Source organism: Taudactylus pleione, unplaced genomic scaffold (genome assembly GCF_031769625.1).
Source record: "Taudactylus pleione unplaced genomic scaffold, aTauple2 ptg000400l, whole genome shotgun sequence".
In the NCBI taxonomy this organism is placed as follows: Eukaryota; Metazoa; Chordata; class Amphibia; order Anura; family Myobatrachidae; genus Taudactylus; species Taudactylus pleione.
This window is the reverse complement of record NW_028284802.1, coordinates 974,558-1,033,634: the sequence shown is the minus strand read 5'-3', so window position 1 is coordinate 1,033,634 and position 59,077 is coordinate 974,558. Positions and strand designations below refer to the sequence as shown.

Sequence of the window (59,077 nt, the reverse complement as noted above, 5' to 3'; positions counted from 1 at the left end):
GGGAGATTTGTACAAGGTAAAAGGGATTTTGAATAAGGAAGGCTATCACTCCATTTTGCAACGCCATGCCATACCCTGTGAACAGCGCTTGCATGGAGCCAATTTCCTCCTCCAACAGGACAATGACCCAAAGCACAGCTCCAAATTATACAAGAACTATTTAGGGAAGGAGCAGGCAGCTGGTATTATGTCTGTAATGGAGTGGCCATTATTTACAATCTTATGTTATTATCCTTTTTACATTAGCTAAAGTATGTATTGCTAGGAAGTGAATTGCTCCACAGGGCCCCTTCTTTTGCTTCTTGGATAGGTCTGGATAATTCCACGGTTTCCCATGAGAAATTCCTGTATATGAAACGGAAGTGCCCGTTGAAGTGCAGCAGAATTTGGTCCCTTTGGCAGTCCACCAGATATACATCAGGTCTGGACATCTCTTCTGTCTGACCTTGCTTCTCCTGCCCTAAGGGTGGTCCCATCGCCTCATTATATAAGTGTATTACTGTATTTAGGGCCTGATTCAGAGCCGCTCGTAAGCGGCCGCTCGTTTGCTCCGAGCGATGTTGGCACATCTGCGCATGCATATTGGTCGTAATGCGCATGCGCCAATCAGTCTTTGCGGTCGGAAATCGTGCGTTCGCAAAACAACGTGGGCCTGCTAATTTGAGTGACAGGATGAGGCGTTTGTGGGTGGTAACAGGGGAAGGTGCTTGAAAACGGGAAGTGGAGATCCGAACGCAGGTGTGCCAAACGGTCAAAACGGGCGTTTAATGGGTGTGCATAATTAACAAAGCAGCGTCATCGACCACGTCACTTGGTTGTCTTTTAGCCTGAACTGCTCGCAGTGATTGCGGGAAGTAAAACCTACCACAAGCACTGCGAGCAGTTCAGACGCCTTTCGATCTACTCGATTAATCAAATAAATAGCGGAGATGACGTATGATGCGAACGGCAGGGGGGCGACTTTACAAAATAGCGAGCGCATGTTTCGTTCGCTCGCTCAGACATAGAGGCGTTCACAGACTGCAAAGAGCGAGCGCTCAATTTAAATAGTCGGCCCCTTTTTCTGAACGACCGTTCGCAAATAGTGTCCGGCTCTGAATCAGGCCCTTAGTTCTGAATGGAGTTGGATGACATATACATATCTATTTCATCTCCTGTTTAATGCCCGTGTCAATTACTAGCTGTTTTGCGCCTATGTATGTCTTTCAGTCTTTGGGCCGAATTGAATTAGCCCAGATCGGCTAAAAATGTGATGTTTTCGCCTCATTGGCGTGCTTTGAGGCAAAGTTTTCGCCTGCTTACTCAATGCGCGCACCCACTATTCGCCCTATTCAATTGTAAAACAGGCGAAAACGCATATCGGCGAATGCAGCGAATAGCAGACCTGGCGAAAAGGTCTGTTTTTGGGGGGGAAATCAGTCTGTACAACCCCAATAAAGCCTTACTCGCCCGGGGAATCAATATAAAAGTATATTAATAGCCCTAAAAAAAGTAAAAAGGCTGCTTAAATTGAGTCAAAGGGCTGTTATATGCATAAGTGTGGAAAATTGTTGGAAAAGTATTTTTTTTAGAGAAAAATAATTGCTGTAGTTAAATATGGGGTACATGTAAATGGATAATAGTACAGTTTGTGTCCATAAAGTGCAAATGTAAAAATTTTTAAAAATACACCTGCTGTAGCCTCCTGCAATCTTAAAAACACCAGCCCCATCCATACAGCACCCCAAAATACCCATCCCAGTACTTTACACCCATTTTCCAACACTTTTGCAGTAGTAACGTTTTTTGCCTATGGAGTTATCACTTTATGCTTTGAATACAGGCGAAAACCACGCATCGGCAAAAACTTTAGCTGATCTCGGCTTTTCACGGCTAATTGAATTCGGCCCTAAGTGGGAGTAGACTCGTGTCTAATATGTAGCAATTCTTTCTTCCCAATTTTTGTCTTTCTGTTTCTGTTTTTTTTTTTTTTCATATATCATTCAAAAATTTGTAATAAATATACTTGATTTAAAAAAAAAAAAAAAAAGTTTAAATATAAACAGCAATAAAAAGCTTTTTAGTTTTACAGGATTCTACCGTGTCTCTTATGTAGCATGATATGAGCGTCAACGGTGGACTGTAAGACAACGCCATCTGACTATTGTTGTCTATAGAGTTGTTATCAAAGTGCTCTTAAGCGGCCCATACACGGTGCGATAAAGTAGCCGATCCGACTGATTGGGGTCGTACATCGCACCCCCTCATCTTACTGCAGGATCAGCCGATCAGGAGATGCGATCCCATGCAGCACTATGCGGGTGAGGGAGGATGAAGCCGGCATATCGGGCGGTTGGCCACCCGAATGCACCGTGTGCGGGGACCGCCCGATATGTCGGACATCGGATCCCCCATCGCCATCGCACCGTGTGTGGGGACCGCCCGATAGGTCGGACATCGGATCCCCGTCGCCTCGCACCTTGCCATCGCACCGTGTATGGCCCGCATTAGTCTGCAAATAATACAGGAACCTGCAGGCTTTGTCAGACAAGATTGGACTTCTTCAGGCTATAATAACAATGACGGGTTAGATCACATTAACCAACCAGTGTTGTGTTTTATATAAATATACCGTTATTGCAAATGTAAATAAAAAGTAAAACATTTATTTTTATTTATAAACAGCCATATGCACTTATTATTTGATTTTCATAATCATGTTTGTAAGATCTATTGCTGTAATAACCTCATCTGCCTGAAAACAGTGGGACAGAGGATCGTTTTAAACTAGTCATTAAGGGCTATGTTATCGTTGATGTGAGGACAGTATACAATCGGGAAGCCACTTGCCTTAATACCGGCAGCCGGCTTCCCGACTGTCATATCCCGGCAAGGGTGAAATGGCGGGCGTCTAGATGTAGACGCCTGACATTTCCCCGACGCCGGGAGACAGGCGCCCGGCATCCCGATCGAAGGGATACCGGGCACCGTGAGCGGACAGCCGCGGGGCGGGAGGGTTAGGTTTAGGGCACCCGGGGGGGACTTAGGGTTAGGCACCCCCCCCCGGGAGGGTTAGGCTAGGGGAGGGAAGGTTAGGGTTAGGCACCCCCCCGGGGGACATAGGTTTAGGTAGCGGGGAAGGGGGGGGTTAGGGTTAGGCACTTGGGGTGGAGGTTAGGGTTAGGCACCCCTAAGGAGGGTTAGGGGGATATGTTAGTAGATACTTACCTTAGGACGATCGGGATTTCCAGTGCTGTCGGGCTTCCGCTGCCGGGAACTCTGCATTTATCGGCCAGTCGCTGCCGGGAATCAAACTGCTGGCCATGTGGCCGGCGGTATTTCATACCAATTCCATGAGGACTATACTAAGTGTGCCTCTACACAATATATTTTGAGGCTAAAATTGTGTTCTTTCATTGGAAACGTGGCATGTTTTTATTTTTTTATAATGTAGGATTGCATATAGCGTTGAGATTATTATACATGTACATTGTTATTAAACTTCATATTTTCTCTTTGCATTCCAGACCATTGTAATTTTTGTTCTATTCTACACCTCTTATCCTTCATTGTAGCCTAAGTACCTGTTGAACATTAGTTTAATATATTCGTCTTTCCCTTTCGCCGTTCTGGGTTCCGCCATATAACTTGTCGTATTGAAGCTCCCACTCCCGTGACCGTGACCAAACACAATCAGGACACGTGCAGATTGATTTTCGCTTTGGTTTAAAAATAATTGAATACATTCTCAGCTTAATAACAATTGTGATCAATCATTTCACTATCATCGGTAAACTGTGTTTTTAAATTTTTTCTTTGGAAGGCTAAATGTGTGGGTTTCATTATTTAAACCGAACAAGGCACATTGTGAGCATGACATGGACATACGCTCGCTATAGAATGTGTCTGAATGACATATGGTCTCAAAGCCCCCAGAGGACAATCCATGTGTGGGGCCGATACCGTCGATAATATGCGGAGCCCATGGATAGAGGCTGCGTTGGTGATAAGGTAGCAGTAGAGCAGAGTACAATATTCACAGTTGGTTCCCAAGATGTCAACGTGATCATAAATACAGACCGCCTGAGGGAAACAAAGAAAACATGTGCTATAATGAGTTTACATTTATACTTCAGTCTGGGACATTGCACCAGTATCTGTGAATAATCTATGTGATGCACTATGCTTTCCTTATTGCACAAAACTGTAGCAAATAATGGGTGCCAATGCAGTTTGTGGTACAATACTATCTACGTCGCTGTTCTTTCTACTGTAATAATTTGCTATCCCAATGATTAATGGTAACCCAAATCAATATGTATCAATGGGCGGAATTCAATTGATTCAGCCCTCCTTCGCGGCCGATGGACCTATTCAATTGTTGCTCCTGTCGGACGCGATCAGCTGCCGGCGCTGGCATATCAGCTCGCACCGCCAGGGGGGTGCGAGAAATGCGCAACAGTGATCCGTTTGGGCGCCCAAACAGCAATTTTCACGATTGCGCCCAGCAGTTTGGTCGGGTGTAGTGGTTTTACAACGCTAAATCCGACCTCTATGGGCGCGATCAGCACCATAATTGGCATCAATTGAATAGCGCCCTGCGATCTCCCGGCACTTTAGACGGGAGATCGGGCGCGCTAAAACAATTGAATACTGCCCAATAGGTACATAATATTTTAAAGTCACATTGTCTGTCAAAAAGTGTATTTTTATGCAGAGGAATAAGCCTTTGGGGCAGAATTGAACATACAAGCCTTAGTAAAGTAATAAACTTTGGATAAGCGTTGTTCTAATATTCTGATCCTAATAGGCTGATTGTGCCACCAAGAGACAAAACCAATTATGTGGCCATAGAATTATGTGGTTAAATTGTCCATTTGTGGCGTTCAATACATAACCCGAGCAGCCGCATAAAATGGGGCTTGTTAGCGTAGTCGCCAGGTGACGGCACACAGCCAGACAGCGGTAATAACAGAGATCCACTTAAATTATGCTTTAATTGTACGGCCCACCGTGTCCGAGATTATTACCTGTCACTTCAATGCTTGCTCCTGTGATGTATTTGCTGTCGTCTGACGCCAGGAACGCACAAACATCAGCAACATCTAGGTAGTTTCAGAGGAAAGGTATAAATAAAGTAGGGGTGAGCGGATTCGGTTCTACTCGGTTCCGTTCGGATTTAAAAACCGAATCTTATTGGCTATCAGCTGTCACGAGTTTTGGATAGCCAATTAGATTCGGTTTTTAAATCCGAACGGAACCGAGTAGAACTGAATCCGCTCACCCCTAAAATAAAGTGAATTTTTGGTAAGAACCTAATGTACTGGTATATTTACCTTCAGGCTGACCAAGTCTTCCCAGTGGTACAGAATCCGCAAACTTTGGGTAAAAGATCACAAATAAAATAGGGGTCATAAAAGAAATGGTACGGTGTGTATATTCATATTAGGGCGCACAAATGTATGCTACATATACTACAGAGAGGCTGGAATCACAAAACATTTACATGTGAAAATGGGACTGCAGACCAGAACAGTATGAGAACATAGAAAGGTTTTGTAAGAAGCAAATGATAAAAGGGTTCTATAGTAATAGCAGCATGACATATAACATATGGACACGTGTTAGCTGTGGAAATGCAGAAATGTAAAAGGCTTCAGCGCGGGAATATAACACAGCATACATTAAAAAAAAACCAAAAAAAAAAAACGTTATTTGGTGCAGAATAGAGTGAAAAAAAAAAAAAGTTTAAATCTCCCCCATAATACCCCAAATACCACCAACAGAAATACAAAGGCAGCACTTCAAAATGGTAATTTATCTCCTTTTATTCCTAAAGGAACGTAAACACAGAAGCCGCAGTTCAGGTCACAGCCTGTGCGCACAAGTGTTTAGCCGCAATGAAATGAAATATCAATGACATCATAGAAGATGGCTGTAGTCTAGCGTGGTCAACCGATAAAGGCAAAGACAAACAGGTCGATCTTATTAGCCGCGATGAACTTGCTGGCGCAAGTCATCGCGGCAATGGCAGCACTTTACGGCAGCCTGGATTCGCGGAGTTTTGTTCGCAGCCCCATAGGGCTGCGAGCAAAATCCAGCGAGAGCAGGCCGTGAAGGGTGCGAGGTGCAGGTCTGTTGCCGGCGTTTTAACGCCGTTGCAACAGCAACTCGCACCCTTCGCAGCTAACTGAATTTACCCCAAAGTGATATTTGTTGGTTGGCAAAGTCAAGCTCTTAGGGGTCAATCCAATTAGCCACGAAGGGTGCGAGTTGCCGTTGCAACGGGGTTAAAACGCCAGCAATGGACCGGCACCTCGCACTCTTCACGGCCCGGCCTAAGCCCGAATTCACAGAATTTTGCTCTATGGGGCTGCGAATAAAATTCCACGAATCCAGGCTACCGTAAAGTGCGGCCATTGCCACGATGACTCGCACCGGCGAGATCATCGCGGCTAATAGGATCGACCTGTAATGGTCAGGTCAATTCGGTATACGAATACAATACAAGTGTGGGCCTAAGGCAGTACTCTCATTAGCGCAACTCTCGTCAGCCTACAAGCCTGATGAAGGGAGGACCAACTAAAACGTGACCATGGGCCCCATTCGTCAGCGATCGCAAATACAACACCGTACGCAGATCAAGCGACTGTTAGCCATTGTCCATGCGTATAAGCCGCACTGCGCGTGCGCTGCGATCACACACGCACGAAGGAATCCATCGCAGAGTGACAGGCAGTGAGCGTTTTGGGGATGGTGACGGAGGAGTGGTCGCAGAAACGCAGGCATGCCCTGTCTGTTGGAACGCCATTGCGTGCATAAATTGGCCACTGCGATGACATACGCAGCTTCTCTACTCACTGCGTACGACGAGACTTCCAAACCTGCGGCTGGTCAGACCTGCTGTAATTGTGCGTGACGGCCCGATGAGCATAGATGGTACCGGTGTACACGCAGGTCTGCGAGGTATTACGGATGTGAGAAAGCAGCAGTGGCGTCGCTATGCTGGATGAGCTGTGGCAGGCATTAGCATGTTTTCGCAGCTGCATTGCGTGTGTGATTGCAATTGCGATCGGTACTGAATCAGGCCCTATACTATCAAGCAACCAACCTGCACCTTAATCTGGCATGGTTTAAAATCTAAATGCTACTGCAGGTCTTTGGGACATCCAGAGTGCTCAAGAACATCTATATGACGCTATGCATGATTGTTAGCACCAGATGTAAGCCAGATAATGAACATAAGCTTTATATGGAAGACATAAAAGTAAAGTCCTACTAGACAGAGTTATTGTTCCACATCAGCTCACTTTGTCCAGGACTTTCTTTGGGACTTTGTCAGTCATTGGTGAGACGATAAATCCTGGTAGTACGGTGTTACACCGTATACCAAACCTGTGGGGGGAAATAGACAGCAGGTATAAGACTACTTCAAACACTGGGCCTGATTCAGAGCCGCTCGTAAGCGGCCGCTCGTTCGCTCCGAGCGATGTTCGCACATCTGCGCATGCGTATGGGTCGTAATGCGCATGCGCCAACCAGTCATTGCGGTCGGAAATCGAGCGCTCGCAAAATAGCGAGTGCCTGCTAATTTGAGTGACAGGATGAGGCGTTTGTGGGTGGTAACAGGGGAAGGTGCTTGAAAACGGGGAGTGGAGATCCGAACGCAGGCGTGCCAAACGGTCAAAATGGGCGTTTTAAGGGTGTGCATAATTAACAAAGCAGCGTCATCGACCACATCACTTGGTTGTTTCTTAGCCTGAACTGTTCGCAAGATTGCGGTAGGAAAATACAACCACAAGCACTGCGAGCAGTTCAGACGCCTTCCGATGTACTCGATTAATCAAATAAATAGTGGAGATGACGTAGGATGCGAGCGGCCAGGGGGCGTCTTTACAAAATAGCGAGCGCATATTTAGTTCGCTCGCTCAGACATAGAGGCGTCAACAGACCGCAAAGAGTGAGCGCTCAATTTAAATAGCCGGCCCCTTTTTCTGAACGAGCGAGCGCAAATAGCGTCCGGCTCTGAATCAGTCCCACTGACCCCTCATAGTCACCGGCATTCTGTCTGATAATGTAGCGTTATGGGACAGACTGAAATAGTGAGTGTGGTACCCTCTATTCATTACTATGTATCTGAGCATTAGTGATTAGGCACCGCTCTTAAAAGCCAGCGCCTTTAGGCTGGTTCACGCACTGGAAGATCCTTACAACAATGATTTTGTTTGCAAGCTAAGCTGACACATTGCATTGCGCTTATTATTAACTCAGAACGTATGAGATCTTTGGTTTACCTGGTGACATTTATACTTTGCCGTACGGTCATTTGGTATAAAGATGACTTTCAGGCAATCTGCCTTCCATGGTCTAATTTTTCACAGCATTTGGGTTAAATACTGATATTTGCTAGACTTCACAATATGCCAGAATGTGTTGAGTTATACACTATATTAGGTACACGTGTACACCTGCTAGTTCATGCAAATATCTAATCCTAGCATGCTCTACATATTAATGGCGGTAACAAGGACTTGACTCACTTTGACAGTTCTTTGGCTGCAGTCCTGGTTAGACCTTCGACCCCCGCTTTAGATGCAGCGTAGTTTGCCTGACCGAGATTGCCCACCTGTAACACCAAATGGTTACTGGAAAGTTTGTATATAATATCTGCCTTATACCTGCTAATACCTTTGTCAGGTGGTTTCTTACACTGGGGGGTGATTCAATAGGTTCCAGTTTAGCAAAACTGCAGTTTTTTTACGGTTTTAACGGCTTTTTTTTAAACGCCAATGTCAATAAAGGCAGAACCCGCCGGGGTTACTGATAGGATGGCCGTAATTATTTTTACTTTCATTACATGAATATTCTCATCCCGTCTTTGGTATCTAGTCACATGTGTTTTTCCCTTAGCCCTAGCTACTGCTCCCATAGTTCCCGGGCCCCTCGCTGGAGCCCCACGCTCTTTGCCTATCACCGACCTTCTTTTCCCCATGTCTCGGCAATATGATTGGGCAATGTGGTTATTCTCTAACGCTGCTGGGCAATTGCTTCTAAAATTATATGATTCCATTTATTCATTCTAACAGCTTCCAATGACGTCACTGTAAAATAATGGAGCGTTCTCTCACCTTTCCAACAATACTGCCAATATTGATGATGGAGCCTCCATTACGTCCAGTGGCTACAACAGCTCGGGCCACGGCCTGGGTAATAAGGAACGGACCCTTTATGAAATGAATAATAGGTAATAGTGAGTCCTCTCTTAAATGCAGGATAACCTCCATAATATTTCTCTAATGGAATCACAAGTAAATAGATAAAGAATAATATTTATACTGCAGGTCTTCCCATTCCAATTGCAACAGTGTAATGGAGCATACACATGGTCAGATTTGTCAGACTTGTCAGATGAACGACTGAACAATTAAACGATTTGAACGATTTTACCAAAGTTTTGAACGATTTGAACGATTGAACGATTTTTGACTGCATTAAAATGAATGGAATCGTCCAAGTCTGACTGCAAACCCATCAGATGTCAGAAATCGTTATCTGACCATCGGGAACGCGCATCGTTGATCGTCCATCGTTCAGGTATGTCAGATATATCAGATTTTCCTTCAGATATGAACGACTGAACGATTTTTAAATCGTTATCGTTCATATCTGAAGGAAAAATCTGACCGTGTGTATGCCCCATTAGCCAGACATCTAATGTAACCGCTCAGGATTTGCTCTATTATGTAACACCCCTCTATTCATGTCTACCCCAGTTCCGTACCCTTGTTATCTCTCCACTCATCTTCATCAAATGACAGTACAACTAAAGCATCTTTCTTTGTTCTCTCATCAGGAATCTGTATACATAACTGGGTTCCAGCATAAGAGCAGCATTATATACGGACAGGACAGAAATAAGTACGCCAATATACAGTGTACTTAATAGGGGGTTGGGCGGGATACCATATGCAGCCTGTATGCGCTATGATTCTAGCGTCTGAGAATACATATGCTGGTCATACACTAGTGCGAGTTCGGGCCGACTGCCCGATTTTAGAAGCGTCGTACGATGAATCGTGTGGAAATCGTGTTGTTTTTAGGTAGGATACGATCCGATGCGCGCTCCCGCCGCTCTTAAAACGTATCGTGTGATCAGATGTGCAGCCCATATTATCCATCGTAATCGTATGCAAATCGTGCTGTGTATTTGTGCATGCGATGCATCGTACGTCCGACCAACGTCATTTCAGTGACATTTTGAAGAAGTGTGTGTTCTTTCAGTGACCTTCCCTCCTAAACCGCATATCGATCGTATCGTGAGATCGAATGTACATCGTGTGTCAATCGTGCGGCCGGGACTGCCAGGGAGTTCAAGGGAAATCGTAAGATGAATCTTATCTTATGCTGGTCGTACTAGTGTATGGCCAGCAATAGAAGTGTAACACTATTCTTCCACAATGAGGTCACTACTGACATCTGGTGGATAGTGGGGGAAATGCTGTCTCTGGTATCATTGCAGCACATCACAAATGCTCAATTAGGTAAAGACTAGTAATGGGTAACGGACATACAGTATGTCATGCTCATCAAACCACTGGTAATGAATGGACGGTGTCATGCTCATCAAACCACCGGGCAAACAATTGTACTATGTGGATGGGAGCATTGATATCCAGGAAGACGGCCCTCATATCAGAAAAGCAATACTGCAAATGGGGTAAAGGTAATCACTCATTACATGACATAGAATTGGCCTTACCTTCTAGTGGAATGAGTGCATCTAAACTAAGGAAAGACGCACCCAATAACACTACTGACAGCCAAAACCCTTCACTGTTGGAGACAAGCGCTGATATCTATAAAGCCCTTCAGGATTACACCACACATCCATGTGTCCTACTGAACACAGCAAAGGATAATTCTTCTACCCGTATCTTTCCACCACTCCTGGGTACCAATAGCCTGTGCCCTCTGCACCACAGAACTTGCAAATATATATTTCTGGTGCGATGAGCTGTCTATTCCCTACAGCTGATGATACTCTGATCTAGGGAGTTCTCATAGAACCATCTTTTGAGGGCACTGACAACTCGGTCGTCGGCTGAATTTGTATTCACTTGTGAGTTCCATGCTGTCATCACCTTGGACACCAGTTTAGCTAGCTGGGGTATATTGGTCACTGAAGCTCGTGCAGACAGTCACACCTCTGTTGAATTCAATGAGGTACCCTACTGAACCCATCCTACCCATAATTATATGCAGTCATGTCTCTTTATACATGACCATGATCACGCTGGGATGTTATATGCTTTGCTTATGAGCCCCGCCTGTGTGCAAGTCCTAGTTTTCAATATGCTTGGTGTCCTTCCTTTACTTAGGCGCATTTTTGTTCACTACCTGCGCCGGCTGTGGGCAAGGGGTGTGCGATAACACACTCACCCTCTCCTGCCCGGGCATAGACCACTCACTTGCGGCATACACTTTGCAGACCCCAGCTGCGTCTGGTGCTCCCCTGCTCGCGGCTGCTCTCCCTGGTGGGACCGGCTGATGACATGGCGGTGCCGGATTGGATCGCTGCCAATGTCATTTCTGCACAGCCGCACCCCCAGGTGCTCTGCCGGGATCAGTGTCTGCCGGTACCTGCTCTTAGTGACTGCATCTGCACGGGTTGGGGCCACCTAAGGGGTGTGCGGGTGGGTGCTACCTGTATCTTCCAAGAATGAAGAGCACGGTCCACGTACAGATAATACATGTCTAAAACACAACATTTTTGAAGGTTACATTGATTTTAACACTGGGATCTACAATGATTGTACCAGATAACCAGTCAGTGACGGAGAAAGAAGGGGTAAGTAGGGAGTCTAAGTGTAATAAAAAGAGGCAACTTAAGAAACTGAACAATATTGTTCAGTTATATATTTTACAGTAGATAAATAAATTATGTTATGATGGGCTCTTCTTACCTTCAGGTTGACGCTAATCACAGAGTCGAATGATTCCTCTGACAAACGAAGCAGAAACTCGTCCCTGGTGATCCCAGCACTGCTGACAGCAACACGAGGAGGTACAGAGAAGCGAGACTAAGGAGAGACAACAGAGAGGAGGAGTCGCTTGGTGTATTCCCTGCGAGAGCTCACTTAGCGGACCCATGCCACGGGAGATGGGCTCACTTCTACCTGGATCTGCTCCATTAGAGCATTGACGCTTCCTGACTGTGAGACATCAGCTGCAAAAGCTGCATGATCCTGTCCAGGCAAATCTCGTGACAGGGTCTGTAGTGTTTCATTGGCCGAGTTGATATTTAAGTCAACAACCACAACCGAAGCCCCTTCCTGAGAAAATCTCTGAGAGACAGCTCGTCCAATCCCACTGCCGCCACCTGAGAGATAAAACCAGAGAGTGGCTAATATATTCTGTTTAAGAAGGGCAATCATATGTTCTAATGTGTTCCATAATTACACCAGGCACATCAGTGTACCATCAGTGCACCACCAGTGTACCATTTTCTCCACTGCAATAGGCCAAGTTAATGATTTGATAGGTGTTTTATTTTGCATCAATTCAACACAGGTTACAGAAAGTGGAAACGGCTAAATATGTACATTATAAAATTATGTTATGTTGAATAGTCTGCACCATAAATGTTAAACTGTGAACTCTTTTTGCATAAGCCACACCCAGTGTTTAGCATAAACACACGCACTATGGGCCTGATTCAGAGCCACTCGTAAGCAGCAGCTCGTTCACTCCGAGCGATGTTTGCCCAACTGCGCATGCGTACGGATCGTTATATGCATGCGCGAACCAGTCAGTGCGGCCGAAATTCATGTGCTCGCAAAATAGCGAATGCCTGCTAATTTGAGTGACAGGATGAGGCGTATGTGGGTGGTAACAGGGGAAGGTGCTTGAAAACGGGGAGTGGAGATCCGTACGCAGGCGTGCTTAAAGGTCAAAATGGGCGTTTTATGTGTGTGCATATTAAAACAGCAGCGTCATTGACCACGTCACTGGGTTTTTTTTTAAGCCAGAACTGCTCGCAAAATTGTGGTAGCAAAAACCAACCACAAGAATAGCGAGCAGTTCATACCCTGTTCGATGTACTCGATTAATCTAATAAATAGCGGATATGACGTAGGATGCGAGCGGCCAGGGGGCGTAGTTTCCCTAAAAACGACCGCAAGTTCTGTTCGCTCATTCAGACCTAGAGGCGTGAACAGACTGCAAACAGCGAACGGTTCATTTGAATAGCCACCCCTATTTTCAGGACGAGCGAGCACTAATTGCGTCCGGCTCTGAATCAGGCCCCATATCCCTGCAATGCACTTTGCACTAGGGATGGCCATCGAATGTTAATTTACGTTGATGGCAGGAAACCATTGATGGAAAACCATACGGTTTGTGGGCCTGATTCACTACAGATCGCTATTCTGCTTATACGCAGGCAACGCAGTTACTAATATCAGCGGTGATATGTAAATGTTTGCATTGGCATTAGGACACCCACTTCTCCTTACTCACATCTGTATACTTTGCCGACATAGCGAAATAATCTATAACATCGGACCCATACTCACCGTTAATGCCGATCAGACCTCACTCAGGAATTGCTTACTTCAGCGCACGCTATCAGACCTCAGACTGCGTCTGGTATCGCAGCGGTTAATTTATGCACGCCAATACAACGGTGTTGAAGCGCACTGGCATTCCTGCGTTCACCCGACCACCCTCCCATCACCACCCACAAACGGCACTTCCTGTCAATCACTCTGCCAAGGGCCTGCGTATCCTCTGCGATCGCAGCGTCTTGCTCGCACACTGCAATGCATACGCAAGCGCAGTACGCCACAATCGGCCGATTGCGTGCGTATAAGCAACCGCGTTCCTTGCTGAATCGGCTATTTTCTAGAAGCAATAGGAAAGTATGTGAACCTTTTCTGATAGCAAATGGATAATTTCAAAAACAGGAGAGAAAAGAAAAGAAATCAGTTGTAGTGGTGCACTCAATCTCCAAAGAGGGGATTCTGAGGTAAAATCTTCCTTTATTAGGTATGCTTTCAAACATAAGACTGGCAACAATCAATTGGATAATAGAGTTTCATATACATACTGTATGACACTATATCAAAACACAAATAGGTTAAAAGGGAGCGAAGTATGAGGTAAAAGTAGAAAGAATGTGTATAAAGAATGAAGTAAAGTGATTAAAACTACTGAGCATTGATGTCCGATGTCTCTATTCTTTTGTGACTATATTATGTATATGTACGTAATCCAATATCAATAGACACATAAATAAATGGATTCAGTTCAGTGATTATAAGCAAGATTCCACCGTTACAATATGGATAATTATTAGTACAAAAGTATGGTGCCAACAATTCTTCCTTAAATATATAGGTTTTCATATAATGTATTTAGGGATTAGACAATCCCAGTGGAATCAGTATAAATTAAATGTAATATCACTGAATTATTGTAAAATAACTGCTTCCTACAAATTAGTCAGTTTATTGATATTAGCATAAGGTCAAATGGACTATAATAAAGCCTCATGTGGTAATAAATTATTAATTGGTTATAATTGCAGTGTATGTGCTCCTCACTTCTGATTATTTGCTGAATTCATAGAAGATGGTGTTACTTCTAAAGGGGCCTATCCATTAGGCGAACTGGAAAACGGAACGACTAGCCTTCAGACCTTCAGGTCGTCGGGTGCCGTGCCCGCACTGAACGTCATTCAGCGCAGGATTCCAACCTCCTATCTGGGAACATGTGGAACCTGATGATCTTCGTCAGGTTGACCAGCATATTCCGTAGGTAGTCGGGGTCGGCAAGGACCCAGTGTGCACGCGAATCGCTGGTCCTTGCCGGCTATCCATTAGACGACTTTCTGAACAGGTTTTGGTCGGATGGTTAAAAAAGTCGTCTAATGGATAGGAGCCTTCACACTGATTCATGAGATGATACTTTTTATATAATGGATACAAATTGTATTGTTATAGAATTGTATCAATTAGTATCAGTATGTATCCATTTATACAGAGTGGCAATACTATATCCAAGAGTCTGACTAGGAGAAATGGTATTAATATATCGCTGGTTATAGATCACATTTATTTAATAATAGTATCATTAATTCAAACCCACACGGGATAATGAAATTAAATGAGAAGGTGCTTAATTAAATACAAGTAACTAATTTAAATAAACACATGCATATAGTTGCTGTATAGCATGTTATTTTTTATTCAGTCAGAGCATAAGTGAGCTGATAATATAAATGAGATAGCGTTTGTATTCAGCAGCATATGTATACAGTAATTCCGATCTAATTAGACTGTATTATGACTTGCACTGAGGGCCTGATTCAGACCCGCTCGCGAGCGGGTCGATAGTGGCCCAGAGCGCATGCGCACGACGGAGGCGGCTCCGTCGTGCGCATGCGCGAGACCCGGATAGCGACGGGCAAGCCGTCGCTCCACGTCTCGCTACAAAGGAGGCGTGCTGTCGATGGTGAGTGACAGCACGCCCCCTTTGGTGGGTGTGCCGGGGGTGTGGCTGCCCACACGGAGGCGTTCCCATGGAAACGCCTACCATCTGGGGCCGGCCCCACTGACATCACAAGTGATGTCAGTGGGAGTGCTCTCGGCTCTGATAGAGCCGAAAGCACTCCAGGGCTTGCGGCAACGAGACCCTACCACAAGGGTCTCGTCGCAAGCCCGATGACCATCGCGACCATCTTCCTTGCCGCTCGCTATAGCTGTGGGTGGTCACCCATAGCTATACGAGCGGCCAGGAGGCTGCTCTAAAAATGAAGGACGGCCCTGATTCAGAGTGAGCGCTCTGTCAGAGCGTCCAGCTCTGAATCAGGGCCTGAGTCCAATAAGACTGTATTACGACTTGCACTGAGCCTCTCTATAATGAATGGGTGCAGTAGGCATGTCCGGCGGTTCAAATCCCAACAGCGGCAGCCCGGCAAGGGTGAAAATCCAGATCGTCCCTAAGGTAAGTATCGCTAACCTAATACCCCCCCTTAACCTTCCCTTAGGGGTGCCTAACCATAACCTCCCCCCCAAGTGCCTAACCCTAATCCCCCCTGTAAGTGCCTAAACCTAACCCCCCCCCTTCCCCTCTGCCTAAACCTAAGTCCCCCGGGGGGGTGCCTAACCCTAACTTCCCCCCCGGGGGTGCCTAACTCTAACCCCCCCTTCCCCTAGCCTAACAGCTAACCTCCCGGGAGGGTGCCTAACCCCAAGTCACCCCCGGGAGCCCTAAACCTAATCCACCCCCCCCCCCCCCGCAGTTGTCTGCACCCGGCATCACTTCGATCAGGATGCCGGGCGTCGGTCTTCCGGCGTCTGGTTAATGACAGGCGCCTAGATTTAGACGCCTGTCATTAGTACCACGCCGGGATTAGAACGTCTGGAAGCCGGCGGTCGGGATTTAGACCGTCGGCTTCCAAACTACATCTATAATGAATAATGCCTTATTCTGTTCAAAACAGATAATTCGTAGTGCCAATTAGAGAGACATATGCATACATTTGCTATTAGGTAGTTCTAGAATAACACATACATGCAACCGTTCTAGTCCCCTTAGAATGTAAGCTCCTGTGAACAGGGCCCTCTATCCTCTTGTGCTTCTCCTTACTCTACTATCACCTACTTCTTACTCTCTACCAGGGCACCTAACACTTGGTTGCTTTGCATTGTTGCTTATCTGGGTGTTATGGTCGTGAATGTAGCAATGTATATTATCCATGTCCTGTAATGTATTGTACTGTACTGTAAGTCACTGTAAATCATTCTATTTGTTTATGTACTTTGTAAGGCGCTGCGGAACACTTGTGGCGCCATATAAATAAACGATAATAATAATAATAATAATAATAGTCCCATGAAATTGTGTTTCTGGCTCACCCGACATGAATGGATTGACAATTTTAATCAGGGAGCATTTGCATGTAGCTATTCTATTGCACAGTATTACTTGTTATATACCAGCGTTCATACAGTGAAGCAGTTGTATTCTGTTCATTTATAACATAGCGCTCCCCATATATAGCAGACGTTTGTCAGTTCACCAGAGTCAGCTTATGGAGCGCACGGACGAGACAAGTGCATTCAGCTAATTTATAGCATAGTGCTTCTTATGTATTGCAGAGGCTTGTAAATTAGCAAAGTGAATTGAGAACGTGCGTACACCCAGTCGTACTACCCAATGAATATATATTGTTACATTTGAAGTACTATATCAGCGGTGGCCAACCTGTGGCTCTTCTGTTGTTCTGATGCGTCTCCTCTGCTGGCTCCCATGACTGACACTGACTGCCTCCTCTGATTGGTGCACAGCTGTTCAGAGGAGTCCTTTGGTGCAGCAGTCTGCTATGCTCTGAAGGCATGTATGGGCGACCTGGTGGTGTCACGCCACAAACTGGAAGAGGAGCTCAACTTGGGACTGAATATGCATCCACAAGGAGGACACGGTCGCAGACGCCAGAGCCTACCTACATGGCACAGACAATCTGCAACAAGGTAAGAGCTGTGGGGGGTTTTAATTTGTTTTTTTCATTTTATTTGTGACAGGTGGGGGGAACTGGAGAGGCCCGTGGAGTGGGAGGGAGTCTGGGATAAGGTGGCTGCACTAGAGTGGCCCGGGGAGAGAGGGGGGGCTAGAGTGGTACATGAGGGTCTGCTTGAGTGACAAATGGGAGGCTGGAGTGACATATTAGTGGTTGCTGGAGTGACACAGGGAGGGTTGCTGGAGTGACACATGGCGGGCTCTATTGTATTATGTGAACCTTTCTTTTTTCAGTGTAGTTTATGTGGATGTGGCTTTTATGTGGATGTGGCTTTATCAGTGTATTTTATGTGGATCTGTTTTTTCAATGTTTTCTATATTTTTCTTTCCCTTTAATAGTTATCTCCTCAGTGATTGTGTATATGCACTTTTACATGTTCCTTCAAACATCATACCAGGGGCGTGGCCTATCGGGCACAAGACCACACCCCTTTTTGCATGTGCAACTCCGGCGCATGCATGATCTCGGCTCTTTGACATATCTACAGATATTTTTGGGCTCTTTGCCTCTGACTGGTTGGCCACCCCTGTACTATATGATTTAAGAGCGCATACATTCAGCCACTCTTTTTTAAATAATATAGGAAGTCTCACATTATTTATCTAGTGCCCAATTAGAACATCGCATCATAGGGCTACTTTTCATAGAACCGTTTAATTTTACATGAAGGACAACAGTGCAACAGCAAATGGATAATTGCCTATTCTCTAAGGAAAGTCCCAGGTTTCAAAGTTTTGTTCCTGGGGTGATTCAGCGAAGGATAGCAACTGCAAATCTGCATGCAGGCAGCTGTGCATTTCCATCCTTGCTAATATGCAAATGCAGCAGAAGGTGTATAACACCCCTTGCTGCATTTGCGATCCCAGCACTGCGACGGAAGTGGTCGAGGGTCGCGATGGTGGACGGTACCTGCCCGCCGGCCAGCAGAGTAATCTTCAGCTCACTCAGGCTGGCGCCTTGCAAGGTCAGGAAGCTGGTCGAAGAAGTCCCTGGCCTTGCCACTTCCGGAAAACTGGGCATACACGCCCCCGTTTTCAGGAACGCTGGCTGCCCCCGCCACCGCTCCGCCCCTTAAATGCCTCTGCCTGCCAATCAGGCAGAGGCACAGAAAGGGCTGTGTATGACTACACAGGACCCATTCTGCACACTTGCAGAATGGGTCGTGCGCACGCACAGATTCCTGATAATCGGGAATCTGCGTTCAGCATTTCACGCTGACTCAGAGTCCCTCTGTACAGAATATAATTTTAAAAGAAAATCTATGGGTGCATCCAATTGTATAATTCAAAAGGTTGAAGCACCAAGAGAATCATAAATATTGTCCATGGTATCCAAAAGAGGGAAGATTTGGAATCTTCACATGAAATAGTGAGATCTGTGATGTATGTTTCTAGTACGTAGTCAGTCACAGAGTAAGTACACTGACAAACTGAGAGAGAAGGGTCCATCCGATAACTGTTAGCTGGCCATGGATGGTGTCAGCACAAAAAGAGAGATGTTAGCTAGTTAGAGGCTGTTAAACACCTATGGAGACAGGTAGATGTTAGGCAGTTACAGAGACAGGTAGATGTTAATTACAGAGAAATAGAAAGCTGTTAGTTACAGAGACAGGTACACAATAGAAAGAGACAGACAGTTATTAGTTACAGAGAGACAGGTAGATGTTAGGCAGTTACAGATAGACAGGTACACAATAGAAAGAGACAGACAGTTATTAGTTACAGAGAGACAGGTAGATGTTAGGCAGTTACAGATAGACAGGTACACAATAGAAAGAGACAGACAGTTATTAGTTACAGAGAGACAGGTAGATGTTAGGCAGTTACAGATAGACAGGTACACAATAGAAAGAGACAGACAGTTATTAGTTACAGAGAGACAGGTAGATGTTAGGCAGTTACAGATAGACAAGTACACAATAGAAAGAGACAGACAGTTATTAGTTACAGAGACAGGTAGATGTTAGGCAGTTACAGATAGACAAGTACACAATAGAAAGAGACAGACAGTTATTAGTTACAGAGAGACAGGTAGATGATAGGCAGTTACAGAGAGACAGGTACACAATAGAAAGAGACAGACAGGTACATAATAGAAAGAGACAGACAGTTATTAGTTACAGAGAGACAGGTAGATGTTAGGCAGTTACAGATAGACAGGTACACAATAGAAAGAGACAGACAGTTATTAGTTACAGAGACAGGTAGATGTTAGGCAGTTACAGATAGACAGGTACACAATAGAAAGAGACAGACAGTTATTAGTTACAGAGAGACAGGTAGATGTTAGGCAGTTACAGATAGACAGGTACACAATAGAAAGAGACAGACAGTTATTAGTTACAGAGACAGGTAGATGTTAGGCAGTTACAGATAGACAGGTACACAATAGAAAGAGACAGACAGTTATTAGTTACAGAGAGACAGGTAGATGTTAGGCAGTTACAGATAGACAGGTACACAATAGAAAGAGACAGACAGTTATTAGTTACAGAGAGACAGGTAGATGTTAGGCAGTTACAGATAGACAAGTACACAATAGAAAGAGACAGACAGTTATTAGTTACAGAGACAGGTAGATGTTAGGCAGTTACAGATAGACAAGTACACAATAGAAAGAGACAGACAGTTATTAGTTACAGAGAGACAGGTAGATGATAGGCAGTTACAGAGAGACAGGTACACAATAGAAAGAGAGACAGGTACATAATAGAAAGAGACAGACAGTTATTAGTTACAGAGAGACAGGTAGATGTTAGGCAGTTACACATTAAAAAGAGACAGGTAGTTATTAGTTACAGAGAGACAGACACATGTCAGCCAGTTAGAGAGAGCCAGGCAGATGTCTCAGAGAGAGGCAGCCAGGTACAGAGAGACAGGAGTGGTTTGTCAGTAACAGAACGTTAGACAGATAGTGATGTATGTAATAGGGACAGACTGGTAATGTGTCACTGTGATTATACTGAGCATATAATATAACGACCTGTCACCAGGGCCAGTATGGACTTCAGCCTTCTGGGGGCGGCCATGACACTTCTCCCGTACCATAGAGGCGAGGGGATAGTTAGTCGCAGGCCAGGCAGAGACTATAGAGTTCAGGGAGGATAGATAGAGTGACACATAGACAACAGGGTCTGGTGAGTGGGGATTTGGTTGAAATCAGGCTGGTTTACAATTGCTAGACCTTAATTACAGAAGCCATATATTATATTATATTACTAAACTTTTTATTATTAAACTTTATAGGGCTCCACAGTACATTGTCATCTACTAATTAGTACTTCGTATATATATTGTATTTAATAATTAAAAAATTGAAATATTGCCTTATTGAATTAATTATTGGATTTATTTGTATATGCACAGTACTACTTTAATAGTTTTATGTATGATAGATGCAGGTTAGCTATATAGCATATCATATATTGGGGTTTATGTATCAAGTAGCAAAAAGCTTGGAGGAGTGGACCAGAGGAGAAGTTGCCCATGGCAACCAATCAGCTCCTACCTATTATATTATAAACTGTACTTGATAAATGTTACTTCAAAGCTGACGTTGCTATGTGCAACGTCTCATCTGGTCCTTTTCACTGCTTGATACATAAACCCCATTATGTCATAACGCAGTGGCTCCCAAACATTTTCGAATCACGGCACCCTCGAGTATCAGCATTTTTTCCACGGCACCCCTGAAGCTCTCACGAGCAGGGCCCTCTTACCTCATGTGCTTCTCCTTCCCTTACTTCTATTTTAATTTACAACAGCACCTAACACTTGATTGCTGACACCATGCTGCTTATTTAATGTTATGTAGCAATGTATAAATCGTGTAATTGTCCTGTATTGTTTGTACTGTTACTATTTTTTGTGTGCTCATTTGTTTATGTACTATGTAAGGCGCTGAGGAACCCTTGTGGCGCCATATAAATAAAGAATAATAATAAAAGTCTCTTATTGAAAAATTCAGCAAAAATGAAATGAAGTAAATTGTGCTTCTATGTCACCCTTAGGCACAGTTATGTGGTGGGTGACAGGGCTGCACTTCCTTTTGTCCACATATTTTTTGATTGGCAGCCATTAGCACTGGTTTTGCCTATTACACTGACTAAAAATAATTTTATTTGGTACTGGACCACCAACCCGAGGCATCCCTGCAAATGCCTCGAGGCACCCCTGCAAGTGCCCTGAGGGACCAAGTTTGGGAACCACTGTCATAACGTATTATAATCATTGTCATAACTATGGTTACAGGTCAAAGCACAGTTATAAGGATGGAATCTCTTGATCTATTGTTTCAAATGACTTATGGGGAGTCCAGGTGGCAAGTGCAGGGGGTGTCAGTGCCGTATCTGGAAGGCAGTGCGCCCTGTGCAGCACTGCCGCCCCTCTCGCTCCCCCCGCCCCCCTCCTCCCCATGAGAGCTTACCTCGCCGTCCAGGTGACGGAGGGTGGGCGGGATCTTCCACCGTTGTTCTTTTGCACCACTCACCACTGCCCTAGGTCTCTTCCTTCAGACCTCCAGCGCCGGGAAGTGTGGCCGGTGACCCTGGAGGCTTCCGCCCTGTGCGGAGGCACCGGCCGCACCACCCTCCCTACGGCCCTGGGGGTTGTGACGATGCATTTCACATCATCATGGCACCACCCCCAACGGTGTAATACCGTAAATTGCGCAGCATCATGCCTCATGTGGGGTCATGATTAAGCGATTCGCAGCCTGACCCCTTGTACTAGGGAAGTGGATGTGATCTGGGAGGGTTCCCCAGGAGTAAGAGGGAATTTTCTGATGCTGAGGGCGGTATTCAATTGTTTTGCCCCTCTATGCGCCCAACAGGAGCTATTCAATTGTTGCTCCTGACGAGCGGCGATCAGCTGCCGGCGCACCATTTCAGCTCGCACCCCTCGGAGGGTGCGAGCTGCAATGGACGAAAAGTGAGCTGTCTGGGCCCCCAAACAGCACCTTTCGCGATTGCGCCCAGCACTTTGGCCGGGGTAGCCATTTTACGCAGCTTAACCCGACCACTATGGGCGTGATCAGCACAAAAATGGGCATCAATTGAATAGCGCCCCACGATCTCCTGTCACTTAGACGGGAGATCGGGCGCGCTAAAACATTTGAATATCACCCTGAGAGTCTCCCGCACAATTTGGGAGAGTAGACTTTATATGTTTATTTATATTTAATGCTTTACCTTTATTTAATAAATTACATCTATTTATATCCCTGGTCATTATAATGATTATATTTATTGTGGTTTGGCACTTCATATTAGCAACAAGAGCCGCCAGCTCATTCTTTCTTTTTATGTTCTTCGCCATTGGAGGATAAACAGAATCCTCTTTGTAGATGGCTGCTGATTGAGGTTGCAGCACCTCCGTCCAACTCATGCACCAAGTATGTTATAACTAAGTTATACATTCGCGTTCACTGCAAATGAATACAAGAGGTGCAACCACGCATGTAACACCCTTTCCCCTAACCACAGTAACCACAGATTACCCATGTAGGGACTGATGAGACAGATCTATTTGAATAGACTCAAATATCAGGTTTTCGCCTACAGCACATGCGTAGATGTGAATTTACGGATTTTTTGCGTATCTCAGTCGGGTAGCTTTTTGCCAGATTTGACTTTCCGTGAAATAGGCGGGAACTGGGCGGCAATAATAATGCAATCGCACGGGGCTGCTGCCGTGTGGGCGATTAGGTAGTGTTCCGCGTTATACTGAGTCGTGCGTACAGCAGCGGTTTGCGACTGTAGACGGAAAAAAGTGGGCAAAGCCGCACAGAAACTCCCATTACAAGAAGGTAGCAGAACAGGCTTCCGCGGCTTCATGCAAAAACAGAAACTTTGTGCCTGGCTAATGGGGGGCATCCACTAGACGATTTTATCCCTGTCCAACCTCTTAACAATTTTCCCTTGAAGTTTCCCTTGAAATTTGATCTTCCACTCTGAACAATGTGCAAAATATCTAACGATAAACTATGTTGTTTCAATCTGTGATTGAGAGCTTTCAGCTATAGTGGTTCATCGTTTGATCGTTCAGCGTAAACGATGTGTAAACGATTTGTAAGCAATCAAGTGAAATTGACCAGTCGATGGAGGAGACGATCAAACGACCAGCGGGAGCGCGCATCGTACATCGTTAGAAACAATTACTGCACGATTTGCAAACGATTTTTAAACGATTGAACGATATCGTTATCGTTCAATCGTCTGCTAAAATCGTCTAGTGGATGCCCCCCTTTAGAATCAGACCCCTCTGGATTATAGTGTCACTGGTGTTTTCCTAACCACTCTGAAGGTATGTACTGTACTGTATACAGGGGCTGATTTTGAGATGGGAGCAGCTTTGCTCCTTGGTAGAACCATGCTGCAGGTGGGGCAGATGGAGGGGCGTGTCCTAACTGGAATCTAAATTTCAGGGCAGTAATAAAGCTGTCCAGCATTTGTGGGCTACATGCAACATCAGCCAGTACTTACAGTACTTTTATTTTTTTTTGCTTTACTCCCAACTCAGAATCAGTCCCCATAACGTGTAAAACAATAGCGTTATTACCTGTGCGGTACTTAGACCTGACAATATAGGCGCTCATGTATCTCCATGGTGATTGGGTTTCTCCATACACATAGAGCAGGAGGCATGTGAAATGCTACATGTACTAGTTTAACTGTGTCCCGCTCTCTCTGTGGGGCTCAGGATTGTCTAATCCTGCTGGATGGGGCGTTATCCATAATAACTAATGACACATTGCTTCCATTTTCCAATCTGTGCTAGAAATATGACATTTAGGGCCAAGGGGGGAAATATAACCGCCTGCGTAGTGCAGGCATCGTTGCCATTCCGGTGAGACTGTCCGATGATTTAAAGTGGCAGTCATTTAAAATGCACAATCAGGTTGGTTTTGCCTTCGAAATGATCGCCACTTTAAATCATTGGGCAGGCTCCCCGGATTCTCACAGGCTATTAGATTCCCCCCCCCCCCCCTTAACGTCAGATTGGTTGCTATGGCCGACACCACATTTACTGGTTACGTGCAATAGATATTTCCCCAGAACATTTGCAGCTGAATAAAGAGCTGTATTATTTGCTGTATTTCTATAACCACAGGCGGCATAATACAACTCCGTTCAGATGTTGGATATTCCCTGCTTCAATGCATCCTAAGCACTGCAGCAATACTGATCTTCCTTTCTCAGCCCTCCACCTGCACCTCAGCAATCTGCACATCCCTACCCTGCACATCCAAAGGGAGAGAAGGCAGTTATGTCACCGCTGTCCCTTGGCATCACTACAGTCCTCCATACCATTTTTCTTTCCTAATCGCTTTTCTTTTTATATTTTGCCTTCTATACTAGCTGTTTCACCTGCTTACAATCAACTTGCATGTATACACGCACAACTGGAACAATATAAGAGAAGTTATCCGCCCAACACTGTTCCGTGGCTCAGTTCAGGATTTGGTCCAGGTGGGAAGGAGACGTACTGGCAATGCCACAAGCCTGTATATCCCCTTATCTGTCATTGCTTCTCTTTGTGAGTGTTGTACAGTCATTCTCTCCCCTTCGTATAATACAGACTTACCATTAGGACCTATGTAAGCTTACCTTCAGTTAGAAGACTATATCGGGTAAGTATATTCATTTTTCTTTTCAATCTAAGATTTATTGTCTTAGAGGGCATGTAATACACCATGTTTGCTCGTTACTGTACTTTTATGGCTCATGTGTTGTATCACTGTCTGTTTAGTTATATTGTACAGAATTTCATTATCCATGTAATAAAGGCGGTGTGAGCTGGCGTTATATTCACAATTTATACGCAGTACACGCCTGTTTATATAATACTTTATGAAGTTTTTTATGTTTGCGCTGTAGATGGAGATGCCATGACGGATGGCTTTGTAAAATGTACAAAGTGTTATTTTGGCAACTGTAGCTTTTAAATTCAGGTAGTACGTAGCACCATCACGGGTATTATTACCCATTATACTGGCATATAGTATCTGTACATTGTCAGCTTGCTGTGTACACTGCCAATTTCTTCTACAGGGACCAGATGGAGAAGTTCCCTATAGCAACCAATCAGATCCTAGCTATTTTATATAGAATGTACTTGATAAATGACAACTAGAAGCCGATTGGTTGCTATGGGGAACTTCTCAATTTGTCTTTAAACAGTTTGATGAATCTTCTTTACATTTTCTGCCCTATGTCTGATCACAACGTAGGCAACACCGTAGGTCACTGAGCGCACCGTGGGCAACACCGTAGGTCACTGAGCGCACCGTGGGCAACACCGTAGGTCACTGAGCGCACCGTGGGCAACACCGTAGGTCACTGAGGGCACCGTGGGCAACACCGTAGGTCACTGAGGGCACCGTGGGCAACACCGTAGGTCACTGAGGGCAACACCGTAGGTCACTGAGGGCACCGTGTGCAACACCGTAGGCCACTGAGCGCACAGTGTGCAACACCGTAGGTCACTGAGCGCACAGTGTGCAACACCGTAGGTCACTGAGCGCACAGTGTGCAACACCGTAGGTCACTGAGCGCACCGAATGCAACACCGTAGGTCATTGAACACACCGTATGCAGCACAGGAAGCATCACACCTGGATTATTTTAGAACAGATTTTCAAAGTGTAAATTTAAGGCCACATACATAAAATCATGAGTTAATATGCAGGACATTATGCCCGGGTAGCAGCAGGTAAAAAGCCAAAAGTCAGCCACTAACATTGGAGCCTTGTGGCATTGGCCAAGCTCAGAGACAAATACAATGTAATACTTGCCTAAAATTAATAACAAAAACTATTGTCTCTATAACATTACGTAATAACACAACAATGACCTTCCGAAGTGCGGTTCAAAAATTTAGACCAGAAATAGATTTTCATTCTTTTATTTCACTGTTTTATTCCAGTTACTTAAAAAAAAAAAAGTCTCCATAAAACTGAAATAAAAGATTCCAGCTGCCCACAGAAAGCATTTGTATACAGAGAGAGCCATAGCATATAGCAGGCAAGTGTGTACTTCACCACCTGCCAGCCAGAGGGCGCCGTCTCCATATGACATCAAGCATAAAACGGGCAACACGGAACCCCTTTATTTCAGACAAGTTGCCATCTACACACAGTACGGGTTGTAACAAGACAGTTTCCTCTGCTGTATAGACTCCTGATATCTAATTAAACATGTACATAGATTAGACAGAATCTCCCATCACCCCTATTTCTTCTCTCGTTCTCTATAGCCCACCTAGGATGCATAAAATGTGCTACACCTGTTTCTAATTGCTATAAAGTGAAAACATACTAAGGACTCCGGAATAACTTTTTCCTCTGATGAAGTGGCCGGGGCCTCTCACCTAACTCTGTTCCCGATAAAATATCTACGCATAAAAAAAACGCTAATTCATGGAATGGAGAACTGTGCAGAAGTGAGAACGGCTCTGGACCATGGCGTGGAATGAGCGAGACCGCCCAGTGCCGACGGTGAGTGGTGCCGACGGTGAGCGTTCGGCATCTCATGATTAGGTTACGGTTTGGTCCAGAAGAAGTAAATTCAGCATAAGGATAAAAATGGAGTGTTGTGGACTATGACATCACATTATAACATCACCGCTTGTCCAAAGGGAGATAAGGCCATGATGTCACCGCTGTCCCATGGCGTCACTACGACACAGGAATACCACCAGCATCCAGCAGTGGCACAGTAGTGTACGTATACACTAACCGAAGGTCGTATCTCGCCACAGGCCCCTTTGCTTGATGACGTCACAGACTGTCTACTCAAACTGCGCAATGAGGACCATCATGGCAACTCCTAGCAGCAGCCCGAATGTCTCCAGGACAGACTGAGCGGGACGAGAGTCTTTAAGTAGCTCAGGGATGACAGAGACCGTGGCGATGTAGATGAAGCCACCGGCAGTAAACGGGAGAATCCACAACGTGGCCGCTTCGCCGATTCCTTCCGCCAGGAGAGAGCAGGCGGTGCCCGCAAGAGCCCCCAGTGCTGTGCTAAGCTGTAGCATCATTGCCTGTAACGGAGAGAATGAGCCATTAGCGTCACCAAAGTGTATCAGCACCAAGGATTCTAATGAGCGTTATGTATGTGTAATACCACTTACTTCATATAACACAATGTCACAAGACAATTGGGGCTGTACATGGTGGAATATTAAATGTGTTCAGAATATAAGATTTTAGGGGCGATGTATCAAACCTTTGCGAGAGATAAATCGGAGACGTTGCCCATAGAGTCCAATCAGCTTCTTGTCATTTATGAAACGGCAGTTAGAAGCCGATTTGTTGCTATGGGCAACGACTCCACTTTCTCTCGAAGTTTGATACATCACCCCCTTTGAAATGATTATGAAAATCTCCATCAAAAATATCCCTTTCATCTTATTAAACTCCACAGAAAAATACAAATATTCAGCTTTGGAGGCGTGTTATCCGTGAATGACGCTGCCACCAAGCTGCATCATAAGCCAGGTATGACAATGTCAGCACCTGCATCACAGGCTTTTTAGTTATTTTAAAACCACCCACAAGTCAAAGAGAACAAATGTGTTGTGGCTGCTCTGCCGAGGGCTCGTTCCCCCACATCTGGGGGCTTTTTGCCAGATAACAGATCTCCCCGGGATTATTCTGCCTGCCCTTTGGGGCTCCTTCACCAACTAAATACATTTATTCAATATGTAGCTTCAGCTGCTGCTGCCAGTGCCCTGAAAACAACCCAACCGCCCCTCACCCTTCTTTACTTCAGCTTCTTTACTTCATACCAGGACCCCTAGACCTCATACGTTAGCCGTCCAGTGATTTGGTCACCTGGATCCACTCTGTACAGTATCCCTCCCCAATTTATTCCCCCTCAGCATTACAGGTCGCAACCTCGTTCTCCTCATTCTCCATTTCAGCTTTCCACCAACATTGAATAATAGATCCTATACTCTCGGGGGTATGCAGTCGGGAAGCCGGCGGACCTTATCCTGACAGCCGGCTTCCCGACTGTCATATCCCGGCAAGGGTCTAAAGACAGGCGTCGATATGCCGACGCCTGTCATTAGACATACGCCGGGAGCCCGACGCCCGGCATCCCGATCGAAGGGACGCCGGGCGCTGAGCACAGATAGCCGCGGGGGTTAGGTCTAGGGTTCCTGGGGGGGACTTAGGGTTAGGGACCCCCCCAGGAGGTTAGGGTTAGGCACCCCCCAGGGGACTTAGGTTTAGGCGGTGGGGAAGGGGGAGGGGGTTAGGTTTAGGCACTTAGAGGGGGATTAGGGTTAGGCACTGGGGGAGAAGGTTAGGGTTAGGCACCCCTAAGGGAGGGTTAGGGTGGTAGAAATAGGTTAGTATATACTTACCTTTGATGATCATGATTTCCTCCTCTGCCGGGATGCCGTTGTCGGGATTCCAACCGCCGGGTATGGGTCCGGCGGTAAATCATACCTGATTCCACTCTCGGGCTACTGGCTCATCACGCCAATAGTCATCACAGCGCTGGTCATGGATTGTACTGGATTATTAAGATATTGTGGGGTCTATTTACTAAGCAGTGTTAGGAGAAGTGAAGAGTGAAAAGTGATAAGGTGCCAGCCAATCAGCTCCCAACTGTCATTTTTCAAACACAGCCTGTGAGATGACAGTTAGGAGCTGATTGGCTGGCACCTTATCACTTTTCACTTCTCCTGACACTGCTTAGTAAATAGACCCCTGTGTTGTCTGTGACCCGTGTACACTTATGTAGGATTACTGGATCTATGGGTTAGAATTCCTCAGATGGGCAATGGTCAGTAACATTCCTCTAGGTTTATTTTTAATAGTTTTCCAAAGCAAAGTTGGTGGATTTGCGATTTTACATTACTTTCAGTAACCCTGTCACAAAGTATAGGACCCAGATCCCTTATTCTGATGGTCACGATGCACAAGCCTCGAGCTTCTCCCGGCATATAAAGGCCAGCTCACCACATGTAACGGCTAGAACCTGCAATCAGTGCAACGACCAGTGATTATCTACCAACAACTAGGCGGATCTTTGGCTTCACACAGCAAGCTCAATTATCCAAGTAAAACAAACAAAAAAATAAATAAAATATACACATTTATATATAAATAAAACAAGCAATGGTAAAGCTATCAGAGGCCCATGGTCACACACCTTCCTCTTGGTGCAGCCGCTTTGCACCAGTATAGCGAAGTCTCCGATCTCGTGGGGCACCTCGTGCAGGAGAATGGTGATCGTGGTGACAATGCCGACACTGCTGCTGACCAGGAAAGAGGCTCCAATGGCTAAACCGTCCGTGAAGTTATGGGTGAAGTCGGCAGCGAGGTTCAGGTACCCGGAGACGGTCATGTCTGTGTGGGGCAGAGAGGGAATAGTTCAAGGATGGAAACTTGCAGTGTGCGATAGTCCCGAATATTCGCTATGTGACCTGATCGGGGCGACTCCTTTTTCCCCTTCGTGCTGGTCTGCGCAGCGTTATCGTCTTTCTTCCTCTGTCTCAGTTCCCCTTTCCCCTCGGCTTTGTCTTCTTTGTCCTTTGAAGCAGCTGCTGGGCTTTCTGTGGCTGCTGCGAGAGTACAGATGAGAAAGGTGGAAAGTCTTTTCCGGTCTATTCCTCCCAGCTCCCCACATCAGGCACGTGCCCGACCCCATGATGGGGCCGATTCCGCGCTGGACGCAATGCCGATGGCGGATGTAGTGCGGTGATTTTTTTTTGCTACTGCGCATGTGTCCCGAATGTCACCGTGCAGAGTCGCAATTATTATTTCGGGGCACACGCAGGAAGAAATGTATACAAATGTAGCGGGCGATGGCAGGGAGCGGGCGGCAAATGCACGCAAAAATGGTCCATTCACTGGGCATGGTATTGGCGTGTCAGTGAAAGCGGCTGCGTACACAGACGCACACGTAGGAGACCATTCGCGGACGGAGAAACCGCACTTTCCATAGGGGAGGTGCAAGTTTCCATGGTGCGACCAACGGCGTCTAAGGTCGTATCAATCGGTATTACTACGGGCACGGGCGCAGGAAAGTGGGCGTCCGAGTCCTTGCCCATTCGGCCGCATGGATGTACACAAGGGAAGGCGTTTGTAGAGGCATTTGCATTAAGTCGCAGACGGGCAACCACCAAACAGATGCAGCTGCGAGCGCTTCTGCGCCAGACTCGTAATCAGGCCCCATATGACAAAGAGAAAATATGAGATATGGTAAGAACTTACCCTTGTTATCTCTATTTCTACGAAGTCCATAGGGTTCCACAGGATACCTTGGGGTATAGGTGTGACGTCAGTCGCAGGGCACCAAAGAGTTAAGCTTTCAGCCTCCCAGGATGCACTAGGTCCCCCTCCTATACCCCGCCCCCGGGCCAAGGCACCTCAGTTAGTTACCAAGCCATAGGCCGGAGGAGGAGAAGGAAGAGAGAGAACAAAGATCTGGACACATACAAGAATCACATTCTCACCAGAGGGAGACGGAAAACCGGTGACCAGAGCAAAGCCCATCTGCAGCACAGGTGCGACAGGGCGGGAGTCCTGTGGAACCCTATGGACTTCGTAGAAATAGAGATAACAAGGGTAAGTTCTTACCATATCTCATATTTTCTACTTCAGGGTCCATAGGGTATCCACAGGATACCTTGGGGATGTCCCAAAGCAGTATCCTTTAAGGGTGGGGACGCTCCTGTGCAGAAAGGAGAATCCGCCGCCCGAAGGAAGCATCCTGAGAGGCGAAGGTGTCAAACCTGTAATACCTCACGAAGGTATGGACAGAAGACCACGTAGCAGCCTTGCAGATCTGAACTGCCGAGGCACCACGTCGAGCTGCCCACGAAGGACCCACAGACCTAGTGGAATGAGCCTTCAGAGAAGGAGGGACCGGTAGGCCTTCATGAAGATAAGCTTCAGAAATAGCCATACGGATCCAGGCTGCCAAAGTTTGCTTTGAAGCAGGCCAACCCTTTTTACGGAAGCCAAAGAGGACAAACAAAGCGTCCGACTTCCTAAACGAAGAAGTGCGGTCAACATAAGTCCTTAAGGCCCGCACAACATCCAAAGAGGCCTCACCCACGGAAAGACCCGGTGAGTTAAAGGCCGGAACAACTATTTCCTCGTTAATATGAAACTGGGAAACAACTTTGGGAAGAAACTCGGGCCGAGTGCGGAGCACTGCCCTGTTCCCATAAAAAACCAAGAAAGGGGGTCTACAAGAAAGAGCCCCTAACTCAGAAACACGTCTGGCCGAAGCAATGGCCAGAAGGAAAACAGTCTTAGCTGTTAGCCATTTAAGATCCACTGAGCCCAGTGGTTCAAACGGCGGTCCTTGGAGAGCCCTCAGGACCACAGCCAAATCCCAAGGCGCCACAGGTGGAACAAAGGGCGGCTGAATGCGGAGAACACCCTGCATAAAGGTGCGCACATCCGGGATTGTAGCAATCCTACGGTGAAACCAGACAGATAGGGCCGAAACCTGTACCTTCAAAGAAGCAAGGCGAAGCCCATGATCTAGTCCCGCTTGCAGGAAGGCGAGAATCCGAGACAGACGAAACTCCCGCGGTGCATAACCTCTCGGTCGACACCACTGGAAGAACGTATGCCACACGCGATGGTATATCCTCGCGGAAGACGGTTTCCGAGCTCGCAACATGGTACGCACCACAGAGCTGGAAAACCCCCGGGACCTCAGCATGGCCGTCTCAACAGCCACGCCGTCAAAGACAGCCGAGTCAGGTCCGGGTGAAGGCAAGGACCCTGAGACAGAAGGTCCGGTCGTAGCGGCAACCGCAGAGGAATGTCCACGGACAGACCCTGAAGGTCTGAGAACCAGTGCCGTCTGGGCCACGCGGGAGCTATCAACAGGAGCGTCCCTCCTTCCTGTTTGAATTTCCGGATTAACCGTGGAAGAAGGGAGACCGGAGGGAACAGGTATGCGAACCGGAACGTCCACCGGACGGACAGAGCATCCACCAGAGACGCCCCTTCGTCTCTTGTGCGAGACCCGTACACCGGCAACTTGTTGTTGTGCCGGGACGCCATGAGGTCGATTTCTGGAAGACCCCACCTGTCCACCAGTAGTTGAAAAACGTCCGGGTGCAGGGACCATTCCCCCGGATGAACGTCCTGGCGACTTAGAAAGTCCGCCTCCCAATTGAGCACTCCTGGGATGAAGACCGCTGATATGGCCGGAAGATTGCGCTCCGCCCAAACCAGGATCCGAGAGACCTCTACGAGAGCCGCCCGACTGCGAGTTCCTCCTTGCCTGTTTATGTAGGCCACGGTGGTAGCGTTGTCCGACTGGACCTGCACCGGGCGACCCTGGAGAAACCGCTGTGCCTGCTGGAGAGCATTGAAGACCGCACGGAGTTCCAAGATATTTATTGGAAGCTCTGCTTCTGTCGGCGTCCACCTGCCCTGGAACAAGTGTGGACCCGAAACTGCTCCCCAGCCCCGAAGACTGGCGTCCGTTGTCAACAGGACCCAATTTGGAACCCAGAACGGACGTCCCTTGTTGAGGTGGGTCGTCTGTAACCACCACGTAAGGGACAGGCGAACCTCCTGGGTGAGCACAATCGTCTGGAACTTCAGAGACTGAGTCAGCCCGTTCCACTTGGACAGGATCAGGTGCTGCAGAGGTCTGGAGTGAAACTGGGCGTATTCCACCATGTCGAACACCGACACCATGGAGCCCAGTAACCTCATCGCCGAGTGTAAGGACACCCGGCGGCTGTGCAGACAACTGCGCACCCTTGACTGTAAAGCAGAGATCTTGTCCTCCGTCACGAAGATCCTTTGCTGTCCCGAGTCCAATAAGGCTCCAAGATGCAGAATCCTCCGAGACGGGATTAGAGTGGACTTCTGCCAGTTGATTAGCCAGCCGTGCCGTTGCAGCAGTGCAATGGTCAGGTCCAAGTGGCGTAACAGGAGCTCTGGAGATCCTGCCACCAATAACAGGTCGTCCAAATACGGCAACATGCGGACTCCCTGCAGCCGCAGAGAAGCCGCCATGACCGCCATCACCTTGGTGAAAACACGTGGTGCTGTTGCCAGGCCAAAAGGTAACGCCCGAAACTGGAAGTGGTCGCTGCTGATTGCGAACCTGAGGAACTGTTGATGGCGCCAAAGAATAGGGACATGCAGGTAAGCGTCCTGTATGTCCAATGACACCAAGTAGTCCCCAGGTTCCAGCGCCAGAATGATGGACCGTAGGGTCTCCATCCGAAACTTTGGGACCCGCAAAGACTTGTTGAGTGCTTTGAGGTTGAGAATCGGACGATATGACCCATTGGGTTTCTGTACCAAAAATAGATTTGAATAGAAACCCTGGCCCCTCTGGGAGAATGGAACCGCCACTATAACTCCAGCCTGGAGCATAGTGTGCAATACCTTCCGCAGCTCCGTAGCCTTGTTCCGGTCTGATGGGAGACCCGTGGTGAAGAAGCGAGCCGGGGGTCTGTGCCGGAAGGAGAGGGCGTATCCGTGAGAAACCACCTCCAGAACCCAAGTGTCTGTCGTAGTGGTCGACCAACACTGGGCGAACTGTAGCAGGCGGCCTCCCACCCTGGGATCCCCCAAAGGGAGGCCCGGACCGTCAGGCCGCAGGCTTGTCATCTGGCTTGGGGGCCGGACGTCTGGTACTCCATGCCTGCTTCCGGGGCTTGACCGATTTCTTAGGGCCAGCTTGTCGAGGAAACGACTGTGGTTTGGGCCTGCCCTGGGCCCTAGATGACCGAAAGGACGATGGTCCCGAACCAGAAGGAGCAGCGGCCGACGGGAGACAGGCAGATTTGGCTGCCGCCAGCGTGGCCACAATCTTATCCAGATCCGGACCGAAGAGAACTTCTCCGGTAAACGGCAACGCTTCCAGACCTTTCTTGGAATCTGCGTCCGCCTTCCAGGATCGCAGCCACAAGGTGCGACGAGCAGCTACCGCTGCTGAAGAAATTCTAGACACCAGAGTACTAATGTATAGAGCCGCCTCGTTGATGTAGGTGGCCGAATCACGGAGATTGCCAATCAACTCCGCCTGATCGGCCGGACAGTCGGATTCAAAAGAAGCCTCTAATGAATCCGCCCAGCGCTCCATCGCTCTGGCAACCCAGCAAATGGCCATAGCCGGCCGTGCTGCCCCCCCTGCAAGGGAATAAGCGGACTTCAGGCAGATTTCTACCTTGCGGTCCGTAGCATCCTTAAGGGAGGACATGGATGGCATCGGCAATGTGGCACTACGGACAAGACGGGTCACGTGAGAATCCACCTGTGGAGGGGATTCCCACTTCGCAAAATAATTATCCGCGAACGGATAAGCCACCGCCAGGCGTCTCTGCGGCTGGTATCTTTTGCCAGGTTGTTTCCACGCCTCCTCTAAATGGTCCACCAACTGACCCGAAAGAGGAAAGACTGTGGCATCGCCCTTCACATCTTTGAAAAAGGCATACTTAGATTTAGCCGCTGGGGGAACTTCGTCCTCAATCACCAAGGCTGTGCGGACCGCCCGAATAAGTCCAGGAATATATACTTTGGACTTAGCATCAGCGTCCTTAGTATGGAGAGGTTCCTGATCGTAAGGATCTAGAATCTCCCCATCATCAGACGTCCCTTCGTCATCCTCATAAGGAGCGGACAGAGACGCCACCGGCCTTTTATGAGACCGCATCACAGACTCCCCTTGCAACACATCCGACAAGTGCTGTACAGAACTCGTCAGGGAGTTAACCCACGCTGGCTCCTGAGAACCCGGGAGCGGGGAAATAGGGAGACTGTGGGGTACCACCAATTGTCGTGGGAACCCCTGCATGGGTGACGACACCACAGACTGCTGGGACAAACCCATCGGAGTAAACGCGGGCTGCGGAGCTAACTGGCCCACTAAAGCTGTTAACGCCTGAGCGAAACAAGCCCAGGGCGGCTCCTGTACCGGTGCTGTAACCGTAATAGGCCGCGCCATGGACAAACACTGCCGGCAAAGGCCCTCCGCGCTACCCTCCCCCTCCGCTAACGGTACTTTGCACGTGGTACACTGTAGCCGGAGGGGAAAATCACTTTCAGACATGATGGCACCACGTATGTGACCTCTCTCACCAATTAAGTATTAAATAGGCGAGAGACCACCCTGCAGCACCGCACCGCAAGGGCTTTAGCAGAAAGAACAGGGACAGTAATAAAGCTGACAGTTTAGATGAAGAAAAGATTACAGGCAGCAGCGCTAGCACAGTCACATACAATGCAGAGAAATAACAATTCCTGCACTAACAGCGCTGATCACTCAACTACACAGACACAGGGCCTGGTAGGACACAGCGCTGCATACACAGACCTGACCACAGCGGAGGAGAGGTATGCGGGGGGACCCAGACCACGATGCTTCCGTCCAGCGCTTCCAGCAGCGTTCACCATGCGTTCTGGAGAAGATGGCCGCCGAGGAGCAGAGAGGAGGCTGGCCTGGGGGAGGAGCGCTGCCACAGGACCAGTCGGCAGCATGCAGAGAGGGCTGTGTGCAGCGGGGGAGGCGCCGGCTGTGAGACAGGGAAGGCGCGCTCCCCTGGCATGCATTTAACCCCTGGGACGCCGCAGCGCTACCGCTCTGCTGCGGTCCGCTGTCCCAGGGGGTAGTGGAAGCGCAGGTTGGTCGCCTGGCTCCACGCTGCAGCCAGTCCCCAGGGAGCCCCCTGCCTGGGGACTTAGGACCATGTGATCAGCGGGGACCCACCGCGGGACCCCGCTGCTTACCTCTGTCCCCCTTGAATCCGGCCATGGTCCGGAGCATCTGGGGTCACCGCTAGCTGTGACCCCAGACGCCCACCAGCATCCCCGGATCAGTACCGGCGTTCTGGTACCGGCGGGGTGTAGGGAAGACAGCATGGACGTCAGGACTGACTGTCCATGTTGTACATCCAGTTGTGCAGCCACAGCTGCATGAAGAATAAGCTTCAGGGGCTCTTCTAGCCCCCACTCCAACAGGTGCACCCGACTCCGGCCGGGAACCAAACTAAACTGAGGTGCCTTGGCCCGGGGGCGGGGTATAGGAGGGGGACCTAGTGCATCCTGGGAGGCTGAAAGCTTAACTCTTTGGTGCCCTGCGACTGACGTCACACCTATACCCCAAGGTATCCTGTGGATACCCTATGGACCCTGAAGTAGAAAAGGGGCAATAGATTCCCTAATCCCAGAAGGAACATAAGAGAATGTTCCTAATATAACCCACTCCTCCCATCCCAGCGCAACTAGATCATACCGATAGTCGCTTACCGTGGCTGTGCCCGTGGCCTACTTCTCCCTTTAAGTGACGCACAAACTTCTCAACCACAAGGAAAGCGATGATGCCCGCCAGAACCCACAGGCCAACGGACATCGTGTGCGAGTGGCTGTGATCTGAAAGTGGAATGGGGGAGAGATATGGACAGTTAAAATAAACATCTGAATAAGTTTGACTGTTCCTAACGTTGCAACTCACACCAAGTATCCAGCAGTGTTCTCCCCAGGATCCATTTCACGGGCAACACACCAGGCTTCTTTTTTTTTATTTTTTACATTCCACCCGTCACTATCCTGCTCCAGGGGTCTGGCAGCCAAAACCAGAGTTGTACTGCGCTTACGTTACTGTGCCAGGCTCAGTAACGAAGATCCCTTCCCCGTCTGTAAGAGGCAGGGTCCATTTAGAACAGCTAGATCATTGCAGAGGGGGTAGAGGGAGAGTGCAGGAGTGCACTGTGTCTCAGTGTGTATTGCTGGGCACATTTATATCTGTATCCAGTCAGCAAGTGATTACCCTGCCCCCACCTGACCACATCTTAATGCCTCCTGGCTGTCAAAATTTTCTAGGGCGAACACTGTACAGATATACATAAATGGATGATAACACAGAATAAAAACACAAAATGATGCTTCCAAGACGATCACTTTGCTCAAGAATAACTACCGTTCATTCTAGCACCCTGTCAAAACCCGTGCAGTTCCTCTTTCCTGCCTGGGGTGTCGCTCTCTGCTCGGGTGCTTCTAGCACACTCTGATCGGTATCTCAGCAGTTTGTTGCATCAGCTGAGTCGGCTAGAAGCACCAGAGCAGAGAGCGACACCCCAGGCAGGAAAGAGGAACTGCAACAGGTTTCGAAAGATGGAGGGTGCTAGAATGAACACTATCCCTAATGAAATCAAAAGCATTATTAATGGGCAAGTTGGTCAATGCGGAAAAGAAAATGGCTGCCATCTTCCGATCAACCACATGCGCTCCGCCCGAGTGCCAAACAGTTACAATCACAGTTAGCGTCAGGGGTGCTTGAGGCTAGTTTAGGATTGAGGCCACAGTGAAAGTACAGAAGTGTCCTGTTGTCACTTCTTCAAATAAAAAAAGCAAGATAAATAAGGACCCTTATAGTATTCCTAGTGAACTGAATGTGGAGACAATGCGGGCTTGTCCGCTAGGTGTAGAGGAGTTCATACCTAATTCAGTTGAATGTCAAATCCTCGCCGCCCACTGTCTAGCGCTGCGGAATGTGTGTGTACTATATAAATAACTGGTAATAAATAATAATTGCGATTCCTCACCATGAGAGTGTCCGTGACCGTGTGATTCTGCAGTCCCCTCTGCCTCTTGGTGGTGAGAGTGTGGCTCTAGGGAAAGACACAGGTATGAATGGACAGCATTGCTATGTGACAGCACACAGCTGGAAGGAATGAATATCTCGTACCCAGGGCATGGGGGATAAGGTGTAGAAAGGCATCTCCCAATAACCCCCCTGAAGCAAAGCTCAGCAGCAGTTTGAGCAGGGACTGATGCTGGCTACTGTTGGACTGCACAGGAATCAGGAAGAGGATGAAGAACGGAGCAGCGGAGATCAGGAGCGTGGCGCAGATAGCCTGCAGGGAAAAACAGAGTGTTACAAATCTTATCTGTCCACTGGGAAAGTACACTAGACGTTGAGAAGGCAGCAGGTGTCAGGTATGTCAAATACAATTTATTGCAGATAGGAAGGTGATAGATATCATTATAGGTGGGAAATGAACCATCTGGGAGATTCCACTAGCAATCGTTCAAAAATATTTCTGGGTGCACGGCACTGGAGCAGGCGGAGGGTCAAAGAACAAGCTGCAAGATAGGCATGGTTCTATAATATACACCAGATGGGAGATTAGGAATATGGGCCGAGCAGTCAGGGGAAACACGGAAGCACATTCAAGTAGTTGTAGAACATCAGTGTTACGGTTATTATAGCTGTATATCAGCTTCGTGTAAATAATCAGTGCTCGCTCACATAGGTCCACAGTGTTACAGGCTCCATCTTTTCCTTTGTCCCTGGGGAAGGTGGTGGAGAATCTTGTGTGGCCTCTCTTTTCACGCGCTCCTCTGCATCTCCACGAGACGGTGCGTCGCCAAGCTTCCAACGGTTCTGAAAATCATTAAGATCCTCGTGACTATGTCCATGGTGGCCGTGGCTGTGCCCGTGGTGGAGGTCTTCCTGACTGTGCTCGTGGTGGCTGTGTCCGTGGTGGAGGTCTTCATGACTGTGCCCATGGTGCCCGTGGCTATGTCCGTGATGGAGGTCTTCGTGACTGTGCCCATGTTGACCGTGGCTGTGCCCGTGATGATGTTGGTCTCCGTGGCTGTGACCATGGTGTAGATTCTGTGCAAATGCTGCACTCAAGAAATTTAGCATGACCAGCGTGAATAACATGGCACCTGCCAAACATCTTGTCTGACGAATCCCCTCCATCTCACCTGCAAGATACAATGGTTGTTATAAGCAGTGGATAGGGAACAGACGAAAGGCCCCTATACATCAGTCAATTGATTGCGGCAATCGTGCAATTTGCAATCCATTGTGTATAAAAATCTTTCTCTCTTTCAATCGATTGTGGTAATTCTGGAATCTGCAATCGATTATAAAAATCTTTCCCTTTTTCACACAATCGATTGCAAATTGCACGATTGCTGCAATCACTTGCTGATGTATGGGGGCCTTTAGTGCAGGTCAGACAAGTATCACTGCCCAGTTACTAACTCTCCATACCATCCTCTAAGAAAGTCCTACTGCCAGTCTCCATTACACCCCACTATCAGACTGCAAACTCCCCCATTACACCTCTATCACACTGCCCACTCACACCTCTATCACACTGCCCACTCACACCTCTATTACACTGCCCGGCCGCCCCCCAGGTCCGGTCTCACCTGCACAGTACTCGGAGCCGGCAGAGCAGTGGTTACAGAGACGTGGCAGAGCACGATCCGGGTCACACTCTCGCGATCAGAGAACAGGCGGAAGTGCGTCATCCTCATGCGTTTCACTTGTGCTTTCTTTTCCGTACAACAGGATATTGGTTCCGTACAGAGAGCGCAGCATGTTCTGTCACCTGACCCCCTCTGCAGTCCCCAGGCTGTGATCCGGCTGCAGCCTGCCCAGTGTTGTTAGAGAACTCCAGAGACTCACAGAGGGGGTGTCTGTCATTATCCTGGTAGCTGTAAGACCTCCATGTATTACTGTCATTATCCTGGTAGCTGTTATACCTCCGTGTACCTGACATTATCCTGGTAGCTGTGAGACCTCCGTGTACCTGACATTATCCTGGTAGCTGTGATCCTCCATGTATTACTGTCATTATCCTGGTAGCTGTGATCCTCCATGTATTACTGTCATTATCCTGGTAGCTGTTATACCTCCGTGTACCTGACATTATCCTGGTAACTGAGACCTCCATGTATTACTGTCATTATCCTGGTAGCTGTTATACCTCCGTGTACTTGACATTATCCTGGTAGCTGTGAGACCTCCGTGTACCTGACATTATCCTGGTAGCTGTGATCCTCCATGTATTACTGTCATTATCCTGGTAGCTGTGAGACCTCCATGTATTACTGTCATTATCCTGGTAGCTGTGAGACCTCCATGTATTACTGTAATTATCCTGGTAGCTGTGAGACCTCCGTGTACCTGACATTATCCTGGTAGCTGTGAGACCTCCGTGTATCTGTCATTATCCTGGTAGCTGTGAGACCTCCATGTATCTGTCATTATCCTGGTAGCTGTGAGACCTCCATGTATTACTGTCATTATCCTGGTAGCTGTGAGACCTCCATGTATTACTGTCATTATCCTGGTAGCTGTGAGACCTCCGTGTACCTGACATTATCCTGGTAGCTGTGAGACCTCCGTGTATCTGTCATTATCCTGGTAGCTGTGAGACCTCCATGTATCTGTCATTATCCTGGTAGCTGTGAGACCTCCATGTATCTGTCATTATCCTGGTAGCTGTGAGACCTCCATGTATTACTGTCATTATCCTGGTAGCTGTGAGACCTCCATGTATTACTGTCATTATCCTGGTAGCTGTGAGACCTCCGTGTACCTGACATTATCCTGGTAGCTGTGAGACCTCCGTGTATCTGTCATTATCCTGGTAGCTGTGAGACCTCCGTGTATCTGTCATTATCCTGGTAGCTGTGAGACCTCCATGTATTACTGTCATTATCCTGGTAGCTGTGAGACCTCCATGTATTACTGTAATCCTGGTAGCTGTGAGACCTCCATATACCTGACATTACCCTGGTAGCTGTGAGGCCTCCATGTACCTGACATTATCCTGGTAGCTGTTTGACCTCCATGTACCTGACATTATCCTGGTAGCTGTGAGACCTCCGTGTAACTGACATTATCCTGATAGCTGTGAGAACTCCATGTACCTGACATTATCCTGGTAGCTGTGAGACCTCCGTGTATCTGTCATTATCCTGGTAGCTGTGAGACCTCCTTGTATCTGTCATTATCCTGGTAGCTGTGAGACTTCCGTGTACCTGACATTATCCTGGTAGCTGTGAGACCTCCGTGTACCTGACATTATCCTGGTAGCTGTGAGACCTCCGTGTATCTGTCATTCTCCCGGTAGCTGTTTTTCCCCTACCGCTCCCTTCCCTCCACCAGACCAACAACAGGCCCATATGCTTGTCAGGTTTTGCTCCTCACATAGTGGCCAGTAATTGTAAACTACGGCAGGAGGTATATACTGTAGGGTCTGATTCAGAGGTGTACGCTAACCCAGGTGTTCCCAAACTTTTTTGAACCACGGTGCCCTAGTGTATCAGCATTGTTTTCACAGCACCCATAAGCCAAGTGTGTCATTGAGAAATTCAGAATAAAATGCAGTGAAGTAAATTGTGCTCCCCTGTTCAGTTATGTAGTGGGGACAGGTTTGCGCTTCTGTCTGTCCACATATTTACATTACATTGACCAGAAATAATTTGATTTGGTGCTGGACCACCAACCTGAGGCACCCCTGCAAGTGTCCCAAGGCACCCCAGGGTGCCACGGTGCACAGTTGTGGGAACCACTGCGCTAAACCGATGGTTAGCGCACATCTCCGATGTTTGGAGGACTGCGCATGTGCAGCCCTCCGACTGCGAGCCCGATTGCAGTGTGTCCCAGCCGCAGCCTGATTGACAGGCTGCAGCGTTTGGGAGGCGGAGCGGGGGCGTTCCCGGAAACATGGGGCGTGGGTGCACGCAGACTTCCTGACCTCGCAAGCTGCCAGGACCCGTCCAGTGGAACATCTTCAACAGTCTGCGCCGATGGTGACCCCATGGCTACGACCTGGGTGGCAGCGCTGGTATCACGCAAATGCAGCAAGGAGGTGTATGAAACCTCCTTCTGCATTTGTATTTTAAATGGACGGAATTGACAAGCCGCTTGTGTGCGGCTGTGCCATTCCGTCCATCTCTGAATCCGGCCCATAGCCGCTTGTGTGCGGCTGTGCCATTCCGTCCATCTCTGAATCCGGCCCATAGCCGCTTGTGTGCGGCTGTGCCATTCCGTCCATCTCTGAGTCCGGCCCATAGCCGCTTGTGTGCGGCTGTGCCATTCCGTCCATCTCTGAATCCGGCCCATAGCCGCTTGTGTGCGGCTGTGCCATTCCGTCCATCTCTGAATCCGGCCTATAGCCGCTTGTGTGCGGCTGTGCCATTCCGTCCATCTCTGAATCCGGCCCATAGCCGCTTGTGTGCGGCTGTGCCATTCCGTCAATCTCTGAATCCAGCCCATAGCCGCTTGTGTGCGGCTGTGCCATTCCGTCCATCTCTGAATCCGGCCCATAGCCGCTTGTGTGCGGCTGTGCCATTCCGTCCATCTCTGAATCCGGCCCATAGCCGCTTGTGTGCTGCTGTGCCATTCCGTCCATCTCTGAATCCGGCCCATAGTGAGAACATATTTATTGCTTCCTGATGCTTTCTGATTCAATGTTTATGATTTGACAATAACATACAGTATAAAAAAAAAATGTGTATGAATTAAAATGCGCAAAAAAAGCAGCTAGTATCAAAATAAAGAGGCATCCTTCACCCTCCACCACAATAGTAAAATAAGACCAAAATGACACCCCACCACCAGCGTTGATGTATCTACAATACTTAGAGTAAATGGTGGGTAAATCCAGAATCCTCCAAATTCATGAACAATAGACGGTCAGGTGAGTCTCACACACAGCATATTCCGCAGAAGTAAATAGCATATGTCCCCATATGAAAAAGAGGATTGGCATATAGTGAAGTACAGTTTAATTATAAAAAACACACATAACAAATAAACAACACACAGAGAAATCCTTTTCTGATGTGCAAAAAAATAACTAATTAGCACATGATGGTAAGCAGTCAATATTAAAATGAAATCCCCAACCAGCCGAAACGCAAACAATTACCAGCTGAGTAGGGGAAATATGCGACAGTCAGGTCTTTGTACACCGGTGAATGCGCCTCGATCCAGCATCTGCCTGAAACATGAACTGGAGTCTCCCGGCGTTCGTTACACGGTCCCTGCACTTCCGTAAATTCCACGCTCTCAAAACAACCAACGCCTTTCAACCCCTTCCCTGGGGTCTTTGACCTTGAAAAAGTCCCTTTCTGTGACTTATTTTTACCTCAAATTTCCTCTGAACCTCCCTCCGGTCTCAGTGCATGTCCTCGTGTTCTTGTACATCTCTTCCTTTGAAGAATGCTTCTCTTAGGAAATAGATGTTGTAGTCTCTGTCAGGGGTGGGGAACCTATTTTCTGCCAAAGGCCATTTGGATATATATATTTAAAATCATTTGCGGGCCATACAAAATCATCAACTTTTATATATATACACAATACCACGATCCGGCACTCCACTGGTTAAAAGGTTAGCTGAGCCGAGTGCCCTCCACCGTCTGCCCCACTACGAGACGCTGCAGTACAATAATCCCCAGGCGGCACTCTGGACGAAATATAGAATGCACAATCACAAAGCCATATAGTGCAACGTTTCAGCGCCTACATTGGCGCTTTTGTCAAGCCAGACACAGGCACTGAAACGTTGCACTATATGGCTTTGTGATTGTGCATTCTATATTTCGTCCAGAGTGCCGCCTGGGGATTATTTTATATATATATATATATATATATACATATGTATATATACACACACACACTCTGTATAGCATTACTAAAGCAGACTAAACATTCCATTATCTCATGGCTCAAGGTAAACAAGGTATACATCAAACAGAAGAAATGTTTTACTGAACACCGTTACCCTGAGTAACACAGAGCTGAATGACTGTGAATAGCAGCACCGATGTCTGACCTAAACTGTTGGCAGTTCAAAACTTTATTAGCAATGTCATGTGAACCTAAATGACAACCCAGTTCAGTGATAACCACCCACACACAGCCCCAGATAAAACATCGGGCACGGGTTAACACGAGATGTGGCCTACTCACAGTCCAGGTGCTTCTTCTTAGGGGCCCATGATCTTGTGGGTGGTGGTCTTGCAGTCCGTTATGCTCTGGCCGGACATGGTGGCTCTGGGCTCGGGTGTGACGTAAAGAGGATCGGGCCCGGCCGGAGAGAAGGGGGGGATCTGATGCCACCTAGCTGTAGAGCTGAGCATGGAGGCCCAGGGCACATTGTCTGCCCGTGCGGCACATGGTACAGCAGCTGATGGAGGAAAAATAGCAGCTCAGCTCCGCCTCAGGGATCCGTGAAGAGAGCCTATATGCGCAGGCAGGGGGTGGTGGTGGTTCTGAGTACCCAGAAACCCCCTCTAATGGATTACATTTGTTTCATAGAGATGGAAACAGCCTAGTCTCTGCATGCAGCCATGCGCTGGCCGCGGATCACCCGCCACGGAGCTGTCGCTCCTCGGATAGAGAGCTCTGATTGGCAGAGCTCTCTGCAGAGGATATGGCCGAGGTGGACTCAGGAGGCGGAGCAGTCAGGATCCATTAAGGGAGCCAGGGACCTGCGCGCCCTGACCTCAGAGAGGGGTCACAGAAAAGGAAGGAGGAGATGATGGGGAAGGAAAACTTGGTGGGAGGGGATCACGTGTTGCCAGAGCTCTCGGCGCGGGGTTAAGGCCATGGGAGGAGCTGCTGCAGCTAGGCATGCGTAGCAGCCATCCCGCAGCCATAGAGCTAGGCATGCGCAGCAGCCCTCCCGCGGCCATAGAGCTACACATGCGCAGCTGCCCTCCCGCAGCCATAGAGCTACACATGCGCAGCAGCCCTCCCGCAGCCATAGAGCTAGACATGCGCAGGAGCCCTCCCGCGGCCATAGAGCTAGACATGCGAATGCAGCCCTTCCGCAGCCATAGAGCTAGACATGCGCAGCAGCCCTCCCGTGGCCATAGAGCTAGACATGCGCAGCAGCCCTCCCGCGGCCATAGATTTTACCTTAACTACAGAATGGGCGGCCTCTGATCGCTTCCCAATCCGAGCTCAGGTGAGCTCAGATCGCGGTAGCCATAATTCAGACCGCAGCAGTGTGAGCCGGCCCAGAGGTGGGAACGTGGGACCGTCCCACCCATCCCATACAGAGTGCAGTGGCAACCCTAGTGCTGCACAATTGTACCGGGCTGGGGGACAGTTGGCACCCTGCCCCCCAGCCCGCCCCTCCTGCCAGCGAAGGGGTAAATGAGTGCGTGCGCCAGGACAGAACTTTTTCTTACCACAACAGCATTTTAGATGCTCCCAAGACTGTTTAACCATTGATTAAGTGGACATAATACTCTGCAGTCTAAACTACCATAATGTACCCTGTTAATAAACACAGCCGTATCCATTGACAAATACTGACCTATAGGGGTAAATTTACTGAAGTGAGAGTTTTTAGAAGTGATATTGCCCATAGCAACCAATCAGATTGTAGCTATTATCTTCTGGAAGGTGCTAGTTAAATGTTAAGTAGAATCTACAAATTAATATAGAAAGAGTAACTTGCGCCCTAGCTGCAGCTCAGTACCAACTCCCAAGCCAGGGCCGCAACTAGGGGGGGCTAGAGGTGCACGTGCATAGGGTGGGTATTGCGGGAGGGTGAAAAATCTGACTCGGGCATCTGAAAATGGGCGCCGCCAAAGAGGAGACAAATGCTAGAGGTCCTTACTGGACCTCTAGTGTCTGTCTCCTCCTTGGCGGTGGCCATTTTTGGATGGCCGTTTTCAGCAGATTCCATGCAATCTAGCCGTCCGCATGGACTCTGCTGAAAACGGCCATCCAAAAATGGCCGCCGCCAAAGAAGAGACAGATGCTAGAGGTCCTACTGGACCTCTAGTGTCTGTTAGCAGAGCGCAATGCACACAGCGTTCCCGGAAGTGCCGGGAACGCTGGCGCTGCAGGGAGAGGATGCCGAGAGCTGCATCTTCTCTCTTCAAACCCCCCTGGCAACGAGCATGAAACCCCTGGCAACGAGCATGAAACCCCTGGCAACGAGCATGAAACCCCTGGCAACGAGCATGTAACTCCTGGCAACGAGCATGAAACCCCATGGCAACGAGCATGTAACCCCTGGTAACAAGCATAAATACCCTGACAATAAGCATGAAACCCCCTGGCAACAAGCATGTAACCCCTGGCAACAGGCATGAAACCCCATGGCAACGAGCATGAAACCCCATGGCAACGAGCATGAAACCCCTGGCAACGAGCATAAACCCCCTGGCAACGAGCAGGTAATTTTAAAATAATTAGAAGCATTACTGTGGGGCATAAAATGGTGTCGGGCAAATATGTAAGTGGCACTTTGGTAATAGGCATTGCAGTGTGTGGCATAATGTGTAATGGGCATTATGATGTGTGGAATAATGTAAGTCACTATACCAGGGATGTCTGAGTAGTGCACTGCTTTATGGAGGAGCAAGGACAAAATCCAGGTACGGGAAGGGAGGGGGCGCAAAATTGCTGCCTTGCACTGGGTGACAGATATCCTAGTTTCGGCCCTGCCCAAGCACACCACCTCTTCAGCAATATATAACTCGGAGCAGAGTACCCCACAAGCGCTGCTAGATAGAGAAGCACACCACCTCTTCAGCAATATATAACTCGGAGCAGAGTACCCCACAAGCGCTGCTAGATAGAGAAGCACACCACCTCTTCAGCAATATATAACTCTGAGCAGAGAAGCCCACAAGCGCTGCTAGATAGAGAAGCACACCACCTCTTCAGCAATATATAACTCGGAGCAGAGTACCCCACAAGCGCTGCTAGATAGAGAAGCACACCACCTCTTCAGCAATATATAACTCGGAGCAGAGTACCCCACAAGCGCTGCTAGATAGAGAAGTGCACCACCTCTTCAGCAATATATAACTCGGAGCAGAGAAGCCCACAAGCGCTGCTAGATAGAGAAGTGCACCACCTCTTCAGCAATATATAACTCTGAGCAGAGTACCCCACAAGCGCTGCTAGATAGAGAAGCGCACCACCTCTTCAGCAATATATAACTCGGAGCAGAGTACCCCACAAGCGCTGCTAGATAGAGAAGCGCACCACCTCTTCAGCAATATATAACTCTGAGCAGAGTACCCCACAAGCGCTGCTAGATAGAGTATTATCAGTCTTGGTTGTCTCTGTGGAAACGTCCTGTATTCTCCAAAAGGAAATCCAAACAAGAAAACAGGAAATTTGCGTAAATTTTCCACAAACAGCAGTTTTTCTATGTATTCCATGGGAACCTTTGCACTAACCTAATATATATTAGATGCATGCGTCAATGGGTTTCTATACGTCTTCACAATCAATGGTTACGCAATCAAGTGAGTAGGGCGAATAGCGGGGGCGCGCCCAATTAGTTTCCGCTGCCAAAAAACGCTATGTAGGTAAATACTAGATTCCGCCGGCTAAATTATCGTGGTTAATTGAATACGGGCCTCAGTCTGCATGCGTGCATGTGATTGCTATGGATCCTGCTTTGTCTGTGTATTTAGGTTATTAGATCTTATTGAACATCACTTTTGTTCTTTATTTAAATGTAGGGCAGTATATTGCACATTGCTCACTGATCTGTGTATAGCTGAATATAAAGCTGATATTGTCCCCACAGTCAAACCTGAGGTAAGGGAACAGGAGAAGCAGGGGCGTATTTATAATGGGTGCGGGGAACACAGGCCCCTGGGTCCAGGAAGGCCACGCACCGCACACCCTGCACCCATGGTATTACTTACCTCTCCGGAGTCCCATGTCGGCGTGGGGGTCCGTCGCTGTAAAACGACTGGAAAATGGCCGCGGCGGCCATTTTCCCGTCGTTTGCGCATGCGCAGTACAGGGAAAATGGCCGCCGCAGCCATTTTCCCGGTGACCTGTGCAGACACTATAGACTCTGGGCACACTCTAGTGCCCAGAGCCTATAACTCCGGCGCTGGCCGCGCACACACGGGCGGAGAGGAGGGGGCCCGTGTCGGAGACTGCACACGGGCCCCCTCCTCTCTAGAAACGCCCCTGAGGAGAAGGGACACACGGATGGCATAAGGGAGAGATGAACAAACACAGGAGACATTAGAGATGTACGAACATGTAAGACATTCAGGAAAAATGGATTAACATGGAAATTGAGATGTATTGTTATTTTTTTCGGCATGGAAGCACCATAAATTATTACAAAAACGTTTGGCCCAATCAGAATAAAAATTTTTTTTTTAAAAAGTGTGTCTGTCTGGTAAAAAGTGGATAGTGCCCATATAGCGGTCACTTCAGCAAAGCAATGGCGCTTCACGGCCACACGCACATTCCCCAGGTGTGCCCTTCACGCCCCAGTCCAACACTGACAGGTAGTGCGGGAACGGGAGGCAGCGCCACCGTTTAATGGATAATTTTCTCTAGACCGATTTGCACATTAATAATCGTACATTGCATACAAGATTATACTTTATTTTTCAAACTTGCGTCATAAGTGATCCACACAAATCTCTTTAATATCATACAAAGATTTCGTCATTTATCAGTTTAAAACAGCACTCGGATTATTATGTACATAACACACAGGCGTATGCATAGGTTCAGAATCGGATTTTGAAGATTGCCGGCCCACAGACCTTAGGGTGTAATATTCATCGGAGATGGGGGAAGTCCAGACCGCCTTCTCGCGATCATGTGACTGCGATATCGCTCTCTCCCCAGCCGTTCTTCCAGGGCAGAATGCTGCAAACACATGCAATGGATGAAAAACAGATGCACTGCTATAATATCCCTACTTAGGATCTGTAACGTGTATTGATATAATAGGCCTGAACAAACTAGATTGAAAGCTCAAGCGCAATCGATTGATCACTGGAACGACATCTCCTTGCTGTGATCTAGCGTGATCTATTTTCTCCTGTCCATTAGTCACTGCCTCTGGGAATCCACTTCTACCCTGCGTAGTCTTGTTATTGGTGTAAGTTGTACATTACTCATGTCCCCGCTCACTGCTTTATGTACATGCTGGAGCCTAGCACTCCTTCGTCCACTGATCTGTGTACCACAAGTCCCGCTTTTCTCTGAACAATCCCCCATTTTTTGAATCAGCCATGGATGGACTGTAATTCGGCCCCGGCATCCCTTATTGCCTGCATGCCTAAGAAGTGCCAGATGGCCAGTCCGGCCATGTTTTCATCCCAATATTTGTAACCCACATCGCTTGTTTTTTCCATAATCAATCATGAACCTAAATTAACTGGGCAATTTGTAGTCGGACTCTGTGGCAGGTTTATCACTTCAATTGCAAGCTGACCACAACCTACTGGGACCCAGTAGTGCGATGGGAGTCTAAAATGTCCTCTTGGATGTTCCGCCCCCTTCTGCCACCCAAGGAGGTCGACCCAGGTGGCATCACTTCTCTTGGATTTAAGTGTCAAACCTACAAGGATGTTACCCAAATCTACCTATCCTCTCTGGATCTCACAGTGTGTGCTGCCCCCAGCGTTACTGAAGGTCTTTCTTCCATTTCATCTTTGATGTCGTCTGGTCATATCAAACTCAACTGATCAATAACTGAGCTAATTATGTTTCCACCAGTCACTAGAAGCCGGATATCTGTATGCCTTCCGCACTGACACCACAGCCAAGATCTGTGCCTCTCATCCCCATTCCCTACCTCCTCCCATTCCCGGATACAGGGCTTTTTCGCCAGGAGATGTGTTAGTGAGGACAGGGCTGCATGTGACAGGGGCAGTGATGTGAGGAGGGGAATGGAGGCAACAGGAAGCCACAGACTAAGGGTTATATAAAGGGAGGGGCAGGTTCCCCCAGCAGCACAGAGTATATCAGGAGATGAGTGATGTATTAGTGAGGATAGGGCTGCATGTGACAGGGGCAGTGACATGATGTGGAGAGGGGAATGGAGGCAACAGGAAGCCACAGACTAAGGGTTATTTAAAGGGTCAGGGTTCCCCCCAGTAGCACAGAGTATATCAGGAGATGAGTGATGTGTCAGTGAGGACAGGGCTGCATGTGACAGGGGCAATGACATGAGGAGGGGAATGGAGGCAGCAGGAGGCCACAGACTGAGAGTTATATAGTGGGAGGAGCAGGGTGCCCAGCACCACAGAGTATATCAGGAGATGAGTGATGTGTCAGTGAGGACAGGGCTGCATGTGACGGGCAGTGACATGATGTGAAGAGGGGCATGGAGGCAGCAGGAGGCCACAGACTGAGAGTTATATAGTGGGAGGAGCAGGGTCCCCAGCAGCACAGAGTATATCAGGAGATGAGTGATGTGTCAGTGAGGACAGGGCTGCATGTGACGGGCAGTGACATGATGTGAGGAGGGGAATGGAGGCAGCAGGAGGCCACACAGACTAAGAGATATAGTGGGAGGAGCAGGGTCCCCAGCAGCACAGAGTACAGTATATCAGAAGATGAGTGATATGATAGTGAAGACAGGGCTACATGTGACAGGGACATGATGTTATATAAAGGGTCAGGGTTCCCCCAGCAGCACAGAGTATATCAGGAGATGTGATGTGTCAGTGAGGACAGAGCTGAATATGACGGGCAGTGACAGGACGTGAGGAGGAGAATGGAGGCAGCAGGAGGTCACAGACAGAGATACATAGTGGAAGGAGCAGGGTCCCCAGCAGCACAGAGTATATCAGGAGATGAGTGATGTGTCAGTGAAGACAGGGCTACATGTGACAGGGACATGACGTGAGGAGGGGAATGGAAGCAGCAGGAAGCCACAGACATTCATACATCCAACTTATTTGTGACATTATATTAGAATGTCATATAGAATGTCATAAAACATGCCCCGGGGCCATGGAACATGTCCTTATTATTTACACAAAGTAGTAGACTATACTACACCATTCAAATATATTCCTATTTTTATACAAGTTCTCTTACATTAGAACATATACAGTACACCACTGTGATGTGTATCATGTCTCCTCTCACCTCACAGATCCAGGTCTTCTTCATCCTCCTCCTGCATTAGAAGACGATCTCTCAGTGCCTGGAATATCGCCTGCCAGGGCACGGCGTGGTACAGTGTGTACACCACTTCCCCGACCAAAATCAGAAAGACGACCGCAAGGAACGAGATAAAAACTCTGTCGGCCACATGGACAACCTTCATTTTGGTGCTTCGCTGCTCCCAGGGGACAGTGTCCGGTGAGGGTGACACCCGTGAAAGGATCTCAAAAGCATCTTCATCATCATCAACATCGTCATCATCCGGAGGGGGTGTAGGCAGGATGGGTGAGGAGGGGTCTTCTGTCTCGCTGCTACTGGTGTCCATTACACACAGAGATGGGAGGAAAATGAAAGTAAAAGGAGTATAAATGAGAAATAAGGAGAAGGGGACAATAGACTGTGGACAATCATGAAGGGCATCAGACCAAAATAAATGTTAAAAGCAATGAGAGAGACACACAGAACATGGGCATCAAACGAGAGAAGTGGATGGGAGAACAGCTGGTAATAAGGTGATGACCTTTGGATAATAGTAAAAAGAGATGGAAATAAAATTGGAGAGTTCGAAATAAAAAAAAAAAGACCACAGCAGGAGGGGCAGAGAGTCCGTCACCAGAAGAGACTGCTCCTAATCTGAGGACGAGACACCTACGAGTCAGCATACAAGAGATTACCAGCTCACGGCCCATATGTCACCAGAGAAGGGTACAGAGGAGATTAGGTGGCATGGTATTTGCTGCATCACATTGGGGGTCATTTTATTGAAACAAAAAAGAAAAAATACCCATATCCAAAATGCTTGGGCCCAGGGGTGTTTTGGATAACGGAATATTCCGTATTTTGGAATATTTGCATATCATAATGACATATCTTGGGAATGTGACCCAAGTATACACACAGAATGCATTTATGTGTTATATACACACAGCCTGCAGCTCATTTTATACAATATAGTCAATCATTTTGTGGCTCAAGCAAAGTTTGTGTACAGAAATGAAATTAATTTATGTTTCATTCATATACACCTTGTACACACAGCCTGAAGGTACTTTTATACAATATATTTAATAATTTGTGCCTTAGACAAAGTTTGTGTACAGAAATGAAATTAATTTATGTTTCATATACACCTAATACACAGCCTGAAGTTACTTTTATACAACATATTTAATAATTTGTGCCTTAGACAAAGTTTGTGTACATTGAACTATCACCAATCAAAGGTTTCATTATCTCAGTCATGCCAAAATGATTCCGTATTTCTGAATATTCCGTATTTTAAAATATGTGGATATGGGAGACTCAACCTGTATATATTTAGGAGCACAGAAAACACCATATTGTAATTAAACAAAGAGCATTTTTTTATTTTAATACACGATTACACAACCATGAGAAAGCTGCTAGATCTATGGAAAACTTAGATACTGTAAATAAAACCTGAGGGTCTACCCCAAAACGGCGCCTTAGAACAGGATGTTACACTCGGATGTAATAGCTCCCATAGCGGGATAGAACTAGAGATGTTACACACTGTGGGGCACAGGCAGAGCTGAGCACAATTTACAGCATAAATGTAGACGGAAATTGCATTAAAATATGAAGTTTGTGCAATGTGTGGTATTATTTGTGATTAATGCTATTGGCATACCCCTGTGTACAGTGCATTGCAGTCAGAATTCTAATGGTAGGACTACGACCGTGGGAAAAGCCCATCATCAGCGTTGGGACTCCATATGGTGCAAATCATCGCTGTTCTGGGTTTTTAATTTTGCTAAGCCATACATGGCCAGAAGAGCCCCCCCCAGGACTTAGTTGAGCAATAAAATGTGTAACAAGGGTTGTATAGGTGAGTTCTTAATTCTAGCTAATGCTTTGTTTTAAATCGGTGTCCATTTTTAATTAACAGTTTCTCCTTGGCGCACCACAGGTCCCAGCATGTCCTGGGTGCCAATGCTACAAACGACGGCACGCCCAACCATTTAAAGGTGCCCGGAGCATGCTGGGACATGTAGTGTGTCGAAGCTGGATAATTGGCTGAGACAGAATCAGTTTAAAATTAGATTGGAACGATGCCATCTTGCGAATGGCGACAAGACTCCATCTTAAAAATTAGATTTGCCGACGCTATTTTGCGAATGGACGCCCAGCGCCATTTTAAGCTACAACTCACGAGCTAAGTACATATGGCAATGTTTTAATAATCCTTTCAGAAACCATACCCTGATGTATCTAAGGACAACCTTGCATAAAAAAAAAATACCATAACAAACACAGTACTCACGCAGGGTTTAGTAAAACTGCTTCCTGAGAAAAGTAATTAGAAAAACAATACACCAGGATACTGTGGGTGTTTTTGCATGTAAATGGAGAGACCCCACATGTGGACAGGTGTAGCTGTGGCAATTGAAATATGGCCCAGACACTGATCACAATTGAATTTGTCTGAATGAACAATGGTAAGAAATCTGCTTGAAAAGAACTGACACAGGTATCCTAAATAGGCAGAAGAGAACTTTTGAATTCACTGTCAGACAGGATGGCACCAGCAGTCAGCTGGGGTCTCCACCCTGTTTGAGTGCTCATAACACTTTGCATTGTAGTTTTAAAATAAACATGTGTTGGAAGGGTATGGTATGTGTATATATATGTATGTTATCCATCATAGATAAGACTTACACACTGCACACTCACATAAAAGGTTACATAGATTCAAAGTGTAATAGTCAAGGTTTATTCATTTATTACTAATGTTGTGAAATAAAGACTATTTGATATCTAAGGTTTAGTACATGATAAGCAAACTGTATTTGGTGTTGTACTGATCTACTCTGTCTCAACAGCTTTCCGGTGTAATCGGTGAGAAGATCGCAACATGCGTTCGCAACTTATGGACTGTAGAGAGTTAAAACACTAAAATGTACTTTGTAATGGTAGCAGCTTAGATTTGCATGCAGGGGGAAAAAGGAGACAAAAGGCTGTCGGAGGCTGACCTGTGTCCATTTGAATCGACCTGTTAAATGTCCTGTAACAGAAGCATCGTGACGGAGAACCAATGGAATTATGCCAAATTTGCCTATTGTATTGCCTATCCCTGTAAGGCTATATATATATGTGCTCTCAGACCCCATTCGGAAGCCTTCTTGCTGATGCTGCTGACGGAGGTTTCTTGTTGATGCCGGTAACTGGTCCCAGAGCGCGTGCGTATGTATAACTGTACCTTGGGTCTGTATGATTTCTTTGCGCTAAATTGTCTTTAGATCATAGTGTGTAACCTACTGTTTTTATGTAGAATAATAACCTTTGTGCGTTGGAAACACATTTCAAGGTCTGAAGGCATTTACTGTATGACTGTGTACGCAAATAGCGACAATTCTAGAAGGTATAGGCAGGAGCGTATAGAGGTTTAAATCCAGGATCGTTAAGTGTGACAGGGATAAATAATAGTTTTGTCTATTTTTATATAGACTCACACACACCGCCCAGGTGCCTGGGAATAGCCCTAATGCTGTCAGCACTGGGTTGTTTTCCTGAGGGGGATTTTTCCTCTAGAGGACACGGGGCCTGATTCAGAGATAGACGGAACTGCGCAGGCACACACAAGCGGCTGTGCAATTCTGTCCATTTAAAATGCAAATGCAGAAGGAGGTGTCACACCTTTTTGCTGCATCTGCGTAATCACAGCGCTGCGACCCATGTCGCAGCCTGGGGTCACCATCTTTGGCCAGGCTGCGGGAGCCCCCCCTCCATTTCCGTGAACGCTGCCAGGGAACACCCCCGCTCCGCCTCCCAAACGCTGCAGCCTGTCAATCGGACTTCGGCTGGAAGACACTGCGAGCAGACTCGCAGTCGGAGGGCCACACAGGCACAGTACACCTCCTGCGCATGCACAGTCCTCCCGTCATCGGAGATGTGCGCTAACCACCGTGCTGACCAGCTCTTCTAAAATTGGGATCTTCCTCGCATTAGAACACATTTAGCATAAGGTACATTATATTAGAAGTACATAGGCTGGGGCCTGATTTTTGAAAGTCATGGTAGAACACTTCAGTTTCCACTGATGTCCTTATAAGTTTAACAATCCAATAGTAATATATGTGAATGGTGTAATAAAATCTATGTATACCAGTTGTGTAGGCAGGGGCGGGCTGGGCAGGGGGGCAGATGCCCCCAGGCTGGTCCCATTTTAAATGCCTTGGATTGGCCATTGGTATATTTATTACAATCATGGGCAATTGCAGGGCAGAATTATAGGATTTTTAAAAAAACAAATGCATAAAAACTTAGTCCAGGTCCTAAAGGGTTAATGGCTGAGCAAGGGGGGGGTTAGAGGAGCCTGAGTTGACCCCTGATTGGAGGAACACATGCTCCTCTGGACCCTGGTGCTCAGCCTCATTTGTCCATTTTCATTACCCACTGTGCAAAGCTACTTAACTCCAGAGAGCCAATCAGCAAAGAGGCGGACAGCAAACCGAGGAGCCGACACATGAAGAGCCGGCGGGTAGGTGGAGAAACAGTTCAGAGCACTCACTGCTGCAGACGGCACCCCCACTCACTGTATACGGCTTCTATATATCCTTGTTATGTATCCCTGTATTGTATAAAGCTGCACTGTCCTGTATCATATAGGCAGCGCCGTAACAGGGCTCAAATACGTTATTCACATGGCATCATTAGGTCGCTCAGAGGCGTTGGGGCAGGCATGAAACCGGTAAGTGCTGCACTTGAGGATGCTTCAATCGGCTCTGCAGGCTGCTGGGTGCCTGTCTAGTGGCGCTGCAGCAGTGATCCTGGCTGTAGGATGCCGTTCCAGGCACCCTGCTAGCCAGAAGCAAGGGCCGTGTGACGTAGCGACGCTCTGGCCACAGAGCCCTGTGCGGCTGCATCGGTCACACATCCCTGGTTAATGGCCCTGTATATAGGACCCATATTAAGCCACATTATGTCAACCTATAAAATATAGAGCCCCTCTAGAGAAACATGGCGTCTCCCAGGACTATGTAGGACTCCTATAATGTATTGTACAGTGTGCCACAGGTATTATATTACATATTACACCTTCCCTACTCCATACTGTAAAATGGCTTATAGGTCCTCCATTACATTCCACAGCTTTACCTGCTATCCCCCCCCCCCCCCCCCCCGTTACAATAGCCGCACCTATAGTTGGGCAGCTGTCCTAATTATACAGATCAATGATCCTTTTATACTGGTTCTGTGTTTATGTAAAGTACAGAATCTATAGAGAGAGTATCTTATACTGCTCTGGTAATATATAGGATGTATGGATATAGCCTCGTTCCTGCTCTCTGGGCCCTGATTCACTGATGGACGCTAACTGCACCGTAGCTGCGATTTTGTACTCAGCGGCTGTGTGAAAACATGCGAACCGGCGGCTTCGCAAATCCAAGCGACCGTGTACAAAGACGCAGCGCCGGTCGCAAATCAGCCGACTAATCGGCCTCCTGAGTAACCCTATAGTCGCGCAGAATGGCTGCCAGAACCAAGATGCCGGAGCCATTTATTTTTACAGCGTACTGGTTCGCAGTCACAGGCTGAGACATGCCCTGAAAATGGTCGCATCACGCCTGCGTTACAGTCGCCACCTCACCGTTGCCACCCACAAACTGTCCCTGCCTGTCAATCACTTTGCAAATTGAATCCTCACTGCGAGCGACAGATACCGACAATCCATAAATATCGGCAATGCATTCATCTCCAAATCAGGCCCTCTATCGTGTCCTCCTATAGATGGCATACAGTATATCCATATTTGATATTGTATATTATTACTTAAGCAGGATACATGGGTGTTACGAGCAGAGGAAGAGAGTGACAGTTACATAAACCGAGAAGAGAGTGACAGTGACAGTTGCACGAACCGACTGCCGTCTCCTGAGGGGGGGGCGTTCCTAATTCTGTGTGATTGACCTGTTCAGTCACGACTTTGTAGCAACCTGTTACTTATGGACTGCTGCTCATGTGCCAGCGCTTTCTGCTCGCCCCCCAGGCTAAAAGGTACCAGCCAGCGCCAGTGTGTAGGTGCTCTCACATTATAAGACATAATATACATTAGAAAAGCACATAATAGGCGTTTCCCTGTTACAGTGCCACCAACTCAGGCTGGTTTATTGTAATGCTGGTAGCGGGAACCCCGATTCAGCCACTACCAGCCTAGTGCTGGTAGCAAGTTTCTGTTTGTTTTTCTATTATTTATAGATTCTTTTCTTTTAAGCAGCTAAGAAAATGTCTGTGCGGATGATCATTATAGACAGCACGGCTCCTGCACCAGGGGGGAGGCATCTGTAATAGATACGTCACCTTCTTTGTGGCCTCTTCCCCTCTAAATCGTACGTCTAAAGCGTGTTACCGCGCTCTTACCGTACTTGAGGTATGCCAGATCGGCCCGTCTCTGCTCCATTCCGTCTAAGGGCCTGATTCGGGTGCACGCTATGTCGATGCCGCAAACAAGTGGTCAATATTTTCAGTCTGCCTATTCGCGGTGCGCGTGGATGCGAACAGTTACTGCTCTGAGAGCTCCTTCAGCAAGTGTACTCTAGGTCAATGCCGCACGCAAGCAACCGATATTTTTAGGGACATGCAAATTCCGTGAGCATTTCAGGGAGAAAACGGGGGTGGCTAGCCAGACGCAGGTGATTTGCAAAGACGCAGTTGCACTGAACCCATCGGCCATGTTCAGACAAATTGCACCTGCCATGGGGTCGGTGCAATCTCCGATGATGTGCCTGATTTGTCTTAATACACGCAGCAGCGGATTAGTGCTGCAGCCGGTGGGCGTCTCAGTAGAAAGCCTATTGGGCGCGGCCTTAGCATATAGACGTGGAGGCGGCTGAATAGCGCGCACCTCTGAAGCTAAGGGCCTGATTCAGACCCACTTGCAAGCGGCTGTCCGCTCGCAAGTGGGTCGATGTTGTGCACTGCGCATGCGCACGACGGCGGGAGCTCCGTCGTGCGCATGTGCCAGACGCGACGAGCGAAGGACTTTCCTTCGCTCGTTGTGTCTGATCAAAGGGGGCGTGCTGTCAATGTTGCCAAAATCACTCCAGGGCTTGTGGTCGAAAACCTCAACCGCAGGCTCCGGCTCGCAGTGGCGATGGTCGCGATGGTCCAGACCATCGCGGCCATCAAACTGCACGCTCGTATAGGCTGTGGGTGGTGACCCACAGCTATACGAGCGTCCAGGAGGACGCTCCATAATTATGGAGGGCGGCCCTCATTCAGAGCGTGCGCTCTGCTCAGAGCATACGGCTCTGAATGAGGGCCTAAGTGTAGAGAGGAGCAACAGGGAGATACCTCTCAGTCTGCATACAGATTAAGACAGATGTACTGTCACAGGGCCTAATTCATTACGGATCGCAACGGCCAAATGCAATAGCGATTAAGCACGCAGTCTCACTGAGATAGTATGTTAATCCATTGCGATCGCTATGCCGTCGATGCACTACACAGGGACGCCCACCTTACCTTACACACATCCGTAATCCTTAGCAAGACTGCGAAACATCGGTAACATCAAGTACCATCGCAGCCTCACGCACGCTTGCACGAGCTCAGACTTTACTCAGTAATCGCTAACTTCATCACACGGTATGAGGCCTCAGGCTGCGTACGGCATTGCAGTGGATAATAGCCGCCCCCGCAACGGCGTTCAAACGTCCTGGCACGCCTGCATTTTGCAGACCACCCCTCCCAGTCACCTCCCACGAATGGTACTTCCTGTCAATCACTCTGTGGTGGGTCTACGTGGTCACTGCATACACAGAACGCAACAATTGGCCAATTGCATGCGTAATCGCAGTTGCGATCGGTAATGAATCAGGCCCACTATG

General features: G+C 47.6%; 2 protein-coding genes across 5 annotated transcripts; both read right to left on the bottom strand.

The window, feature by feature from the left end:
• Positions 1-3,688: 3,688 nt before the first annotated feature.
• Positions 3,689-20,640, bottom strand: HSD17B8 (hydroxysteroid 17-beta dehydrogenase 8). Of its 4 annotated transcripts, none has more exons than XM_088446512.1 (9): positions 20,543-20,640; positions 12,156-12,358; positions 11,943-12,059; positions 9,108-9,203; positions 8,520-8,605; positions 7,290-7,374; positions 5,316-5,358; positions 5,010-5,084; positions 3,689-4,062 (listed from the first exon to the last, which is right to left on the bottom strand). In XM_088446512.1, exons 1-9 carry the CDS (start codon positions 20,586-20,588, stop codon positions 4,046-4,048), a joined length of 768 nt encoding a protein of 255 aa, XP_088302638.1. In that variant the 5' UTR covers positions 20,589-20,640; the 3' UTR covers positions 3,689-4,045. The 4 variants fall into 4 exon arrangements, 3 of the variants coding, with proteins under 3 accessions (XP_088302638.1, XP_088302637.1, XP_088302640.1); XM_088446511.1 differs by lacking the exon at positions 20,543-20,640 and adding an exon at positions 17,248-17,865; XM_088446514.1 differs by lacking the exons at positions 7,290-7,374; positions 20,543-20,640 and adding an exon at positions 17,248-17,873.
• Positions 20,641-26,447: 5,807 nt separating this feature from the next.
• Positions 26,448-39,837, bottom strand: SLC39A7 (solute carrier family 39 member 7). The gene is made up of 8 exons (XM_088446605.1): positions 39,728-39,837; positions 38,811-39,274; positions 38,247-38,415; positions 38,104-38,169; positions 36,809-36,931; positions 29,998-30,135; positions 29,724-29,920; positions 26,448-27,600 (listed from the first exon to the last, which is right to left on the bottom strand). Exons 2-8 carry the CDS (start codon positions 39,267-39,269, stop codon positions 27,349-27,351), a joined length of 1,404 nt encoding a protein of 467 aa, XP_088302731.1. The 5' UTR covers positions 39,270-39,274; positions 39,728-39,837; the 3' UTR covers positions 26,448-27,348.
• Between the last annotated feature and the right edge of the window lie 19,240 nt (positions 39,838-59,077).

Coding starts and splice junctions, on each gene's coding strand:
- SLC39A7 (XM_088446605.1), bottom strand. CDS start 39,269: ATGGAGGGGATTCGTCAGACAAGATGTTTGGCAGGTGCCATGTTATTC. Junction 36,932..38,103: donor CGGTCACGGACACTCTCATG/GTGAGGAATCGC, acceptor TTCCACTTTCAG/ATCACAGCCACTCGCACACG. Junction 27,601..29,723: donor GCGGCTGCACCAAGAGGAAG/GTGTGTGACCAT, acceptor TCTCCGTTACAG/GCAATGATGCTACAGCTTAG.
- HSD17B8 (XM_088446511.1), bottom strand. CDS start 17,380: ATGCCTTCAGAGCATAGCAGACTGCTGCACCAAAGGACTCCTCTGAAC. Junction 7,375..8,519: donor GCAGCCAAAGAACTGTCAAA/GTGAGTCAAGTC, acceptor TTCCCCCCACAG/GTTTGGTATACGGTGTAACA. Junction 5,085..5,315: donor AAGACTTGGTCAGCCTGAAG/GTAAATATACCA, acceptor GAAACTACCTAG/ATGTTGCTGATGTTTGTGCG.